The sequence below is a fragment of the Pectinophora gossypiella genome, chromosome 8, assembly GCF_024362695.1.
Source record: "Pectinophora gossypiella chromosome 8, ilPecGoss1.1, whole genome shotgun sequence".
NCBI classification, from domain to species: domain Eukaryota; kingdom Metazoa; phylum Arthropoda; class Insecta; order Lepidoptera; family Gelechiidae; genus Pectinophora; species Pectinophora gossypiella.
Genome location: NC_065411.1, coordinates 8,798,207 through 8,859,154, shown reverse-complemented (window position 1 = coordinate 8,859,154; position 60,948 = coordinate 8,798,207). Strand labels below are relative to the sequence as shown.

General features: G+C 37.0%; 1 protein-coding gene across 1 annotated transcript; it reads right to left on the bottom strand.

Moving 5' to 3' along the window:
* Positions 1-10,721: 10,721 nt before the first annotated feature.
* Positions 10,722-17,239, bottom strand: LOC126368718 (protein cortex-like). The gene is made up of 9 exons (XM_050012849.1): positions 17,099-17,239; positions 16,343-16,459; positions 15,713-15,908; positions 14,310-14,470; positions 13,542-13,693; positions 12,900-13,113; positions 11,643-11,844; positions 11,188-11,331; positions 10,722-10,947 (listed from the first exon to the last, which is right to left on the bottom strand). Exons 1-9 carry the CDS (start codon positions 17,126-17,128, stop codon positions 10,808-10,810), a joined length of 1,356 nt encoding a protein of 451 aa, XP_049868806.1. The 5' UTR covers positions 17,129-17,239; the 3' UTR covers positions 10,722-10,807.
* Positions 17,240-60,948: the final 43,709 nt, after the last annotated feature.

The following is a 60,948-nucleotide window of genomic DNA, read 5'->3' as shown; positions in this document are numbered from 1 at the left end:
AAAGAAAAGAAAAATTTTCATGAATTTTTTGACACGAAATTCCACTTGATATCAACTCAGAATCATGGTCTGAACCATCCCCCTCAGTATTCGTTACGGTGTCACTAAAACCCATACCTACTTATATGGCTACCGTATGTACTTGTACGGGGTGTAAGTGTCATCGTAACGAATACTGAGAGGGATGATTCATCTGATTATTCTGAGTTAATATCAAGTGGAATTTTCCATCGCAAAAGTATAGAATTGAAAATAATTTAAAAAAACTAAAAAAAAATCATGAATTTTGCGACGGAAAATTCCACTTGATTTTAACTCAGAATCATGGTCTGAATCAACCCCCTCAGTATTCGTTACGATGTCACTAACACCCAGTATATCTCTGGCTACCCCTTCGGAAATACAGGCGTGATGCTATTTGTTATGTCATGTTTTATTTATTTTATTAGATGTTGACTGCAACTTAATTCTCGAAGAAACTTTTCGGAGGCCTAGGAGTTGAGTCAAAAATCGTTCTATTAGTGCTTACTTTCATTTCTAATCTCAGCTCAGCTGAGGCTGAGACTGCCCTCAAGAGTATGCTCAAGCCCCTGTTTTTCTATAAGATCTGTCACATTGACATGAACTTGAGGGCAATCTCAAAGCTGAGATTAGTTCATTAACCCCTTAAACGCCGGAACGCGGATCTCGACCAGACACAATGTAAAATCTATTGTGTCTGGTATCTCGGCATATGAGAGGTTAATACCACCTTAAATCAGTCTAAATTATGGACAGACGAGTTTACACATACATACATAAACTCACGCCTATTTCCCACCGGGGTAAGCAGAGACTATGGAATTCCAATTCCTTCGATCCTGACGCACTTCTCTGGCTCCCTCCACATTCATCAATCGATTCATACACACACGCTGGGTTTGCTACGGTCTGCTCTCCTACTATAAATCTTTTCTAAGGACATCTTCACTGAAACGATTTTACTATACCAATATTAAGTGATTTAAACACGATGTGCGATCTCTGTAGCTGATGAACTTGGAGTTACTGCTGCGGAAGGTAACCGTTTTAAGGACATGGTCTTGTAGCGAAAGGATTCTATCACATATATTAGAAAGTATTCTCATACTGATGAATGAAAAAATACGGGCGTGAATAGGTTAGTTTCCAACTAGTCAAATCAGTTACTTTTACTAAGCGTCGAAACACTATGGTTATTTTTAATGAAAAAGCACACTGTGACGTCATAGAAAAATGTGATAAATTTTATTGTGGGACGTATTATTACGTTTTTCTTGATTTAAATACATAAATATGTTAAATAGAAAAAAGAAAATGTTTTTCATTACTTTTAGATCTGTCTTTATATTTAGTAATCAGAATTTCATGATTTATCTTGATCCATGATGTTCATGATTATCAATGCAATACAATACAATACAAATACACTTTATTGAACCAAAATAAAAAGAAATAATTACAAAAAGTCTCTTAACTAAGTACATGGCAAATGGCGGCCTTATCGCTTAAAGCAATTTCTTCCAGACAACCATAAGGTGAGGAAAAATGTAAAAAAATAAAGATCTTGTCTGTCTGTCTGAATTATTCACTTTTCTGGTATTTTAAGCGTTGTATTTTGTGTCTTTTTAAAAGTTTTCGGTATAAATTTAATATTGAACACTTGTCAGATAATGTCACTTGTTGATTCGAAGTACTTACCTGAAGCTATAGTTAATATGCGAAGTACGAGTAGCCTGCAACTTATTGAATATAGCTTTTATACCACACCTCGTATTAAAAAAAGAAGACAATTAAACAGTTGGACCGGGGCTATAGGCTATAGTTAGCTCTAAAAGAAACATTAACTTGATCGGGTCCAATTTGTTATAAAATAAACGCATAAATAACCAATGTTGATGGTAATTTTAGTATTTCCATATGACTACTGGTTCTGAATAATGGTCTTATTAAGATGTAGCTGATTAGTTCTGCTTAGCAGGAGAATGTTCTGGCAAAGGGTAGTTCGTTACTAGATACGGTTAGTTATTTATTGTATAGTCAGCTGACATAATAGTAAAGTAATAAATAGGTACTCGAAATTAATTTTACTTCTGTGGTGGTTACAGATAATATAATTTTATTATTAGACAATTATTAGCATTGGCCTGATCATGCAATAAATAACAAGATGTTTCCTTTACACATACACACACCCGAACAAACACACACACACACACTCAAGAGTTTTTTATTTGATATGATAGTCTTTTGATTTTATTGTTTTTTCTACCTAAAGCTGCTGTATATTTCTATTTAATGTCCTCTAGCCCTCGTTGACAATTACTTCCGCACAATATCCTAGGAAGAGGAAATGACTGAAAACCAGCGCTGGATGGCGCCATAGCATGTCTCCATCACAGCACAAGCTGAGCCATTTCCTTTTGCCCGTATTCGTAATATTCATAATTACCTAGTTCTTATAGCAAATGTAAATTGTTACTGGCAAAAAAAATATTTTATTCTTTATTCTTCTTTATTCTTTACAACCAAGGTAGGTATACCAAGGTTCGATTCTTAGTTGGTTAAATTTGGGAGACAGCTTTTTCAAAATTAAATGGAATGTGTGTTTCCCGACCAACCTATAATAAGCAGCACGGACCCACCGTTTACCTAACCTGAAGATTTGACAGGTCCGGATTGTTACAGGAGCGACTGCGCGTCTGACCTTCCTACCCGCGAAGGGAAAACCAGCCCAATATATGTCAGGTCACAAACCTCCGAAATACATTTCTCGGGAATGTGGGTTTCCTCGCGATGTTTTCCTTTACCACTGAGCACGTGATAATCATTTATGATCCAAACATGAATTCGAAAACAATTTCGAAAATAATTATTTTGAAGGTAAACAGTACTTATATAAACTATTATCATCATTATTGTCTAAGCAATTTCTTACGCTTAGATAAGTTTTAGATAAATCAAATTACATGTTTTGGAAAATGGCGCGTTATTTTATCACATTTATACGAGTAACTAATTCATTGCAATGTATTAGAACTTTCCACGTTTCTTTTTAGTTGAATAAAAGATGATTTTCGACGTAGCTTATTGCACTTCTAATAGATCCCTAATGATCGTGTCTAGAGCTTGAAGCAATGTGACAAATTACATACTTTGATTCGAATATCGACGAATGAAATGAATATTGTGACATATCACTTTCATATTTGTCCAGCCATTTGCGACAAATCTGGTCAAGTTGTTAATGCCATTTGCAGAAAATCTACAATAAGTCACAGTTAAAAAAAGGTTTCTAGAATAAATTGGTGTTACTTCATTTCACCAGTTTATGATAGTGGTTAAACCAAAAGTAGAATTAAGAGGTATTCAATATGAAAATAAATTATCATAACCCGTACAATCAGTAATTGCTCTGCCATACGTATAGCTTGGATTCTTCTCTCGAATTCACAAATGTGAGGTGCTGTTTCTCGATATCTGTGTTCCCAGCGACCCGAGGGCTCGTTTTGAGGCTATCTTTTATTACGATCAACATGAAACTCGCTATTTTATTGTCGAATAAAATACATGGCGATTTTCGTTTACACTTCTATAAGACAGATAATTAAAACCTCGCATGTTCTCAAGTATATTATGCCATTAAAGTAACAGAAAGTAGTACTTAGTTTCTTAAATAAGCGCTATTTGTAACGCTTAAGGAGTACTTAATTTCTTTCTTTTAATTAAATTTATCACGAGTGCCTAGAATGTTGCTTCTTATGAAGTAGTAAAAATGAAAATAAGTATGTGTGGTGGAGAATAGCGAAGTGAGAAGTTGTTCTAGCCATGTTCAGATGAATAGGCATACGATATTCGGTAGGTGTTATAACATTTTACATTCGAATTCACATATAACATTGCTATAAGATAACAAATAGTTATTTAATGTTTTGACGCGACTTCCAAAGTGTTAAAGATATGGGGAGGACTCGCTCTTTTAGTAAGTAAAACTCTGCAGATGATTCTGGTGTGTGTGTGTGTGATAGCATTATGAAAACAAAACAATTAGTTTTTTGTTTATTTGTAATGCGCTTTTTCTACCTCTACAGAATTACTGGCGTCTTTTACATAAAAAGAATTAAGATTCAATAGTATCGTTCTTTCGCGCCATTATAGGCATAATCATTTTTGTTTAAGTATTACATTACTTTTTTTAATAAGTACGTGGACATGTCCAGTGAGTCTCATAATGGGCACGGTTATAAAAGGAGATAAACCGTTATTTATCGATAATATCGGAATTTTGCTGCAGAATAAAAAAATAATTTCTTATCACTGGAAATTATTCGGTTACTTTAAGAATGTGGACAGAACTGCAATTTATATTGTTTGCAAAACATTATAGTTTTTCTGACGATTTGAAAAAAATGCCGGCTATGTACGATTAGGTTGGTAACCTTTCGCCATATGATTCATCTTTTAAAAAACTGCATCAAAATCCGTTGCGTAGTTTTAAAGATTTAATAAGATTTATTACATAGGGATATAGGGACAGAAAAAGCGACTTTGTTTTAAGTATAAAACAAAGTCGCTTTATACGGAATGTTAAGAGAAACACATGTAGCCTAACACATAATAGACACATATAACTAAACAGTCATACACCTTTCTGAGGAAGCTAGTCATAGCTTCTTAAAGGAGAAGCTATAATAAAAGTGTGAAGCTACAAGTCGGGTAAGTACTTAGGCAAAGTAGGTACGTGTAATATTTGCAATTTTGCCTGAAGGCACGGGCAGCCTTAGTATTGTATTGTTATAAAATGTTACTATAGTACCATAATATTATACATCAATGTATAAAATACTGTGAGAAGCTCTTGTGTCTTGTGTTTGTCGTTTGGAAATGATCTATAAAAATAAGCGCCGCGGCTTTTCAGTGGATGCATGATCGTTTATTCGTATGCCTTATTTTGAGTTTTGCTGCAATTCTTTTAAAATGCCTAAATATATTTTTGTAGTAAAGCAGCGTGTTGGACTATGCTCCATACCCCCACGGAGGCCTGTGCCTCCTAGTCGCCTTTTAAAAACTGCAACAACTTTACAAGGCAATCCTACCAACTATTATTTCGCCATAAAATTGTAAAGGAATCGCCTTTCAAACTCATTTTCCGGATTCTGATTGAGAACTTCAAATACCTATTATTATACTTTACTTCTAATTCACGTAACTGCTTACATTGGAGCTTTGTTTAGGGCTGCTACGTGACCGGAAAAAAGGGGAATAAGTTTGGAACTTTGTCTCGGAATTAAAGAATAAATAAGAATTGATGTTAAAGAAAAATAGGGCAGTGGTTTCCCTCTTGCCTTCCGCCCCGCAGTTCTCTGTCTGACGCAAGAAACAAGTAGCATGAAGTAGCATGGAAAATGCTGCACCGACAAGAGCGTGGCTCTTAAATTGATGATGATGATGTTAAAGAAAAGCTATTTATTTTTTACGTTAGGCAAGCGAATCCCCAAATAAATAGGACAAGTTTAATGAAGAATTCTTATTTGTAAAAAAGTGATCAGGGCCGTTAAAGAGCCACATCGAAGCAATTCATCTAAAAAAGCAAAATTGCAATTTGATATTTGCGCGTATAAAAGTAAGTGCGCAATGCAAACATATGTCAAATATGCGATATTGCTTTCTTAGATGAACTACAACAATATGACCTTTTAGACACTCAGAAATAAACGGATTAAATAATTTTAGATTTGAAACGAGGGGGAGTGCGGACACGGGTACCAGTACGAGTATGTATACACTTTGAAATATAAGTAACAGTATTTATTCACATTATTTTTTTTGACATATTAAACCGTAAGTATCATTAAAAGTCAAATATGGTAGTGCGACAGGGTTCTAAAATGAGAACATGATATTTTTCATGACTATACTGGATCTATGTAAGTCAAAAGCGACATTAAAAGTATTTATATTTTTCTTACTTACAATCAGCGTTTCATACTTGATGTCCATTTAAAAAATCCTAGCGTTTATATTAATGACGTCCCTAGCGTCATTGCTACCGATCGGTTTAGTAGATTGGCGGGCCAACACATAATTTGGTTGCAGTTTAATTGAGGAGTGTAATAACAACAATGTGGTTGTAAAACCAACACAACATCAATTGTGCACACCGTTACCTGGACATAATCTGACACGGACAACAGCTGCACTGATTTATGCTGTGGTCCGAGTTGGGCAGGGGGCGATTTGAAAAGTCCGATATTGATAAGTATTATTTTTGTATTTTTAAGTCTATTATAATATTTCGTTACATAACAAGTAGTAGTAGTAGTAGTTATAGTGTTTCGTTTAGTTTCGTTTCGTTCGTGTTTCGTTTCGTTTCGTTAGTATTTCGTTTCGTTAATTGGGTTAAGTCGGGGGTTTTGAGTTATTTTATTCTTTTTCGATGAGATTTTTACCGCGGGTTTTTTTCAAATTTTTAATTTTGCTTAATTTTATTTTAAGAATTACCACACCCCGGACACTTCATACAAATTACCTCGTTCTACACAGACACTACACATTGACATTATCATACACGTGCATCTGCGTGTGTGACGTCTGACACCATACGATTCATGTCTAAACTATGTTCGAGGAGGGGGGGGGGGGGTGAGGTAAACCTAGCTCAGCCGCTGGTGGGAGCGGAGAATTGTCGTTTTATACGTAGTATTATGACTTATTCTATGGAATTATGTTAAGACTAGAGATGTGGTGTTGGAGGCGAATGCTAAGAATACCTTGGACTGCGAAGCGCACTAATGCATCGATCATGACCCAGCACCAAATAAAAACTCGTCTGTCCACTATATGCCAACAACGCATCCTTTCTTATTTCGGCCACACGATGCGCAGAGGTGATGACAGTTTAGAGAAACTGATTGTGGTTGGGAACACTGAAGGCAAAAGATCGCGTGGTCGTTCACCGACTAGATGGACTGATCAAGTGATCGAGACTCGTCGTCATCCAAGTTCTAGGGAAGCGCTGGACAGGAACCGGTGGATGCAGATCATACGCTCCAGGTGCAACTCTGATGCTGACCACGATCCTCAGATATGAGGGACCGACTAAGAGAGATGTTAAGACTAACTTTCTATCCTTCCGCGTGAACGTTGGTTATTATCATACCAGTATATAAGTTCCTGAAAATCTATCCTATATTACTCCTTGAATTTCGATCTATACAAGCGGTTTAAGCCGTAATGGTATACGCACATTCAATTCCTAAGTTTTACGTCTAGACTTTTACGTCTTACCCGGTATGATAAGCTGAATGAATTATATGTTTACTTTACCAGCAGAGATGCATTTTCTATTGCTTTTAACAATTGAGGAACAAGCAAGTTGAGCTACGTAAGTAATTATATCGTCTTATAGTGAAAACCAAGCAAGCGCCTTTTTGAAAAATCACATTCTGATGTGGTTTTGTTATTGCTATTTGACATTAAATTTGTGTGAGTTGCGCACTTACTTTTATATGCGCAATGACAATTTGCAATATTGCCTTTTTAAAATCAATTGCTTCTATGTGGCCTTTTTAAAACCCCAGGTAAAACATTGTGGATTGAAATTAATTGAAAGAAATCAACGTTTAGCTGAAGAAAATCATATTAGAATGTTCGTTACAAGAAGACGATATTATAAAGCTCCAATCTCTGACATCCCAAGCCTTGCACCACCAGTTTAATCTGATATAATCGCCGTGTTATCTCTCGATTGCTTACCGCCCTCCGTACTCCACAATTTGGACCTATAAAACGGAAGGTCGTCCTCGGGCCGGCTGGATTACCCGAGTGGAACCGAGACAAAGAGGATACTGATTGATACCTTCCAATGGAATGATAATCGTGCTAAAATGGGTGGGTCAATAAATACCTTTGACATTTTATAGAACGGTGTTTAGAGTAAAAAGCGGAACGTTAAGGCTAACATAGAGTAACGTGAGCGTTGCGGGCCCGGGGCGGGGGAGGGGGAGGGGGTAGGAGGAGGGTAGGAGGAGGGGGGGTTTGTCCAGCCAAGTAGTTAATGCTATCTGCGGCAAATCTACAATAAGTCACGTCAAAAAAAAGCTGGCCGGTGAGCTGAGTTGGTAATTTTGAACAAAACGCAATAACCAATTTATATTTTAGTACAAATCTTACATTAAGTCACGTCAAAAAAGACGCAGTTACCGGTACCTGATGCGTTTGCAAGTTCCAGTAGGTTCACCACTTTAAGACTTTTACAACTAAAAAAGTCGAAAATTCCACTTGATATTAACTTAGAATCATGGTCTGAATCATCCCTCTAAAGTATTAACTACAATGAGCGGTGCGACTTAGGTCTGTCGAGAGCTGTCAATCGTGAAAAATACAGTGCTGGTTATACGAGCATTAGTGGTGTGTTTCCTGGTGGAGCGATTTCGCTCCACTGACAGCGTGAAACGGGATTTCTGTGTGTACACGTGCATACAAACACAAACGTTACAAAAAATCCGTTACACAAACGCTTCCCGTACCGCCTCTATGCATTGAGATTTACGTAAAATTGGGGCTTGTGATTAGATAATGAAAGTCTGTAATCATTGTTTGATAATTTCATCCCCTGTATCCCGGGATGTATTGTATACGTATACACCTACACCTCGCCAGCTATGTTTAAGTCCCATGTATTAGAGGCGGGCCTATTGCCATTAACCAGGCACAAATGGGTGAATCTCCAAATTTCAAGTTTGGTGGCGAAATTTCATATTATTTTTTCGTGAAAAATTGGGTTCCGACATGAAAAAGATCCAAACGGATCCTCGGTTCCGACACGAAAAATGAATTTTTCAATTCCCAGTTTTCCCAATTTCCCCAATTTTTCACGAAAAAATTATATGATAGTTCGCCACCAAACTAATAATTAATCTATGATCCAAACATGAATTCAAACTCCGAGACCCGGGATCTGGGAGCCGGGGTAGCTCAGTTGGTAGAGCGCTTGCCTCTCACTTTGAGGTCGCAGGTTCGATTCGAATCCATCGTCGAGTCGCTTCTGTAAAAACCGGACCTGTCAAATCTTCCGGTTAGGTAAGCGGACCGGATGAAAGTTGAGTTTACTCGTCTAGAACCTGAGCCGGGTTTGAACCTGTGACACTAACGGTGTAAGACACTAGTTCTCCCAAAAGGGATATCACGGATTCCCGAGCTTATGAACTTATAACTCTGTAATAGATAACTCCCAGTCACTTTATCAGAGTTATCTTAGAGGGAAAGTAGGGTTCTGAAGTTTTGTGGTTGTGCCCTCTCCAATATGTAACAAAATGCGTGAGAGCGTAGATATTGTAGATACATTATACTACTAAAAAACAAAATGGTGGTATAAGTTCGCATGGAAAAACCTCATTGAGTCGTCTCGATCAGGTTAATTTATTTGGTCATTGTGCACCATTCATGCGCATTGCATATAATAATATACTGAATACATTTTACGAGAAAACTTGTGTCAACTCTTTTATGGTGTTCTTGTGTACTAAACGTCAAGTTCAAATATATTATACCGTTGTTTTACATGGAAATGGCGCGATGAAGTTGTAAGTATTACGCGCCGGAGAATAGGTGCTAAGTTGAACACTGTGAATACAGCCATAAGAATAATCAAATGATCTTAAAAACGTATATAATTTGATAAGGAGGCTATGTTACCGCTAAGTATAGATATGTCTATTATATATAGTTAGGTTATAGCTGGTATATTAAGCAAATTTTGACAACTCGTCTTTTAGTCAGTCTTTAATAAAACGATTTTTAAGATTACATACACCATCACAATAAATAAATAAATCACCTTACGATCATTTCGACCAACATCCGTTTTGTTTTTTTGTACTTAATTGTTTTGTGAAAATTTTCAATGATGTTATTGTCTTTTTTTTTGTGTGTGGCGTCCTTTTATAATAAACTATAATTTCTATTCTATTATATATAAATTCAAGTATTATCTATTACTTACTCGCAGGGAGGAGAAGGGAAGGATGCAATCCTGCGTTATTTGGCATAGCATAATTCTAAATACAGTATAATATCTTTATGAAAATAATCAAACCACAAAATTTCCACCAGTTATTTCAAGTACAGACATCAACTTCTTCGCAGACCATTCGGCATCAGCCATTTTCTCTCGTTTCCCATCTGCACAAAGCGCATGCGCCGTTGATTTACCGTCCGATTGAACCGCGATGTATGCAGGCCTCGCGATTTACGGCGTGAGGGAAGAATCTTGGAATGTTTCAATCGCACCCGTTATTTTAAAAGTGTTCAATCGCGCCACGCTCTCGTGCTTAGCATAGAATTATATCGAGCAGGTGGATTGTGTTCTGTGCGGTTAGATATTTTAGACTTCAGACAGTTGCGGTAAACTTAAGATTGGAAATGAGGTTTTGCATAGCTTATTAAAATATGTTGATGATAGAATTATTTTTTTGAGTGATAACTAGTGGGAAAGAATATGTTTTTTTTATGAACTGATTGTTATGTCGCCTAAATCGTTACTTAGCTGTCAATTATCCTATTTGTACGTACCTGAAGCATGATTATACATATCGTAATAAATATTATAATCATAATATATATTGTAATAAATATTATAATAATAATATATATTACAATAAAATAAGTGAGTAATCAGTCACCTAAGTTAAAAAACTAAAATGCAATAAATTATTTTATTAAAAATCATTACAAAATTTGATAAAATCAATATCCATCGTAACATAAAATTATAGAACAACAACAATATTTATCGAATAACAAATCCATGAGTGATATAGTCGAGATACACAGGGCCGGCTGAGAATCTTCTAGAATTTGTATTCTTCTTTTTTTTATCTTCTGGAAGAAAGTTCCAGATGATCAGGTCTTCGTCTGCGGTCGCCGTGGCTGTGTAGAAAGTGGCTTTATAGGAACCTTGAAACTTGATGCGAATAACTCTAAAAAGTAGCTCTATCTATAGCTCTTCATCAAAAATCGTAAAAAATATTTCTAGAAAGTACAAGTACTTCATTGTCTCCAAAAAATCCAATAGTTATGACAAAGGAACCATCAAATAAGGTTTTTTTCTTTTTCAACGGTAAGTATGCGGAAGTCTATTCCAGCTGTCGTCATGTGATGAAGGCTTACCAAGTTTTGTCCCGTCCGGGCTGAACACCATGGTCCTCACGCGGTCCAGTCCACTCTTGCCCTCTCCGGATTGGTCCACCACGGTGTACGGGTCGCTCATCACCACTAGTTGCGCGCACGTCTTTGGGAATGACACTGCTCTGGCTGAAATATACGAAATGTTAATTATATCAGTTGATAGAATAAAGAATATGGAACGGTAACTCTTTGCCCCGCAAATCGTATCCGTCGCCGAGCTATATTCATCTCACCTTAGTTTTATTTTAGTTAAAAATTTAATAATACTACAGGAGTAATAAATACATAACATACATAAATAGCCTATATACGTCCTACTGCTGGGCACAGGCCTCTCCTCAATCAACCGGCTGATGATGATGATAATGTAAGCTTTGAATTTGATGTTCTATGTCTGCGGCTAATATATTTTTCTTTATCTAGATAAGGTTACAAACCTGAATTCCACATGCTAAGCACGAGCTCGCCGGTCCTGTGGCTGAACATCATGACGTCGAGGCTGTACTGGTTGTAGTGGCCGAGCTTGGCTTCCCGCAACCGAGAGGAGGGCGTGTCCCACATGGCGATAGTGGTGTGGAGAGCTGACGTCATCACACCCACTCCGAGAAGGGCGCTACGCCACGGGTGCCATGCTATAGTCTGGAAATGAAGAATCATTGATTTATTTCTTACTAGCTTTCCGCCCGCGACTCCATCGGCGTGGACTTCAGTTAAGTTTACTGAAATTTTCTTATTCTTCCTGCAATTTTCTTTGTATTTTTTTTTGACGTGACTTATTGTAGATTTGCCGCAGATGGCATCAACTACTTGGCCGGATAAATGGGGAGCGATGAAGGCTCTCACCCGGTACAACGTTTAAGACAACAGGCCTGAGGGTGCCCAGTTGGGCGCGAACCACGGCTCAGGGCGTCGTCTGAGAGGAAGAATATTTGAAAGAATTAATCTACCTTAGTGGGTCGATAGCGATAAGCGCTGAATGAGGGAAAACGCCGGCGGGGTCTTTCTTTGTATAAGAATAAGCAAGAATATTCGGCTCTCGGTTCGGTTGCGGCTCGGTGAAATGTGGGTACTAAGTTTATCTTGCGATGGATGTACCTCTGCCTACACCAATTGGGATATAGTCGTGAGCTTACGTTATGTTATGTTATCTTCTACAACGATTCAAAAATCATAAAACAAAACAAAAGGAAACTTGTTCTACGAAACACGAATCATCTTACTTTCAGGCAATCGGGTCATCAGCCTGTAATTTCCTAAGCAAACTAGGGATCACAAAGTGATTTTTGTGATATTCCCAACAAGATTCGAACCTGGAACCTCCGGATTGTGAGCCTGGCGCTCTCAACCTCTGGGCCACGGAGGCAGTTTTTGAACCTCGAGGTTACGCGAAGAGAGATGTGGTGATTAAAAGGTTTGCGTGGGATGATTAACTGGTTATCCATTCAGATTCTTTACCGTATTTTAGTATTATGAAGAGTCGACGGTGGTACAGGTAAGTCGTCTTTTGTACGTTTGTTTAGTTTTTATTCCTGTTATAATTATTTATTTATTTATATACATATATATGATATACTTATATATTTAAGGTCACCAAAAGAGCTAACAAGAAGTCTCTTACAGTAAAGATCTTCATAAAATGACAAAGTAATTATGTTCTTTTTGTGCAATAAAGAATTGTATATAAAAGTTTTTACCTTTACAATCCAATTGGAGTTTAAACTCGAATGGTACTCCAAGGAAGGCCAGACCAGGACGTGAACCAGTGATGAGTTGAAGGCGACAGCCGCGACGTATCTGGCGTCTGGAGATATCCTCACTGTAAGTATCGGGGAGCGGCTCAACCGCTTCCAGCTGTTGATCAGGAGTGTCCTCCGGTCGAAGGCTATCACATGCCCGCGAGAGCAGCCTCTGGAGATAAATACAGGGTGTAAATGATTAAAAAATCCACCTATCTCGCTCGCACTTACCCGTTCGCACTTACAACAACCTCTGTGGTCCAGTGGTTGAGCGTTGGACTCACGATCCGGAGGCCCCGGGTTCGAATCCCGGTGGGGATATATCACAAAAATCACTTTGTGATCTCTAGTTTGGTTAGGACATTACAGGCTGATCACCTGCTTGTCCGAAAGTAAAGTGATCCGTGCTTCGAAAGGCCTATAAACCGTTGGTCTCGGATACTATTTACTGATGTAAGTGAGTAATCGTTACATGAGCCATGTCAGGGGCCTTTGGCGGCTTAGTAATAACCCTGACACAAGGGTTGATGAGGCTGGTAATCCACCTCACAGCCCACACTGAAAGAGATTTTTAAATGGTTTGCCACAATCCGTACTCACGAAACAAATGAGTATCCAGTGGGACTCCAGTCCACTGCAGTAATGGCGCAGATCTTGGTGACGTCATCTCCATAGCACTTGCAGCAACCTTCAGCAACATTCTTGCTCCGTACAGTGTCGTGCAGTTCCACCGTCCTCATGTTTGACCCTATCTGTGGTGCAAAGATTGTTACATACATTATTCTAAAACCTCTGAATACGGAGTAAAGATATTATACTTAGGTACGGTGAGCGATGAGTCCGGGTACAGATTTGATCACGAAATCAAGGAAAATGGACGTCGAGAACGCTTGTATCTTTGTTGGACATTAAAATAAAAACAGTAAGTACCTAGTTTCGACTTGGGCCTTAAAATAGTTGTACCTCTGCCTACTCCTTAGGAGATAAAGGCGTGTTTTTTCGAATGTAAATTGGAAATGAGTGTATTAATGTTTTTTTTTAACTTACATTTCTGGTTATGGTATAAGAAAAAACAGTTGCAAACAACGACCTCAGTTCAAATTCTTCATACAAAAGACATCAACGAAATCTTTTCCTTATTTTTTCTTTTTAAATATATATTTTTTCACTTCTACCAGTTCCAGCTCATAAGAGAATAATTGTCGTAATATTTCACCAAGAGCCGGCAGTCGTTTCTGTGAATTCCGGCCAAGTGGTTACCAAAAAAGACAAACAAACTGCTGTCAAAAACCGGACCTCTCGAATCTCCAGGTTAGCTAAGTGGACATCGTGTATAACCGGCTAATGTTAGAGTGATGATGATCTCACCAAGAGCAAGTCTCCAGTGGGCTGGAATTTGCAGCAGTGTATGGGGTACTGCGTGACGCCCTGCCCCATGACGCTCTGCGCCGTCCAGCTGAACATGTGGTAGTTGTTACCCAGCGCCGCCACCAGCATGTTGCTCCTACTCCAGTCCAAGAGCTCTGGAACTGATGGAAATAGTGACCACTGACAATTTTCAATTTAATTTATTCATATTGTTAACAGCCTAGAGGTTGCTAGGAGGCTTGAGGTCCAGATTCGATTGAGATATTGTCGAAATCATTTTGTGAGACTGTCCTTTGTTGGGTTGGTCACGTGACATATTGCCCGGTGACGTCACATTTCAATAAGCCAAGAAACTGTCAAACAGCATAACTTGAAATGACTGATAGTTATTATTTTGTTTATGTGAAATGTGACGTTACACGAAGCTCAATCATGACCACCCGTGTTTCGTGTTTGTTGTGTGTAGTGCACAGATAAAAAACGCATCCTTATTATTTAAATATAAACTAAATAAAATAATATAATTATCTTTATATGATAAACTACCATATCCGATATACTTCATATTTTATTGCTACAACTGTCAAGTTGCCAATTATCGTATCCACCTTAGAACTTTGTGTCAAAAAGGGCTGGATGTTTATTTCTTTATATATGTATACGCAATAAAACAGACAAAAGAAACATACAAAGGAAACAGATTGTACAGGTAAGCTTATCTCTAAGAAAGAGATTTTTTCCTTCTGACCTACGTGACAAGGAGACATGCATTGTATAACTATAGATAAACAATGTTGTTTTCAAATTCAAATTCAAAAATATCTTTATTCCGTAGGTAACATACTTAGTTACGCACACTGTGAATCGTATTTTCACTCGGCAGGGCCCGCAGAATACCAGCGTCGTGGCTCACGCCGACTTATGCTGAGCGAGGTCCTTTTATTCCGGACTCCACCGCAGATGATCGGGCCGTCAGTGCGTTGCATTTAGAATACTTAGTTTTATTATTATTGTTTTTATGATTTTGGTTTGTTTTTCTTTTTGGTATTTTTTTTGTCTATGTACTTATTGATTTCCGTGTGGTTTCTGTCCTGTGTTAAATGTAATGTACCTGTCTGTCTGTGTCTGTGGTGTCCGGAAGTAATAAATGTTTCTTTCTTTCTTTCTTTATTTTGTTACTTAACGAACGTCGCATCCGCTTAAAATTTCTGCAGCTTCCCACAACCTGCATAGCTTGGGAAAAGAAGTTGCAAGAAAAACCTGGGCACAGGGCTATCAGACATTCTTTAAAAAAACTAAATATTGTTATACAATTTAGTAATGGCTATCTAATATAATTTCTCAGACAGTTACTTTTAATCCCATGCATTGACATCTTTTTTTTAGATTTTAGAAATACTTACACGTAGCGTAACTATAAGTAGGCAAGTCGAGGATGCTATCAGCGGAGGAGAGGTATCCCCTCCGCCTCGGGGCGCATGGCCAGGGCTGCACGCATGCGCCCTCCACCCCTCTCACTTCCTGGCCCTTAGTCGGCTCCAGGCCGAACACTTCGTCCAAATAGCTCTTGTATTTCCTCTGTTTTTGGTGTTTCGCTTCCTGAAAAATAAGATTACATATGTTATATTTATTAATTGTTAAAAGTGTTAAAGTAAAATTTTCCCCCAACCCGTAGAGGAGCAGTATGGTGGAGTTTGGTCCGTATCCTCTGGTATTTGAGGGGAGGCCTGTGCCCAGCAGTAGGATGTATATCGGCTGTTTATATTTACGTAGAAAAAAGGTAAAATTAAATAATTTAGTCACTTTGAAAGGCTAGTAAACGGGCTGTCTTGCGATGTTCGTCTAATCAGTTAAAATGCAATTACTTTATTAGGTCTATTTTTTTATTTTTAGGCCGGGCTTACACTATACGAATGGGTACACGTTACGGTTATTTCGCGCATTAGATCTGAGAATACTTATATAATGAACCCTGGGTTTATTCCTAGCAGCGGAGGAATTCAAAACTTACAACAAATAAATAGTAAACCTACCCATATGTCAACGGTATCGTTGTGCAGATCGCCGCGCCACGCCCTGCGCCGGCGCTCGTCCGTGAACGACTCCCGAGGCAGCACGAACCTATCCACCCTGCTCCGCTGTTGATGGGACTGCAATCGACGTAATTGGAATCATTACTATTTAAAATTAAGTAAGTATATATAGTACACAGCCACAGATGTTGCAAAAGATCGCAAGGAGTGGAAATCGAGCCCTACATCCCAACAGGGGATAAAAGGAGTAGAAGAAAAAGAAGTAATTAATAATAATAACGTTTATTATTATTATTATTATATAGGCACGCTAATAGGCCATCGCTCATATTTACTTCATCATATTAGACATGACTTGACTTGGTCGGTCTTTAGGTCCACGTTTACGATGTTAGCTTCTGCCCATTTCATGGACCTCATTTTTTAACGACCTCCGTAGTCCAGTGGTTGAGCGTTGGGCTCACGATCCGGAGGTCCCGGGTTCGATTCCCGGTGGGGACATATCACAAAAATTACTTTGTGGTCCCTAGTTTGGTCAGAACATTACAGGCTGATCACCTGATTTTCCGAAATTAAGATGATCCGTGCTTCGAAAGGCCCGTTAAGCCGTTGGTCTCGGTTACTACTTACTGATGTAAGTAAGTAGTTGTTACATGAGCCATGTCAGGGGCCTTTGGCGGCTCAATAGTAACCCTGACACCAGGACCTGACACACGATAGAAGAAAATGGACCTCATTAACGCAAATAATACTTACAGATTTTTTACCAAACACAGGTCTATTCATGTTATAAATTAATATACTACACACGTAAATAAATTGATAACTTTAATTGAATAAATATACTTTTATTAAAATAACATAGTTAAATGCACTTGAGTGGCTTGTCACTTTTGTTTTAAACTACCCACTGGTATTAAAAATATGCTGCATATGAAAGTTAGGGTTGTACCTACTGAAGTTCTTTTTGAGATTATTATTTGTATTAACATAAATAATCAGTAATGTGAAAGAAAACATTGTGAGGGAACTATTTATATCTGAAAAATTATGGCAGTAATACTTAAGGTATATATTAATGGTCCTGATTCCAGTACGGTCACGAGTGTGTATACACTTTGAAACCATGTCACATTAACTTTTTTAACAAATTAAACCGTAAGTCTCATTAAATGTCAAACATGATAGTGCGGCAGGGTTCTAAAGTGGGTACATGATATTGCTCATGACTGTACACACAATTGTAGTAAGACCACGGTAACATGATCATTAACTAACATACGGATACCTGGATATACATAAAGCTGCCTCAGGTACATGCTCTATAAATAAAACAACCATTGAAATAATAAATAATAAGTATATTGGTTACTTACTCTAAATTTCCAAAACGCACGCGTGCTCAAACACAAGTGTACACGTGTTCAAAATGGTACGTCTGCCTTCGATGCGTGCTCGAATCAAAAAAAGCCCCAATGAAAGACAAACGCGCCTTTTTATACCCTTTCTCCTAGTGTTGCCATATGAAGGCAACACAAATTCGCACAAAATTACAGAAAACCTAACATTCGACCATCCTGACGTCGTGCATGTCCTCATGCACGTAGACAAAACGTCTAATGTTCAAACCTAACATTCGGCGGGCCAAGTGATTCCACACTCATCGAGAACAGTTACAAAGCTTCACTTAAAATCTAAAAGTACAACGACATATAATCACATTTACGGGGTGAAACATCAGCTCTTCTTTCTAATCATTAAAGCTATTCAAGTTGTCAATAGTTCGCAAACCCTTCCTTCTCACGAACCATTGCAAAGCAATTGAGTGTGAACCTTCTTTCTCACACTTGTAATTATCGTATACAAACCTTCCTTCTTATATACGATAATTAAAATAATCATAATATAAAGCTACTCAAGTTGTCAATAGTTCGCAAACCCTTCCTTCTCACGAACCATTGCAAAGCAATTGAGTGTGAACCTTCTTTCTCACACTTGTAACTATCGTATACAAACCTTTCCTTCTTATATACGATAATTAAAATAATCATAATATTACAAAGCTATTCAAGTTGGCAATAGTTCGCAAACCTTTCTTTCTCACGAACTATTGCAAAGCAATTGAGTGTGAACCTTCTTTCTCACACTTGTAACTATCGTATACAAACCCTTCCTTCTTATATACGATAATTAAAATAATCATAATATTATAAAGCTATTCAAGTTGGCAATAGTTCGCAAACCCTTCTTTCTCACGAACTATTGCAAAGCAATTGAGTGTGAACCTTCTTTCTCACACTTGTAACTATCGTATACAAACCCTTCCTTCTTATATACGATAATTAAAATAATCATAACATTATAAAGCTATTCAAGTTGGCAATAGTTCGCAAACCCTCCTTTCTCACGAACTATTGCAAAGCAATTGAGTGTGAACCTTCTTTCTCACACTTGTAACTATCGTATACAAACCCTTCCTTCTTATATACGATAATTAAAATAATTGTGAACCCTCCTCACAAAATTGAAAGTCACCTTAACTAAATAGCTATGAGCCCTCCTTCTCAAGCTATTACTAAATACACATCTTACAGTTTCATCCAACAAACAGTACCTCTACTTACTTTCTTTTGATTGTATATAATAATGACACAATCAGTCATCTTCATCACTACTTTCTTTATCATCATTAACGTGAATCCAGGGTGACATTCGATTTGTTAAATGAAGTAGTCATCAATCCCAACAAATTCAAACTCAAAAATATGTTTATTCAGTAGGTAACATTGTTACACTTTGAATCGTCAATTTTTACATCTTTAAGGGATTCCCGAACTGACAATAAAGTATAATTTTGCGTTTCGCATACTATTTCGTTCAACATAGGATTAATTTCCGCATCCATCTAAAGTCCAAACATTACCTCAGTCCGTCCCGTTGTCTTCCGACGGGTGTTGTTCATGCCCCATTGGACTCTACCTATCTTGTCATCCCAGACGTTCTTGTCAAAATTAAGATTTTGCGCAGTTACGACCCTAACATCGTGCGATTACACTGCTCTACTTGTCCATTGGACCTAGGACTTGCAACTGCGTTCAACACGTGTCTAATACCTTTATCCGAGCAAAACGTTTGAACACGTACGATGTGAAGCAAGTACTGCGGTCGCTAATCATTCGATCTGGGTTTCTGAATGTATAGAAAATATCTTCTAATTCTCGCGTTGTTGTAACTGTTTTTGGTATTTCTGACTGGCCTGATAAATTTAGATTTCGTAAAGGCATCTACGACTACCAATAGGTAAGAGTTTTCCTCTCTTTGATCGCACAAAAAGGTCCAAGGTGATTGATGTACAGGGTGTGAAAAGGCACCTCGACTTTTCGTTTACGTGGAATAGGCCCTCATTTGAATTAGTTTTCTGTTATGTACTTTAACCCATCTGCATCAATATCAGTGGTAAGAAATTCCCGAATGCGACCCAGTTCACTATCACCTAATTGAAGAGTCTACAATCTGTCCCCCTCATTGATTGACATAACCGTCGGGTAAAGACCAGCGTCAATTTCCATTGAACTAAGATCCTCAATTGGGTTCCGAAATAGAAGGTCCACGTGCGACATTTTCGTGCCAGCACGATATTCAAAAAGCAAAAACAGCCACCAGCGGGCAATACGTCTAACCAAATCACGTTTGGAAAGCATGGAGCGCAACGCACTACAATCGGTCATGATTTTGAAATTCTGACCCAGAAGATAAACCCGAAACTTTTGAGCGAACTTACTATAGCAAGAGTCTCAAGTTTATAAACCTTTTCTCTTCTGGAGATGTCTGGCGACTATAGTACGCTACGGGATGGTAGGTGTCGTTTCCATTACGTCGCTGCATCAATATTCCACTGACGCCCACTTCACTGGCGTCAGTGTGCAACTGTGTTTCGGCGGTCGGGTCGTAAATGGCTAAGATTGGCCTATCTATCAGACTACTCTTGAGATCAACAAATGCGGCTTCTTGTTCCTCAGTCCAACACCATTCCACATCCTTCTTGAGCAACTTATTCAACGGATGTGATAAAGACGCGTAATTCCTTATAAATTTTCCGAAAATATCCTACTAGTCCCAGAAATTGGCGGACGGAATGTGGACTGGTGGGACGAGGAACATCAAACACTGACTGTGTCTTTTTGTCAGCCGGCCGCACCCCAGCAGCGCTAATATCATAACCCAAATAGTTAATAATTCTGCTGTAAGAAATTACATTTTGCCAAATTCAGAGTTAGGCTTGCCTTTTCTATCAACTGTAAAGCCCTTTCTTACCTATCCAAACACTCTTCTACATCCTTTTCGTAAGTTAATACGTCATCGATGTAAGCAGTAGCTTCTGAGAACCTAGCGGAAACCAATACCTTATTCATCAGCCTTTGAAATACAGCTGGTTCGTTAGCCAACCCAAACGGCATACGATTAAATTCATATTGGTCGTCTGGGGTGATAAAGGAAGTTAAGGGTTTCGATTCTTCTGCAATAGGCACCTGGTAGTATCCAGATGCCAGATCCAAAGTTATAAAGTAGGCCTGCCCCACTAATCGAGCAATCTCGTCTTCAATCACTGCCATCAGGTACCTTATCTTAACTGTCATTGAATTCAGAAACCTATAATCAACACAGAGCCTTTGTTTACCGTCCTTCTTACGAACCAACATAATTGGACTCGCATATTCCGATACAATTTCTCGTACAATCCCCGCATTCATCATCTCACCAACCATTTCTCTTACTTGTTGTCGTTCCTTGTGCGACAATATGTAAGGCCGGTAAACCACAGGACGCTCAATATTCAATTCAATTTTCATTTCAGTCATATTTGTACATCCCAACTCCTCTAATGATTGCGCGAAGCAATGCTTGTATTCGTTCAAAATGTTAAAATAGACGTCGTTTATGTGGCTCTTCAAGCGTTTTTGCTAAAGTTAACATCTTTAGGTTCTATACCTAAATGCTCGCCAACGAGGTCTGTGGGTGATGTACAAATATGATTGACAATCTGAACTCTATTTCATCTACCTATAATATCACCTTTATCAATATAACAAAAGCTGACAATGGGGTAATATGAACAAAGAGCTGACCTTCCTCTACTTTGTATAACCCGCCGGCTATCGTGAATTCTCGGTTTGGCTTCCCCACGACTCTTCCGCTAAGCCTAACATATCAATTAATCACAACATCAGTACGAGCTCTGATAATCGCCTCTCCACTCAATCTTGCGCATGAAGCGGAGACGACCTTTACACTCGCAGTATCACCACTACCACCGTTAGCAAAAGGGAATTCATCATCATAATAAAACCTCAATTCGTTGGCATTCTTGAATACCAGCACCTGCTTCTGTTCGGTGAAGGACTGTCCTACTAATATCGGACAATTGAGCAGATTACTGTCAACCACGTGACACAAAACATCCGCACTAACACCGTCGACGCATAAATTAACCTGTGTCCTGCCCATGGACAAAATAAAATCACTACCAAAACTTTTAGTGGAGTCGGGGGTTGATCACAAGTCTACCCCAAAATCAGTGTCGTTGTTTGTTTTATGAGCGAAACTTCGCTACCGAAATCTATAAACGATATCATAGAGGTGTCATTTACCCTAACTGTATTGAAATATTTTGAGCCCGACTTAGAGGTAAGTATGCGCATGATTTTAGGAATGTTACCTAGATTATCACGGTTTTAAAAAAAAAGGGACTCTGCAAGTTTCCATTTTATGACCGAACCTACGACATCCTGTACATTGGACCAGAGGTTTGGGGCATTTAAGATACGGCTAACCTTTTTCCCTACAGTTAAAACAAAATAATTTGTAACTTGAATTTTTTTTTGAAGTCTTAACTGATTTATCCCTATTGTCATTATTACTTCCCGCTGTGGATTCAGTCGACTACTTTGTTTTATTAAAATGAAAGCGATCGGGCGGCGGTTGGTTCTCCTTATTACTCATCAGAAAATGGAGTTGATCAGGCTGCGTACATCGTAACGCTTATCGCTGGATCTAATTGTCTTGTCACTTAATCCGTGGATAATGCAGTCCACGGCTCGTTTCCCTTCGATGTCACACCGGTTCACGATGGCTAATTCTTCATAATAATAAACCTCTAGCGGTTCACCAAACCTACTCTTTCGCCTAAGCGTATCCTCCAGGGATTGGCCATAATCATGTTCAAAAGGAAATGCGTCTAACCACTTTTGCTGCCATTCTGCCCAGCTGTACAAAATAGAATTGAAGCTTTCATACCAAACTCTGGCCAACTCCTGCAGTTTCTGCATTGCGAAGTGGATAACGGTTGTTCTCATCCCATCCGTAAACAGTGGCACACTCATTAACTTTCTTTAACCAAGTATCAATCTTTTGACTTTTCGATGAGGGTCCAAATTCGGGTAACATGGTTCATAATACTACTGGAAGGATGTGATGTGGCGACTGCTGTCGGATTAGGTTAAGATCTTAAGTTAACTAATGATTCAACAATATTAAGAACATCTTTAGATGAAAATGTAGGGCTATCTGACCTTTCTATTCCCTTAGCTGCCGACGAACGTCGCACCTCCTGCCCTTCGCCGCGACGTCGTTGGCTGTGTCGCTCGTTGTGCCGACGCGTGAAGCGACGTCTCTCTCCGGCTGCACTCCCGGCTCTCTCTCCGGCTGCGCTCCCGGCTTGTACCGGCTCGGCTCGGCTCGGCTCGGCTCGGCTCGGCTCGGCTCGGCTCGTCTCGGCTCGTTTCGGCTCGTTTCGGCTCGTCTCGGCTCGTCTCGGCTCGGCTCGGCTCGTCTCGGCTCGTCTCGGCTCGTCTCGGCTCGTCTCGGCTCGTCTCGGCTCGGCTCGGCTCGTCTCGGCTCGTCTCGGCTCGTCTCGGCTCGTCTCGGCTCGTCTCGGCTCGGCTCGGCTCGGCTCGGCTCGGCTCGGCTCGGCTCGGCTCGGCTCGGCTCGGCTCGGCTCGTCTCGGCTCGTCTCGGCTCGTCAGTCGTCTTCGTGGAACGATCTCGTCTTCAAGAGGCATAATCTGGAACTCGAAAACATTGGAACATGTAAATATTCTTCAGATAACCCTATATGTATATATTTATACAGATATATTTCCAAAGTAAAATATCTCAAAAACGGTGTATCCTGATTAACACATGGATACGAGCCCACTTCTGAAATGTAGTAAGACCACGGTAACATGATCATTAACTAACATACGGATACCTGGATATACATAAAGCTGCCTCAGGTACATGCTCTATAAATAAAACAACCATTGAAATAATAAATAATAAGTATATTGGTTACTTACTCTAAATTTCCAAAACGCACGCGTGCTCAAACACAAGTGTACACGTGTTCAAAATGGTACGTCTGCCTTCGATGCGTGCTCGAATCAAAAAAAGCCCCAATGAAAGACAAACGCGCCTTTTTATACCCTTTCTCCTAGTGTTGCCATATGAAGGCAACACAAATTCGCACAAAATTACAGAAAACCTAACACAATCTAATAATATTTTAAGTTAAGTATACCTATCATTTTCTTATCCGTCGAAAAGGAAAGATATGGATAATTGTAGGGTAATGACAGGCATAAAAATTATGGATCACACATAAATTTTAGGCAGAAATTTAAAACACCTTCCAAAAATATTATAAAGGCTAATAACCCAACAGAGTTAAGTTGACAGCACACGTCAAACGGGTTGCATACCAGCGAGGTGCCTATTTTATTAGCCCGGGTTATTCATTAAGTGATTCACTCGTTAATTTTAAAATTAACAATTGTCAATCATCCGTCTTATTCCTTTCCGGCGTATAAGAAAATGATGGGTATTACTTACTTAAAATAAAATTGGGAGGTGTCTGAGTAACTATTAGTTACTCCATGGTGGTTTATTTTATTTTTACCTTTGATAGGTTTGCTCTTGGTCCCAGATTTGAGAGATAACAATCACTATAACACAATTTGTGTTTCTAAATAATGAATATCTAAAATGTGGCATTCATTATTTATTAGTTATTTTCCGATTTAAGTTTTTTTTATTGTCTAGGCTTAGATATTAAAGTTACCCTAGCGGGAATTGTGGGCGTGAATTTATGTTTGACAAATTTATAGGTTATAAAAGTTGCTAGTTACATTAATGCCAGCAGGTAGTAAATTGTAAACTGGATTAAAGATCAAACATCTATAACATTTTTAATTTGATAGTGCTTTTCTTGACAAAGTATACTTATATTTAATTTCAAGAGGCGATATAAATTAATATACGCACATTGGCTGTAAGTTGACTGATTCTGAATATTAGTTCTATTTTTGATTTTTAACGCCGCGAACATAACATGTTATATTTATTTACTTAAGCGTTCTGCTATCAAATAACGATACCAATTGGTCATTGTGATATACCTACGATGGACACGTTAAGCCGTTGATCCAGGCTACCATTACTTTGGTCTTCTATCGTGTGGGTTGTGAGGTGGATTACTGCCCTCATCGACCCTGATGTCAGGGTTATTATTGAGCCGCCAAAGACTACAAAGACAGTAAGTACCAATTGGGGCCAACGGTTTAACGTGCCTCCCAAGCATGTATCATCTTGCTTTCGGACAATCGGGTGATCAGCCTGCAATGTCCAAATGTAACCAAACTAGGACTTACAGATTGATTTTTGTGATAATATGTCCCCACCGAGATTCGAATCCGTGACTTCCGTACCGTGAGCCCAACAAATACTGGTCCATGAAGGCCGTAATTACTTTAGTAAGTAAGTGTTACTTCCATGAGCTGCATCAGGGATCTTTCTGGCGGCTCAATAATAATTCTGAGACAGTTGGTGAGGTCAGTCGTTGACCTCGCAAATCCTACGACGGCAGATTATATATTTTATTTTTTGATGGATTTGCTCTTGGCCCCAGACTTGCCCGAAGGCGTTGACGAGGCCTAAGATGGAGCGAGCTTGCCCAGAAGGCGCCTGTTCACTCTGGCCTTGAAAGCACTCGGGTTATATTATGCATTCGGAAATACAGAAGACGGCAGAGAATTTAACTCCCAAGCAGTGAAGCGCTTAGTGCGAGTAGTTGGGATATCCACCAAATAGGGATGGAATCCGTACGTCTGGAAGTCCGAAGATAAAAGAGGGATGGTGGAATGAGCTCGTGTAGATCGCGGGCACACTCCCCGATATAATCTGGTAGGTTTATTTCCTTACGCCATTTGCCTCTGTTTTAATGTATGTGTACATGTGTATCTAGGTTTACTAGTGGCATTTACATCAACGCACGCCAATTGGCACCCAATTGTGGTGGTGATTTGTGTCAATTACGAACAGCAAAGCGCGATCGGTAATAAGGTAGCCAGAACACCTTTAGGCAATGCAAATCAGAGGGGTAACAAGCAGCGATCGTGTATTTAATCACGGTACCCTTGGAACTCAATGCAAAAATATTCATTTTTCTCTCTTTTTTTTGACGAGATAAATGATTTCGCTTACATCATTATAATATCATACGTTTTACATACATACATACATACACAAACTCACGCCCGTAATCCCTAATGGGGTGGGCAGAGCCACAAGTAATCAAAGACAACTTGCAGCCACTGTTGATACGAAGTCCAAAGATGGATATGATGAACCTTATGGTGATAAGGGATCAGCCTATCGCCCATAACATTAGTCCATCATGTTAGAGGACACAATCCCTCTGTCGGTTTTTACGACATGCCCGGGAAGAGAAGCAGCTGAACGTGTTCTATGTTTTTTATATGCTCCCAGAACAGCATAGAAGCACTTACTTATATCATATTTGTCCGATACGGATTACGAAATTGGCTCATGTAGTAAGTGTTGGCGTTGGCAATATTTATTTTTTCTTAACATGACTTATTATAGATTTGCCGTAACGGTCGGACATTTTTTTATAAAATAGCAACATTGTCATTGTGCTTATAATTTAAAATATCTCGTCATCTTTTCATCAAAGTGGAGAAAAGAGCTTTATGCAATATGATATTTAGGCAGTTAAGACCAGAGTACCAGAAACACACCTCATTTATTTGTGTTAGCGTCAGAATGCGCGCGATATTTTATGTTTGGAGACTATCAAAGTTCAATACCTTTTTGAATCAATTTGGTACGTACATTAAATTATCGCACTTGGTCCAAGGGTTCTGACGATAACCATATTTTTTAATATCCTTGTCTGATTTTTATTCCTGTTCTTTCACGTTGCAGTCTGTCCGGTTATTGAACTCTCTGCTTGAGACCGTCAGGAGGGCTCCTTCTCTGGACTCTTTCAGAGCAAGATTGAAGGCGCTTTGTCTCCAGGCATAACTTTGGAATTAATTTTCTTATTCTCCTTATATGTATTATAAGGAGAATAAGAAAACCTATACAGGTTATGTGTATGTATATAATATTCATGTTGAAGGATTATATTTTTATTTTTCCTATTCCGATTTGTACTTTATTTAATTTATTTTCATTTTTAATGTATTGCACCATCCTGCGCTACAATGCATAAACTTATTTCACTCTAAGGTTGCCTGACAGAAATTGCTGTTTAGCAATAAGGCAGCTTGTTATGCTTATTTTATTCGTCTATACATGTCCTGAGTTTATGCTTTTGTGCAATAAAGTATTATTGATTGATTGAAGAAAGAATTATTTTAAAAATAAAATCAGCCAATATCCTTACTAATAAAGAGTTTTCACGACGGGAACATTCCCACTTATCCTCGACAACCGACATCTTTGACCGTGGTTAACCTTAAATTCGACTTATTATGTGGATGATAACATCCATCTTTCTCATCATCACACCAGCCAGCGCACCATCTCCTTTTGAGTATACTAGTTTGTCTCAAAACAAAGAGATAAAAACAGTGAGAAATCGATCTCGCTCTCTTTTAATTTCTGGTGTATTTAGTTGCCAAGAGGTTAAATAGACCACATTGAAGCAATTCACTAAAACAACCTACCTGAAATTGCAATATTGCTTTTCAGATGAATTACTTTGATTTACTTTTTAGACCCCCAGTTCTTTATGGTCAACGGTTTTGCTTCTCCGTCGTGGTTTTTCAGCATAAATCGAGCGTGACATGACTCAATTGGCGAAGACGGAATAGATTCCGACCACCGCTTCTACATGTTATGCACATATCAAGTATTATATCCTGTGTGGTCACGATTGACCGTAATAAAATAACGCTAGGGAAACATTTGCCATTCAGCTATATACCAAGAGACTAAAACTCCACGGGGTCATTTTATGATATAATAAATAGTTTATGCGGCCACAAATAGATAGACGCGAACGATATAAAATCTAGGATATAGACCAAGTCTAGCCTTAAGTGTAAGTCTTAGTAAGATAGGTGATTTTCTGTCCAATAAAATTTTATATTCTGTGTAAAATAATGTGATATCTTTATTTATTGAGTCTTATTTCGTGTGGGTTGTCAGGGTTACTATTGCAGTTCCGGACAGCCTTCGATGGAGGGGGAGGCGTTTGACACGCTGCCATGGGTGTTGGGCCCCAAAGGGCATCCGCCGGCGGGGACGCGGTTGTGTGCAATTGTGTTCCCGTATCCGACGAGGAACACCGTTGGGTTTTAGTGGGTATACCGGGTGGCGACACCCGGGGAGTCCCACATAACCACGTCGCGCCCTCGAGTACAGCACGGCGGCTGGCGGTGGAAGGCCGGAGTCCCAACGTGCCGGCAGAGTAGTGCGACAAGAGTAGGTAGTAGTAGTAGTAAGACAGGAGAGGAACAGTAAACATTTTATTTATTAGCACTTCACAAACAAGAACTTAAAGACACATTGTTTTAAGTTTACGCGGTGATTAACATAATTAAAACACATAATATCGGGTTCTTACCGCGTTTAAAGCAGGGATATTGAGACTCCCGATATTTCGACACTGTTGCAAGTGCCATGATCAGGGGATGACTGATGAGATTGGAGTGGAGTAGGTAGATCCATAATTTTCTACGGGCAGACATAAACCCGCTTTAAACGCGGCAAGAACCCGTTATTATATTTTTTACTTAAAGACACAGTTGAACGATAATATATAGAAAACAATATAAAGTAAATAAGATGCTATGGACACGTAGACCACAGTTACAGATAGTGGACACGACCATAGTTAAGCAATATAGATGTTACTGTTCGGTTAGCTCAGTAGTGAGGATTGTCAGTGAGTGTTGATTATTAAAAGACAGTTCTGGAGATAATTAATGTTTACTAAAGTAGAATAAATGTTGAATGTTAATATGTTTCGAATGCACCCGGTCGCGCCGATACCGAAAAATGCACTAATTATAAAATATAAATTACCGCGATGCGTCGGCAATGTGCTGACGACGCATAACGTGTTTGCGTTAGACGCGTGTTTGGTGTATTACACCGAACAGTTACTCTTATCAAGGTCGAGTATGTAATGAGCCAGAGCAGAATAAAAGGAATCGTGAAATGGAATGAGAATTTCGAAATGTTTGACGGTAAAAAAAAGAGGCCAGTATATGCCGAGTTTGTACTCTGCTACACTATTGAGCAGCTTAAGCCCCCTGACATGGCTCATGTAACGAAAGGTAACCGTGACCGACTGCTTAACGTGCCTTTCGAAGCTCTGCATCGTTTATTTTAAATAACATTAAATACTTATATGATTAAAATAGATTCTACATTTGAAAAGTCAATATTCAATATTTACCGAAGTGAGTGTGAACGAAAATCGCCCTGTATTGCCCTGTATTACTCCAATAAAACGGCACGTTTCATGTTGATTGTAATAAAAGATAGTCTTAAAACACTACTAGCAACACCGATATTATTAGACATTGACTTCCGTGATGTTCTTGTTTGAAATGTCCTCGGTCAGGTAAACATTCATACCAATATTGTAAATGGAAAAGTGTACGTGTGTGTCTGTCTGTTTGTTTGCCCGTCTTTCACGGCAAAACGGAGCGACGAATTGGCGTGATTTTTTAAGTGGAGATAGTTGAAGTGGTGGAAAGTGACATAGGCTGTCACTGTCTCTTTCTAACCCCCCACTTCCCTAAAATGGAGGTGGAAGTTTTAAAAGTAGAAAGGTAAAAATAAAATGCGGACTATTTGTGACTAACATAATAAATCGTGCATGATTTTTTTTGTGGAAATCTGCGCCTTTATATGGGACATTTCGCAGTTTTCAAGGTAGGAAGCTAAAAATTGGTACATTATAATTGAGAAAGGGAACCATGTTACCCCGACTCCGAAGGGAAAAGCTAATACATACATAAACTCACGCCTATTTCCCTCCGCAGTAAGCAAAGCCAGCCAGGACAGCCAGTCGGACAGGTAAAGGTGAGATTATATTTTTAATATGATATAATATATCATCTTGTAATTTAAATATATTAATTTCCCATTCTGCTAGAAGACATTAAGCTAAACTGTTTGTTTTGTCTTGACGTATATACATAACATAGCATCGCGTCTGTATAAGGGGTAGGCAGGGGTGTGTAGAATTACACAACCACTCAACACCAGCTATGTCTAAGTCCAGGCACAAAACCCTGGAAACCACGTGAAATTATAATCCAAACATGAATTAAAAATCAAAGTCGAATTCAGTAATCTTGTCTTCAATGTAACCAGTTTGAATTTATAAAATGCAGTTTTCCAGTGAATCATAATCTCCCTAGCATTATTCCGTTTTTCAATCTAACCTGAAGATTTGACAGGTCCGGTTTATACAGAAGCGACTGCCTGTCTGACCCTCAACCCGCGAAGAGAAAACCAGCCCGATACACGTTAGGTCACATTCCTCCGTAAATGCATTTCTCGGGAATGTGAGTTTCCTCACGATGTTTTCCTTCACCGCTGAGCACGTGATAATCATTTATGATCCAAACATGAATTCGAACACAAATTCGATATTCATTGGTTTAGGCCTGTGCTGGATTCGAACCTGCGACCTTAAATTTAGAGGCAAGCGTTCTACCAACTTGGCTACCACGGTTCTCCTGCAGTTGTCCTGTGAATAAACGTATTTTAATGGTGTTTCTCCGTGAACTTGCTCTTTATTCTCGTATACTAATTTGTCGATGAATAAACATCTTTTTGCGGTATAAATACTAAAAAAACATAATGAATAACTCTTCGAATGGATACCATAGATAACCTACTTTCACGTTAGGCACGCAACATGTATATTCTAGGTGCTAATACCTAACGTAGGCACGAACCGTGTCATCCCCTCTTTCTGCCTCCCCCCATTGGCGGCACGAGATGGTACGTACCAACACCTTTACTCATGGGCGGGAGAAGGTGGGGCAAAAGAGGTACAAGCCCACCTCTTTTAAGTATTTTTTTTATACGTACATAAATACACACCTGTGATTTCTAATGGGATGGACAGAGAAAAACAGCATTATTTGATCCAAATTCCTTGGATGGCATGACAGTGATCAGCTTTAAAGGCCCAACACATTTTAATGTTAGCCCTCAGTTAACTTTTACGACATTGAATTACTGTTTTTGTTCACTTCCAGTGCAGCATTTTAAATATTTTATCATTTGGCGACGTGTAGATAATACTAAATGAACATACTTCCCTATTTAATATTTTTTACGAAGAGCGGATGAAGGATAATAGAAGGGGACATATCACAAAAAATACTCTGTGGTTCCTAGTACGGTTAGGTTTGGTTAGGACCGGCTGATCACCTGATTGTCCGAAAGTAGGCACGTTAAGCCTTTGGTCCCGGTTAATACTTACTGATGTAGGTAAGTAGTAGTTCGAACCAGAGAGAAGCGCTTTTATGATAAATATGATTCTCTAATTTATACTTTTGCATTTTACTTGATGTATGTACGGTCACGAGCATTAATATGTATACACTTTGGTACCATGTCACATTAACTTTTTTGACAAATTGAACTGTAAGTCTCACTAAATGTCAAATATGTTAGTGCGACAGAGTCCTAAAGTGGGTACATTATATTGCTCATGACTGTAGTCATTACATGAGCCATGTCAGGGGCCTTTGGCGGTTCAATAATAAACCTGATGTGCTGCAGCAATCCTGGTGTGTTGAGATTGGTGATCCACCACAAGATAGAAGAAAAAGAATAGGTGTGCCCCGTGTTTGGGTTCGTCTATGCTGATGTTACACCAATTATGATACATATTCTTCAAAATTACCAATCTCTAGTATTTTTCCATCCCATTTAATGTAATTCAAGTTACGCCCACACATCTTTCCAACCTCCTACAAAATGGTTGCTACCACCACAGATTGTTGATGTTGATGATAATTGTTTATGTTGTTGTGATGTTTTATTTTTTAATTAAAAACAACAACAACAAGAAATATTTATTGCGCTTAAATTAAATATGTAATTTGAATTTTGCATTTACATGAATCGTATATTGGAATCCTATTTATTACAATGTAAAAGCGTTCTATTCTATACTTCGGGTAAGTATACCTACCCCGTAAGAACTTGTGGGCGTGAATTTATGTATGTTTGTACAATTATGAAATTCGCCAATCTATGGAGAGAAACGCTGTGTAGGGAGTGCCAAGCGACAATCAGGCCAATTCGGTTAACTGTTAGCTTACGCTAACGTAATGGTATTCTAAACAGCTGTGTTATATAATTTTGTAACTATGTAATTTTGTATCTAATTATTCAATTTTATAATATTTAGTTACATAATATATTATAATATTATTATTATAATAAGGTACCTCTTTTATATTGCCATGCCCTTGCATGGCGTCACATGTACCTTTTTACTATGTTCCACCTTAATTTATGTTTGTGACATGCAATAAATGAATATGAATGACAGTTGAAGAAAATAGTTTTATGTGTATTACTATTATAAATATGACTATTATTTGTATTACAATAAGAACCGTAACGGACCGTATTGTATATTTGATAAGGCGTCCTATATAATCCGAAAGTAACTCCGACCGCCTCACACACTCACACACAGGCCTGTTCGTTACCTTTTAATGCTTCTTAAACTGCTGAACCGATTTACATGGGTACGGTAATAGTTTGGCACTCCGGAAAGAACATAGGATAATTTAAAAGTGATGAAAAGGGAGGTGGATAAAAGATATAATATATGAAAGGCTATGGCCTTTTCATATATTTTTTATTGGATCTATCTATTGATAGACAGATAGACAGAGTCACTGACTTAATTATAATATGTATTCCCCAACGGGAAATAGGCGTGATCTGATGTATGTGTAATGTGTATGTATGTATTAATTATGTATGGACTTTTTAGATGACATTAACCACTTGTCCGGAGAGACAAGCGTTTGTTTGGAGTTATTCTATTTCCTCAGATAACATTAAATACTCGCCCGGATAAATGAGAAGACGTACTGCACATACTGTAGTCGTACGCTAGCAGTATGCGAATCGGCCTTCACACACGCGCTATCAGTTCTCTATATCGCGATGGGATCTAACTCCTACTGATTTAGTCGCGGTCGGCACGCAACTGCCTCTGATGGGTGCATACGAACAGTTGCAATCTACTCGGCGCTTCAGGGTGCTGGCAGGTAAACTGCGTAAAAACTAATGATAAAAAAAATATACTATATTTTCCTAACCTCTTCGCCAATCCACTGCAACAACTTGATGCGTATGCTTCTTTTCCTCTAAAGTTTTCTTTGAAATTGCTAATCTGTATTTAGAAATAATAATTCATAATAGGTAAATAATTGTGATTTTTGTTGCGTGAATCTTTAGATAGATAGTGTAGATATTTTTAAAAAGATATATTAAAAAAAATAACAATTACCAGTAGGTACGTTTAGTGTAAATCATTATAATGACGGATAATTTATACATTAATGACTGTGCTTTGTAACGGCGTGTGTTAAGATGGTTTTTCACCAGGAATCCTTGTTGAATGGATTACCACATACCACTTGTGGCTTATTTGCAGCCATCTTATGGATGGCTGAACCTTATGCTGACAGGTTACTAAACTAACGGCACGCTATGATGTCCCTATTAACGTTGCATCCTGATTCAAATTAACCAATAACTACGTTAAAGGATGATCACTGCCGTAGTAAAATAAATAAAATAAAATATACTTTATTTCGGACAAATTTACATCCATATGTACTAACCTAAAATACAAGAAAAAAATACTTAAAAGCTATAAAACACCATAATGGCACACGCTTAAATGCTGATAGGTCCAGTGCTTTATAAAGCGTAGTGTAATACTGTTATTTTTTATGATTTTTCTTTTTCCAATAAATTAATTTTAGTGTTCTTTTTCGTGTGGTTACTTTCCTGTGTTAAATGTAATGTACCTGTCTGTCTGTGTCCGAAAATAATAAAGGAGCAAATAGCTATATTTTATTATGTTCATCAAGTCGTATTAAATTTATAACTACAAGGAGGGTGAGAACAGCGCTCCCCATTTGTCCGGCCTAGTACTGTCCGGATATTTTGAGGCAAATCTACAATAAGCCACGTCAAGAAAAAAACAAGATAAAAATACATTGACAGAGCGAATTGCTGTACTTTTGTCTGTAATTAAGTCAATACGGCCATCAGTGTGCTGCTAGGTGTAGGGCTAGATAGCCCATCATGCTAACTAAAACTAAGCCACAGGACACAATTAAGTAGTTGAAATCTAGTGTAAAGTCTTCTTTATTCACGAAATTTAATGTGATACATCTTTGCAGGAAGTAAATGTGACGGAAAGCTCATATTAGTCAGGTAATTAAATACACGTGTGTAATGACTTAATTTACGATATCTTCGCCTTCTGTCGGGTAATATGGAGAGGTAGAATAATAATAAAAGCCTTAGTGGAAAAATTACAAGAGAATAAGAACCACAACAAAGAAGGGATAAGGTTTTTTTCACTTTCTGAAAAACAGAACATTTTTAGACCTCTTTTGTTTATTTTTAGCTTTTTTTAGCAGATTCAGCCATTTCTATTTTTAAAATTAGAATCCTCTATCTAAATTATAAGCCAAGCGTTTCATCTTAACATAACAAAAATAAAAAATGCTTTGCACACACAGGAAATACTAAACCATCCATCTTGTAGTTGCTTTCAAGTAAAACGTTCAATAATTGTTGTAAAATTGCTCATTGTTTACTTAGATACTAATCTCCAACCCTTAAGGTCTAGTATTTACCTTAGGTATTATATTATCATGCTATTTATCACAGAACATAAAACCAACTGAAGCTTATTACGAGCCTAAGGCAGTAAAATTACAAAAGATAATATTTTGATAATATTAAAAATGCATAAACAGGTAATCAAGTTTTGTATCTAATATTATTTAAAAACCATTGAACGGGATAATTACAGATGAACTATTGGAAAGGGCAAGGTAATCTTAAAATGTTTGTTAAGGTGAGACATGAATAAAAGGGTGCGTAATATAATATTCAACTACTTAGGTTTGTCTTTTCGTCTGTAGCCCTATTACGGAATAGAAAAAAAAGGAAAAAATAAAGTAAAAAAGGTACATCCATTGCAAGGTGAACTAAATAAAAGCCACAAAAGGCATTTGGCCGGAAAAATGAGGAGTGCTGAGGGCTCTCACCCGGTACAAAATTTAAGACATAATACCAAACTTTATTTAACTTAAAATATAAATTATAATAAAGTCTCCAAGATTCTTTCTTCCGAAAAATTTGAATTATATGTATAATAATTATACATTTTTATAACAAATATACTTAAAGATATTAACAGTCGGAATTTGAGCTGATACTAGCTGGTTCTACACTAGCGACCATAGCATAACTGGCGAGGAGCGACGGTATATCCTATATACTGCCTACCCCTTTGCAGATACAGGCGTGATTCTGTGTTATGTTGTTCTAGACTTGGTTGAGAGCACACCCGTGCCCTCAAAATTATCACGCTTTGATACACTTCATGGTGTCCCTCATTTTGCACCATTAGTTACATTTTATCATAATTGCTACTAACACTACACTAATGCTAGGTATAAAATGATAATGTTAACAGAAAATGTCTTCATTAACTGAAACAGCCGTAATAAGGAGAAGTGTAGTAGTGTAGGTAGGTAGTGTAGGTTGAAGTAGGAGTGAATCCCGCCGGGAATGAACATCCAAAAATATAAAATTAAAAAACAAATAAAAAATTAAAATAACAAATAATAATATTATTGGTTTTATTTTAATTATTATTTAAATTGAAATTTATTTTTTATATTTATTTTTAATATAAATTTTATTTAAGTATTATATTTTTGAAAAATAAAGTAAAAATGCTAGAGGTTTTAGCAAAAAAAAACTATGTCGTGATGACTATAATTCTTCATTATGGAAATTTTGAGGCGAGCTACTTTAGCCTGATAATATATATGCGGGCTGCGTTATATAAAATACCCACATCATGCAATATTTACTTTAATAAATTTAGGGTGGTATTAAAAAAAAAACTAATCTCAGCTTCGAGACTGCCCTCAAGATCTTGTTCCATTGGACAGTTGTTATATAAAAACAGGGACTTGAGCATGATCTTGGGGACAGTCTCAGTTTCTTCTTATCTTCAGTCTCACCTATTAAACCCATTAAACCCACCCTTAAACTTCGTAGCTATGTGTCATTTATATTATTTAGCAATCGTTGCATGTTCCTAAGGCTGAGAGCCCTTGGCGCTCCCCTATTGTCCGGCCAAGTAGTTAATGCCATTTGCGGCAAACCTACAATAAGCCACGTGAATAAAAAGGTTGTCCCTAACAGGTTAGGCAGAGCTACAGGATTTAAGCTACAGTGATGATAGCATGTTAGATGAAAGAATGTGAGAAGACTTTTGAAAGCATGGTGCCTGCAAGCTCCATTCGGGAATAATTTTTGAACTCATTTCTTTATTATTATTTTTTCTTTGTATGTCATGTATGTTAAGTTTAAGAGAAACTTTGTAACATTTGTTGATTTTTCTGTTATGTTACAATGTTGTTGTTTTTTTTCAAAATAGGTAAATAAATAATACAGAAGTCAGAGGGGGTGACCCTAGGTCTGCGTCTTACCTGGTCCAACGCCTGTCAGTGGCTGTGCAACGGGGCAATGCCGCTAGTGTAATGGGTTCGTTTGGACCAGGTCAGAATCAGAACACTTAAACGCGTAGTTGGACGTGACGAAGTTACGTATGATAATAATATACAATATACACCCTATGCCTTATGGTGATAGTTTACTAGCCTGTATGTTATATTACTTATGTACTTTTCTGTGTAGTAATGTGACAAGAAATAAACGTTACCTTCTTTCTTTATGTAACCAATAAACTCTTTGTAGAGACACATTACTATGACTGTTTTTGTCACACTACATAACTTTTATGACTTAATAGAGAGGAAAAATATTAAAGGTTATATTAAGTTTACAATGGCAAATGGCAGCCATAATAAAAACCGGCCAAGTGTGACTTGGACTCGTTTGCCAAGGTTTCCGTACCACCATACGAATATTTGTGGTATGTACAGTCATGAGCAATATAATAGACCCACTTTAGGAGTCTGTCGCACTAACATATTTGAGATTTAGTGAGACTTACAGTTCAATTTGTCAAAAAAGTTAATGTGACATGGTACCAAAGTGTATACATATTAATGCTCGTGACCGTACTCAAAAACCGTGTTGTCTGTTACTTGAGGGAAAATTTGTGCGAGCTCCACTCACAGCCCTAGGTTCCTTTCGAAAAATGTCTTATGGTTTTTATTAAGTTTTTCAGTTTTTAATAATTTTGACTTACTTGATTTGTGTTGCTGTCGGTGTTGTGGTTGTGTTGGTGTGAGTTTTTATGATATACCAAAATTAAAAAATAAACAAAATTGTTACGTTTTTAATGATTTAAGCTTTTAACATTTTTTTTAATAAATAATATATTTTGTGAAAATTATAACTAGCTAATGCGACTTAAAAGAGTCTTTAAAAGTAAGATCGGACAAAGGGTAGCGATGGCTCAGTAATAGGTGCCCAGTACAGAACCCCAAAATGGCTACTAACATTTTATGATATCAATTCAATAAGTGACCTTTTATATAGTACATCTATAGAATATTAATTGCTCAAAATTTGTGTGAACTTAAAACGTGTCAAATTTTCATTCAAATGTGAAATTATGACTAATAATTGGTAAGTTAACAGTAATTTCAGACCATATATGTGTGGAATATTGAAATTGAGTAATGGGCACAATTAAATTAAAAGCTCAGGAGTGTAAATTAGCGGTTTTGATACCTGCACTATTTTTAAAAAACCCATTCTTCATATATCCTAATTACAGTCTTTAGTAAGTATGTTAGTATTTTTTCACGATATATATTTTTTATTCCACAAATGTTCAAGAAAGGAAAAACGCTAAAAAGGAAATAGTCGTCCGTAGACAACGTACATCATTCACTCGTTGCTCGAGTAAATGTTCAAGCGTGTCGTCAGCTGTGTGCTAACGTACTTACGTATGTTTTCATTCAGTTAGTCGTGAAACTTATAAAGTCAAATACTGTAACATCCATGCGCGAAAAAAAAATCAGATTTAGAAGTTATTGATAATTTGAATCTAGCTATTCATGGCTTTTTTTTTGACGTGACTTATAGTAAATTTGCAGTAGATGGCATTAAGTACTTGGCCGGACAAATGAAGAGCGCTGAGGGCTCTTACCCGGTACAAAATATAAGACAACAAGCTTGAAGGTGGCCAGTTGAGCGCTATTCATTTTATATTTTTTGTAATTTCTGTATACTTATCTACTAAATAATTATGTGTAAGTTTAAGTAGTATGTATATATGTACCTATATCACTACTTATAGATGCGATTTCCGTGGCCTCACTTGGCAGGGCCCGCAGAATACCAGCGTCGTGGCTCACGCCGCGATTTATGCTGAGCGAGGACATTTTGATGATCGGGCCGTCAGTGCGTTGCATTTATGAACACTTACTGTTATTATTATTATTTTTTATGATTTTGGTTTGTTTTTTTTTGTGTATTGATTTCTGTCCTGTGTTCAATGTAATGTACCTACCTGTATGTCTGTGTCGAATTTGTTTACGAATTCATCACGAGCTCAGCGCTGAAGGGAAACATCGTGAGTAAACCCACATTCCAGAGAAATTCATTTTCGGAGGCAAGTGACCTAATCTGTGTTGGGCTGGTTTTCCTATCGTGGGTTGGAGGGTCAGACAAGCAGTCGCTTCTGTAAAAGACCGGACCTGTCAAATCTTTAAGTCCTCAAAGCCCCTTAGGAACCCTTGGTACGCGAATCGGACTCACGCTTGACCAGTTTTTTTTCTTTACTACCAACCTAAAAGAGGAGCTTGTAATCGAAGATGTGTATGAAATATTTTAGAATGTAGCAGAAACTTGCTTCAGGAAAAAAATATTAGACGTATCAAATGCCCCATACAAAAGACATCAACGACATCGTTCACCAATATTTCTACTGTTATTATATTTAATTCACTATTCATAAAATAAAAAGTAATGTTAATATGCTTATATAACATATATTACAAATTCAAAGTACTAAAAGTTCTGTCAGGTTGTGCCATATCCCGTCGGAACAAATAAATCTAAACCTAATTGCCTTATATTACATTCAGGGCAATTTTTCACACTTGTAAGTGCAGTAGATTTATCAACCTGCAAGTATCGTAGCTCAATACGTGTTAAATTACTTAATTGGTCTATATTGATTTGAATAAATTGGATATAGATATGAATGATACGGATCTAGTTCCATTTTGTGAGGTTATATTTATTATTAAGACATAATACGTGTACCGTGATTTTAATATTAGGTTCCGTATGTGGATAATTATTACTTATATAAATACTTTTATGTTAGTGCTTAGGTATATGCCGTCGTATAATAAGTATATCTACTCCTTGCATTTTAAATATTTCCCATAAGAATAACGGTTTCTTAGTACCTACTGAAGAAAGCAAAATTATATTTAAAAATATCGGAAGCGACAAATCCTATGCTACCCAATACATACTCTAGCTGTCAACTTACATGAATCTAGAAAAAAAGCCTTACTCTATCAACATTTCACAGCGGTATTCCAAACCCGTCTCCATATTAAATCACGTCTACAGATTAATTAAAATTAATCTCATGTATAAAGCGATAACCCCACTTCCGCACACGCGCGCACTTGTCCGCACACCGTCTCAACTATCATAGCGAAAGATATTTGAAATAGTTCTTCGTCTTCTCATTTGCGGCGCGGACCGCGGCGGGAGCGCCCGCGCAGCCTCTGAAAAAAAAAACCAAACCTTTTTTCCCCCGGCCGGCCCATTCACGGGCCAATACCCACGAGCTTTTCGGGTGAACAACCTCTTATATCATACGGTTTTTTTAAAACGTCCTTGCGAACAGCTGACGTACGCCGTTTTTGAATTTTGATCGTCGGTATTCTAAAAAGTTTCGTGTTTTCTTCTTCGTTTCAATTTAGTATTTTTTTTTGTTTAAGTATGTATTTATACTATTGTTAAGTTTATTTTTAAAAGTAGTGACTTTAGCTGCGTTCTTTATGAGCCTACTTTAATTTGACTTAGATAAGTTGTTGAACTATAGTTTATTTTAACTATCATTGGCTCAATTAAATGTTCAATTGTATATTCACAATAATTTTCATCAAAGAAGTGTACTTAGTCAAAATAGTGAATGAGAATCTGTGCTTTGATTTTCGAAATTTAAAATCAGTGAAGTGCGCGAGAGTTGATTTTTGTGCAGTGTTGAGTGTAGTGCTAACATTTGCTGATTTATGATCCAGGTATGTGTTTTATTTTATTTTAGATTTGTAAAGTATTATAATGGCCACTATTATAATATGAATATTTCATACTACGTAGTTGTTTTGGGACGTCTAAAAATTTTAAAATTTGCCGTATGGCAGAAAATGTTTCTGTGAAAATTTACTACATTGAAAAGAAATGTTATAGTCTTCTTGCTTGCGATAAACAATTATTCTGACATAACCCTGGCTATTGTAAGCAAGAGGTGGGAAAGATTCTGTTCAGTCTGTTTTTTTTTATGAAAGAATTTTGATTTACCTTTGTAGGTATACTCTTTCTTTAATTTATACATGACATCTTAAATAATACAAAAATATGTGCGAGTTCAAATATTTTTTATTGTTTTTAAAACTAATATACAAAAACATTTATATAAATTATTACTATTAAAAAATATTAATATTAAATAGCCGTGAATTTTTTAATGCGTATGTGTATAATATAAAATTAATTTATCTTTAACGGTGTTCTTAAATGACACCATTGTTAGTGTTGTTGATATTTCAATTTACAGATAACTAGTTGTTGCACGCGATTTTGCGTGGAAATTCCTCCTTAAGGGTTGAATTTCAATAAAGCCTTTCTTCTTTGTCTTTCGTGTCGATGACAAGTCGAATAACGTAATTTATAATTTATCATCCGAAAATGCTGCCACGGCAATAGCGCGGGCGGAAGCGCTCATCAAGCCTTTCTTTATGCTTGCTTTTTAACGGCCTACGTGGTCCTGTGAGCGTTGAGCTTACGATCCGGAGATCCCGAATTCAAATCCCAGTGGGGATATCACAGTTTGGTAAGGACATTACAGGCTGATGGCCCAATTGTGCGATCAAGCATGCTAAACCGTTGGTCTCAGTTACCACTTAATAATCTTATCGGTCAAATTCTATATCTAGTCTGTGTTGTCCCATTCCTGGACAAAGATTCTGTCATTGGTGCTGTCAATTCTACGTAAATTCACCGTCAAAATTGTTATTTTTTTTTTAGAAAAAATACAGGTTTTATTCGAAATTGTTGTTGTAATAATGCAATGTATGTCTTTACAAATATCAACACTTTTCTTAGTCTACTTTATTATCTGTCTACATTTTAACATTTTAACAAATGTAAATGATAAAATAAAAAAGCCTATAGGTCGTCAGAAATATCAACTATTTGTAACGAGCACAGCCACAGGCTATAGCTTGTAAGTAACTACTGCATTCGTTGAAATCACTTTGATTAATTACCTAAGCATGCAAGTCGGTAATCAAATTATTCGATATAACTTTATTAGAAGATTGTCGAGGACATATTAATTGGTATTAATATGAAAACGATATGTTAGGGGAATCTGTCAAGAGTTGTGCGTTGGACTTAGTGTAGGAAAAACGCTGCGTTTTTGAGCGCGCGCGGATAACTTGTAGATACACGACTGGCAGCTAATAAGAGTTACTTACAAGCTATTTTGCCAGTTTCTTCACTGGATAATGTGAAGAAACTTCTCGGCTGCCCTCAACTAACTTATAACTAATTTAGTTTAAAATGATGAATAGATTGTATGCTAAAAAAATTCTCAATATAAAACAGTTTCCAAGTAGAAGACGGGGGTATATAGTATATACACTAGCTACGTAGAAAACATAAAAGAGATGAATCCATAAATACAAATACTAATATCATTCATTTGTAGAAAGAAGTTTCGAGAAAATCTAATTTATGGTAAAAAACATCTATCTCGTGACATATAAACAATAATGTAATAAAAGGTAGGTCGATAGGTGAGGATGAGAGGTTTGTTTTCTAATAATTAAATATGTATTATAGAAAATATTATCATCGAAATGTAAACAAAAACGCAGCGTTTTCATTAACGTTTGTACCTACAGCAAATGTGCTTCAAATGACATCTTACTCTTCCTCGCGGCTATGGCTGGGCGACTGCTAATCCTCCTCACGTACCAAGTGACTGACTGTTATTACCCCCAGGGTTTCCTCCAGTCGCCACATCAAAGCTTGATTAATAATTAGCCATTTGACCAATGATCGGGTGTTCGCGTGGCGACAAGACAAACCGTGTAGGCCTCAAGCTATGGGTATTCCTGGATGTTATTAAGCAGGTTGTTCATTGCTGTGCAAAAGTATGTTGTGCACGTGTACTAAGCTTCGTTTTGTATAGAGTAGGAGAGACGCTTGACTTATCGACCCCCTAGGGTCGATTAATTCTTTCAAATATTTTCCTCCCAGACGACGCCCCGAGCCGAGGTTCGCGCCCAACTGGGAACCCTCAGGCCTGTTGTCTTAAATTTTGTACCGGGTGAGAGCCTTCAGCGCTCCCCATTTGTCCAGACAAGTAGTTAATGCCATTGCCAAAACATGCTTGAGTAAGTAGCTCAAAAATAGTCAAATTAAAAAGACGCGTTTAAAATTCGTACGTCCACCAACATTCGCTATTTATTTTAAACTATTGTAAAATCTATCCCCTTTTAAATCCGGAGGTCGTGGGTTCGAATCCAGAGGAGACAAATCACAAAAATCACTTTGTGATCCCTAGTTCGGTTAGGACATTGCAGGCTGATCACTTGATTGTAAGATGATCCGTGTTTCGGAAGGCACGTTAAGCCGTTGTTCCCGGTTACTACTTACTGATGTACGTACTCGTTAGTTGAGTCACGTCAGGGGTCTTTGGTGGCTCAGTAATAACCCTGACCCCAGGGTAGATGAGGTTGATCACCCACTTCACAATCCACACGATAGAAGAAGAATCAAAACGATATTTCTAAAAACATAGGAGTTTGTTGCTAACTACCCTTACTTTTTATTTATTTTATTTATTTATTTATTCATATATTGCATAGCTACATGTCGTATAAAATTAAACTAAGTCAATTTTAGACACACAGCACCCTGGATGGGCACAACAACTTATGAAGTTATTACAATTAAAAGATAAAGAAATATTAAAACAATAACAATATAAAAATCGAAATAATTAGGTACAAATGATAATACATGCTTACTAAAATTTGTATACATCAATTAGGCCCGAAATTTATTTAAAGTTAATAATGTCAGTAAGAATTCTTTGCTGTGAAATAATATATTAGAAATTAATTATTGCAATTCATCAGTCATAAATTCATTTATCGAATAATAAGTATTTTTTTAACATTACTACGATTTTACTACGATCTACAAACTATTAGTGCATAGCGTGGCTGTATACCATAGTAGACAGTCAGCTTAAACATAGGTGAGGACAAGGTTGTGATACATGACTTTATCGTGTCCCTTACCACGCTTTAACCCTAATAGCTGACTTGTTTTTTAATTTCCATCATAATTTTCAAACGTGCGTATCCTTAGGGAATGTAATTTTTCATTTATGTTTTCGTAGGTGTGTATCGCAAAATGTTAATTATAAATAGTTTATCGTATATCGCTACTGGGCATAGACGTCTGGTGATAAACAGATGGGCGTGTAGCTACCTTCACGCCATTCCGATGTGGTTTGGTACTGCTGTTGGTTGAAACACCTTTTTTCTTTCAATTATATTCTTATTTATATTAAGAAGGCGATATGTATATCACTTACTAATACTAACATCTGTTTGACAGCTTTGTAGTCTAGATTTTCTACGTTTGAAACTAGTGTGGCTGCAATTGTCCTCGGATTGTCCTCATATTGTTTCGTTGCTCCACCCAAGTCGGTTTGCTTTCGTAAATAGGGTAATATTTATTTATAAATATTTATTTTACCATATTTAATAGGCTAGCTTCCGACTAGTCAAATCAGTTACTTTTTACTAAACGTCAAAACACGAAATTACCATGGAATTTGTATGAAAAAGCACACTGTGACATCATAGAAAACATGATAAAATGTCGGGCTTATCATCATCAGCCCATTAACGTCCCCACTGCTGGGGCACGGGCCTTCCCTATGGATAGATAGGGAGATCGGGCCTTAAACCACCACGAGGGCCCAGTACGGATTGGTGGTTATTAACGACTGCTAATACAGCCGGGACCAACGGCTTAACGTGCCTTCCGAAGCACGGAGGAGCTCGAGATGAAATCTTTTTTTTTTGTGGTCACCCATCCTATGACCGGCCTCTGCGAAAGTTGCTTTACTTCAACAATCGCAGACCGAGCGCGTTGACCGCTGCGCCACCGAGCCGGGCTTATTATTACATAGTTAAATTGAAAAAAGGAGACGTTTTTCGTTAGTTTTAGATCTGTCTTTATTGAGTAATCAGAATTTCATAATTTATTTTTAACCTAGTACACGAACTAATGATGTGAATGTTAAGGCTAACCAATATTTCAAATGACAATTTTAATATGACTACGTTTAAGTTTTAAAAGCTAATAGATTTTTTACCATCAAAGCAAGGACAAGGCATAGAGTATAACAGTGACAAATACGCTCGCATAAAATACTTGTCACGTCACTATATTATTCAAGATTAAGATCTGCCATCGGTTTCATAATATAATAATTACTACAAGTTTACTTTAGTGTATAGCAAAATGGTTTGTTGAAAAGGCAAGGAATAAATTATATTATATAAAACATTATAATGACATAATTATTACCGTTTTTGTGATGTGAATAATATTAAAAAAAAAGTAATTTTAAGAATAATAAATTGTTATAATGTTTTTTTTTAGTCTTTTTGACCTGACTTATTGCAGATTTGCCGCAGGTGGCATTAAATACTTGGCCGGCATTATAATGATTACTACTCTCTTAACCCAATGTTTTTTCTAACACTTAACCGATATATTTGATTAGAAATTATCCTTATTTATTTGAATATTTATATTATTAATACATTTTTTCTACCTGTAACATCGTTACAAATTGTCATAGAATAAATTGTAAGTATGTAAAAACGCGAGGTAGAATAAGTACGGAAATATATATAATTCATCATATTCGTAACAGTAAATACACTAGGAATATCCATATTGAAATTATGAGCTCGCAGCAGGTTTTTGAATTCCCTACCAGTAGAATTGAATTCAACGGTGCGTCGGACCCCATTGTTAATTCGACCAATGAAATTATAGCACCATAATCTAATGAATGAAGTCGTTGCTCATTGGTTCGTCACCTTTAATTGAAATTGTTTACGTTCCACCATTCGGTGTAAAGGTTAGACTACAAATAGGGTATTTGATAACCAAGTCACCTACTCTTTTATTAAACAGCATTGTGGCATAAAAACTAGACTTTATAAATAAACGAGGTAAATATCGATCTTATTGTTACGTAATTCGGTCGTGAACTGGGTTCAAGATAAATCATGAAATTCTGATTACTAAGTAAGACAGATCTAAAACTAACGAAAAATATTTTATTTTTCTTATTTAACTTATTTATGAATTTTATTCAAGAAAAATATAAAAATAAGTTTTTCTGTGACGTCACAGTGTGCTTTTTCATACAAATTCCATAGTAATTTCGTGTTTTGACTTTTAGTAAAAAGTAACTGATTTGACCAGTTGGAAACTAGCCTATTCTTAATAAAATTTTAGTGTAGCGCAGAAGTGCATGGAAACGCCATTTATAAAAATAGTCAATTATTTATACATATCATCGCCTTAATCTGAAGTATAAGTGTCTTTTTGAAAAATATCATTCAGATGTGTTTTTGTTAACAAAACCTCGCAATAGACAAGCTACATAGTTTCATTCTAGGTAAAAAAATGTGGTGTCATTTTTTACATCTATCTACTCAGCCTGTATCCACCCACTGCTGGGTAGGCCTCCTCTCTTTCACGTCATCTTTTCCGGTTCTATGCAAGTCTTTGCTTTTCGGCGTACCTCACAATGTCATCCGACCATCGGGCTGATGGTCTGCCTCGATATCGCATACCTTGGCCACCACTCAGTAACAGCTTTAGTCCATCTGTTGACTTTCCGTCTTGCCAAGCGTCTTGCCCATCGCCACTTAAGCCTAGCGATTCGTATACCTACCTATCTTCGACTTTAGTGCGTTGCCGAATTTCGACGTTTGGTATACGATTTATCAGATGGATACGTAACATAGCGCGCTCCACAGTCCATTATGCCAATTTGTACCACTCTAATTAAAAAATGTGCTCTTTCGTGAGCGGCTATGTTTCGGCCATTTTTCTATGTAATTTTTTACCCTTATATGAAATGATTTGTGGTTTTCGACATGCAGTCTTTATCTTTGTATTGACTTTATGTATTCTCTGCCGTATTGATTAAAATTCACGGCCAATGTACAATACAGTGAAAATACGATATTTACAAAATAATTTGCTTTAACATCGACTATTGCCATAAAGAAGATTAGTTCCGCCAAAGTATCAAATTTCTGCAACATTCAAAGTAACAGCTATTTGTAACTATTACGATACTAGGTTCTTTGGACAGGTGAGGCAGAAGACGCCTACACACCGTTGATGGTAACTTATATCTTTGGAAAGTATCTTTAATGTGCTGTTGTACAGGATGATTTTTACACATAACGTGATTAGGTTTGTCTGTGACCACAATTTCACTTGATATGACTATTGCTTAAGCTGGCAGAAGACAGTAGAGCGAGATTCTAATACAATTGTTATCACAGTCTCCCTAACGTTAACCCGTTCTTCTTCTACTTCTCTCATAAAGTTTGGAGGTGTGAGTTCAATCACTGATCTTATCAACCCTCGTAGTAATAATATCTACTTACTTAATAATCTTCTTCTTCTATCGTGTGGGTTGTGAGGCGGATAACCAACCTCAGCAACCCTGGTGTCTGAGCTGCTATCATTGTCTTTAATTACGCCACGCTCTTGTCGGATAGCATTCTCCAAGCGATTTCAAATGATGTCAGAGTTATTACATTACTGAGCGACCAAAGACCTATGATATGACGTGTCTACCTATGATGACGTAATCAATATTTGTATAAAGATAAGCACCCTATAGAATAGTACTAGGTAGTTATGATGAAATAACGCATCACACTGTGTAGTCGAGGCGATCCATCCTGTCGGATCACGATTACTGCAATTTACATGCTTGTGGCGTGCTTTAGCTATTTTAATCGTTCTGGTCTAGCTAGATCGAGAGGAATATGTTTTAATATAACCCAGTTGAACGGCATGGGTTGTTCGTGTTAAGGGTTTGACGCAGTGATTGGCTGAAACCAAATGAATGCAACGCGAAGTAGTGGAATTAGCGCGTCCACAGTAGCATTATTTGGGACGTAGCTTATTGCAAATCTATTTTATATTATTCCTGATTAGAAATTGGCATATGAAGGGTACCTGTTACAAGTTAAGCTCAATACGTGTATTCGAAAGCGGCGTTAGAGCCTTGTCGAGCGACTTTACAGATTTTGGTCCTGCAAATTCGTATTCGCTATAAGTTGCGCATTGCAACGGTCACTGTGTAAATGAAAATGATATTTTTCGATAAACTAAGTATGTCAAGAAAAAATGTGCCCCACATATGGGACATGCACGTATGTGTTTCAAATTTATTGTCTCATGTGTGGTTCATATACAGTGAACGTGTTAATTTTTATGTCATTATGCATCTTGAACCCATACTGGTCATCTGGGAGATGACCAGTATGGGTTCAGGGAAAAGAAAGGTACAAGAGAAGCAATATTAGCTTTAAGACTGATAATTGACAGGAGATTGGATTTAAGCATGGATACCAGCGTGGCTTTTATAGACCTTGAAAAGGCTTTTGACAAGGTAAACTGGAGGAAAATGATGAGGGGGTTGAAGGAAGTAGGAATGGATTATAGAGACCGAAGGATAATATACGAACTATATAAACACCAGGAAACTGTCGTAGAAATAGGAGAAGTGAAGAGAAAAGCTAGAGTACGGCAAGGTGTAAGACAGGGCTGTTCCTTATCTCCACTAATATTTAACATTTTCATAGAGGGTGCCATGAAGGAAATAGCTAAAATCAGTAACGGAATAACAATAAATGGACAGAATATAATTAGTATCAGATTTGCAGACGATATTGCGGCACTGGCCAGTAATAAAGAAGACCTAGAAACCCTACTTAACACAATGAACACAGTTTTTGAAAAATACGACCTTAAAATTAATATAAGTAAAACCAAAATTCTAACAATTTCCAAAACTCCAAAAATAGACAGCCAAATAATTAAGTTAAATAATATCCCGATTGAAAATGTAAAGAACTTTAAGTATCTAGGCAGCATAATAACGAATGACTCAAGATGTACTTTAGACGTTAAAACCAGAATAGCAATGGCAAAACAAGCTTTCCATAACAAAGGGTGCATATTCAAGGCTAGGATTGCCAAGTCTATCAGAAAAAGATGTGTCAAAACCTTCGTATGGAGTATAGCCCTCTATGGATGTGAAACTTGGACACTGACACAGAAGGACAGAGAGAGGCTCGAGGCCTTTGAAATGTGGTGTTGGAGGAGGATGGAAAGAATAAGTTGGACAGAAAGGGTTACAAATGAGGAAGTGCTAGTAAGAGTAAGGGAAAAGAGACAAATACTGAGAATTATTGAGGACAGAAGAGGCAAGATGATTGGACACCTAATAAGACACGACGAATTCATTAAAAACATCATAGAAGGAAAGCTAGAAGGAAAGAGAGGAAGGGGAAGACCAAGAAGAGCTTACATGGAACAGATTAAAGAAAAGGTTAACGTCGTGTCTTATAGGGAAGTCAAGGAATTGGCCTTTGATAGACTGGAATGGAAAATGCTACACCGACAAGAGCGTGGCTCTTAAATTGATGATGATGATATGCATCTTACCGCTTCCCCGACGAGCGACTCTCACACTTTTAGTCCCAGGTTGACCCTGTTTCTGTATTAAATTTCTACCTCTTTCTTCTCCAAAATTAGCAAATTACTTACTAATTTCTGTGTATACTTTAGAGTACAAACATACACAAATGCACGTCCGTAATCCTTAATAGGGTGGGTAGAGCCACAAGTAATCAAAAACAACTTGCAGCCACTGTTGATACGAAGACCTAACATGGATATGATTAACCTTACAGTGAGAAGGGATCAGCCTATAGTTCATTGTCCATCATATTAGAAAGGTTAAAATCCTATATATTTTATCACTCACTCACTAATTTAAGCGCCACGCTCTTGTCGGTGTAGCATTCTCCATGCTACTTTTTAGGGTAAAATAGGGCTGTGGTTTCTCTCTTGCCTTCCGCCTCACAGTACTCTGTCTGACGCGAATGGGATGGCGCCCAGAGTAGTCTATTTCAAAGCCGTACTAGGACTCCTGTCCTCCGCAGTTACTGCTGCCTTCTATCAGGTTCCAGGTTACAGTACCTGTGGCTTGCCCCTTCCGTCCTGCATTGCCATACCGATGGCTTCCATCTCCGACTCTGCAACTGTTGAGGTCTTCACCCGTATCCCTGGGCAAGGGTTCTACGGTTAGGGTTTTAAGATTATATTTTATAATCTCACGATAATAATATTACATATTATTTTATCGCAAAACAAAACGCCTTTAGTTGTACCTACTATATATAGGTTCTCCGGAACAAGTCAACTTTTTATAATTAAAAAGATAACATATGCGGTCCTGGTAAGATTACATCAGGAAATAACATCAAGATAAAGCCATTTACGCTGATCTTAATTAAACTACGCTAATGTGATCGGAATCTATAATTTTTCTTACATTTTCTTGTGGAATTGATTGGACTTTAACTGAACTTTAAAACTTTGGTACTTTTGGAACCAGACGAAGTGTGTAGCATAATCCATTAATAACGTTGTTTGTTGCGGGTTGGTCAAGGTGATTGTGTCAATAGATATTAGCTAAGCTTAAACTGGACACTCCATATAAAAATGTCATTCTTACCGTCTACTGCCTTACCACGTAAGTGCGAGCGAGACAACAGTCTGTCCGCGCATGCTCCCTTTACTTCTTAGCGGCTTACGGCCATTTTGACTAAAGTAAGCTCCGAGGGAGGGGGTGAGGTAAATCTAGCTCTTTGCCCGATACGAGTTGCTGCGGGGTGGAGAGTTTCTGATCATTTATTATTATTTAGGTATTGGCCCCGATTCCTGCAGACACCTCCTAATTTAACTTTAAGTTATACCTGTCATTTTCTTTTCCACTGAAAAGGAAAGGGATGGATGATTGACCGCTCTTAATTTTAGGAAGAATGAGTAAATTAATCGATAACCCGGGCGAGTCAAAAAGGTATCTCGCTGGTATGCAAACCGTTTGACGTGTGCTGTCAACATAATTTTGTCGGGTTATTGGCCAGTGTAAAAGTTTAAGACGGTTGTTTTACATTTGTGCTTAAAATTGACGTGTGTTCCATAAATTTTATGCTTGTCGATTATACGTCCCTTCCTTTTCGACGGATAAGAAAGTGACAGATATAACTTAAAATTAAATTAGATGGTGTTTACAGGAATTAGCACCATTGTATGCCTTAAATCCTAAAGCTAAATCTTCAAGCCGTTTAAAGGCGTCCGCATTAACTTAACTATTCGCTCAAGTATAATGTTGAATTAGAATATTGCACTAACACAAAATTTTGACCATAATCCCTCATAGGATAGACAGAGTTATAAAGCGTATGAAGACAACTTGTATGACTGAGAGGAAATAAAAAAGAAATATTGCCTTCAGTTTTTCTCCAGACATGTCGTAAAGGGATTATGTCTTTCACAATTATAATGAACTAACTACATGAGCGATCGGCTAATAGCATTGATACCATACGGTTCATTCATAATTGGCCATTATGTTGGAAGAGTCATATTTCTTTATATAAGTACATAAACTCACGCCCGTAATCCATAATGGATTGGACAGAGCCACAAGTAAAGAATGACAACTTGCAGCCACTGTTGATACAAAGTCCAATGGATATGATTATGATGAACCCTACAGTGACGTGTAGTCCATCATATAAATTATAAAATCATCATCATCAGCCGTAAGACGACTGCTGGGCATAGGCCTCCCCCAAGGATCTCCACGACGATCGGAATGGTAGTAGTATTTATAAAATACTATTTATACATTGTGAATCTTTAACCTAGGCAAATACTATATTATCACATCACTAATTTAAGAGTCATGCTCTTGTCGGTGTAGCATTCTCCATTCTTGTCTATCTTGTCTATCAAAGGCCAATTCTTTCATTTCCTTGTAAAACACGACGTTCACCTTCTTTTTAATCTGTTCCATGTAAGCTCTTCTTGGTGTTCCCCTTCCTCTCTTTCCTTGTAGTTTTCCTTCTATGATGTTTTTAATAAATTCGTCGTGTTTTATTAAGTGTTGAATCATCTTGCGTCTTCTGTCCTCAATAACTCTCAATATTTGCCTCTTTTCCCTTACTTTTACTAGCACTTAACATAACATAACATAAATAGCCTATATACGTCCCACTGCTGGGCACAGGCCTCCTCTCAATCAACCGGAGAGGGTATGGAGCATACTCCACCACGCTGCTCCACTGCGGGTTGGTGGAGGTGTTTTTTTTACGGCTAATAGCCGGGACCAACGGCTTAACGTGCCCTCCGAAGCACGGAATCAACTTACTTTTTTCGGACAATCAGGTGATTCAAGCCTGAAAAGTCCTTACCAAACAAAGGACAGTCTCACAAAGTGATTTCGACAATGTCCCCATCGGGAATCGAACCCGGACCTCCAGATCGTGAGCCTATCGTTCTTACCACTAGACCACGGAGGCTGTTCCTAGCACTTACTCATTGGTAACCCATTCAGTCCATCTTATTCTTTCCATCCTCCTCCAACACCAAGTTTCTAAGGCCTCTAGTCTCTCTCTGTCTTCCTGTGTCACTATATTATATAAGCCTCGAGATTGAACTAGTAGTAAGTATACTACAAGTATTTAAAAAATAATTATTCATTATGTAAAGCTTTCCGTATCCCATACCAGTTCCGTGCATAAATAACCATAACCATCGCAACTTGTCACATCTTGTCTAAGTTGTCCGGGCATGTCCAGACATGCGGACTCGACAATTAATGGTATTACCATAAAATATGCTTTTCTTATTCGACTTACATTAATTTAACATGGATTTTATTTTTGTAATTGAAAACGTAAACAGACTATACATTCCAATGTAAGCAGACATGTGGTCTGCCTCTGTATGGATAGTAGATGGTATATATATATTTTTTTGAAGTGACTTATTGTAGATTTGCCGCAGATGGCATTAACTACTTGGCCGGACAAATGTGGAGCGCTGAAGGCTCTCACCTGGTGGTAGACACCACAAAACTCCACAAAACTGTTGTATATTGATGGGGAACATAGACCCGGGTTCATTAAGAAAAGTTCGTGTTTTTTTTACAATTTACTACCCGGAAATCATGTTGGCAGGTCTGTGTGTAGCCGTTATATCACGTACTTACATTAACAATTATAACTAAATTATGTAAAAACTAATATGTGTAATGTGATTTAGGTTTTTCTTAACAATACGATACCAAAACGCTTTATTGCACATATAAACACAACAATAAAAATAATTACAAAAGTTATTCCTAAGTAGCATTTTTTTCCAGGCAACTTTAACATAAACACGGTTCTTTTTAAAATCAATAAGTACATAAAATAAATAGAAGTGTGTTCTATGCACATTAGGGGCAACTCTCGAGAACCACTGAATGGCTTTGTATTACTAGACGATAAGTATATTATATACATTACCCAAAGCCAGATCGAGTCGAAAATATAATAATATTAAACTATTTTGTAGTGTTCTGTCACATCACGCTTCCAAAATGGTGCCGGATACAACATCGGCGAGCACAATTACTAAATAATAGACTTCCATGAAATTTATTCGACAAAAATCGAATTTCTTCTGTCTCTATTCAGAGAACCGAGTTGTATTGAATGGCAAAAAATGGATGGAAGTGGCAAAAACGGGCTTCACGCACGACCGCGGGCGGCTGTCGTGTCTTTGACATCCATGAACAGACTCATCGGCATTGGCGCATCTAGATATTTTAAATCATGACAAGATGAACGGAAGCGGAAGGACTAACTGAAAATATCGTGATAGGGCTAGATGATAGGGTTTTAAAAATCAGTGGTTTCTACATACCCGAACGGGTTGAACATACCTGATCGGGTACGTTATAGGCGTGATTTTATGGATGTAAGTTGATTAGAACAGGGATTATGTAAGGAGAGTTACGGAGCTGGGAATGATTAAATATCTACCCCCTTATTAATAAAAATAAATAAAACGTGAATATGGTGTTGAAGTATTGATAGAAAAGCAAATTTCAACCGAATTATTTGATCATTCTTCTTCTATCGTGTGGGTTGTGAGGTGGAGTACCAACCTCATCAACCCTGGTGTCAGGGTTACTATTGAGCTATTGGCTCATGTAACGACTACTTACTTTCATCAGTAAGTAGTAACCGGGACCAACGGTTTAACGTGCCTTCCGAAGCACGGATCATCTTACTTTCGGACAATCAGGTGATCAGCCTGTAATGTCATTTGATCATTGAATTAAAAGCTTGGCTGTCAAATTCTTAAACCGCTAGTTTATTTTTTATTCGTAAAGCGGTTAATGTCCAGAATTTTTCACAAAACATTTTTTACTTGACTTATTGCATTTACTAGGTATACTTGGCTAGAACTTTTTAAAGAAAACTCACTAAAGTTGTTTGCAAATTAACTTACTTATGTCTACACTGTACGGTAATGGCGTCTTCACGTTTACTGCATTACGACGTTGTAATTCCCTTTCCGGTTCCCTTACATGACCATAATAGCCTTTAAATCAGAATTCAAATAAAATGTGCTTTAATATCTATTCGACGCCACTAACCATTTATTGGACTATATGATAACGGAAACAAGTAGGTAGGTACTTAATTGAATTACCTGATTGCTTTCGTTTCCTTGGTGAAACAAGGATTTTGTATTTAAAATAATTAGTTAAGCACACGTCTGTTTCAAAACTGTTATATCTAAATACATAAATACAATAATAAATTTAAACACGGTACATTTTTTTATTTGATTGCTTTATTATTATTTTAGAATATTTTAAATAAAAATATAATAATAAAAATCATCATCATCAATTTAAGAGCCCTCAATCTTGCCTTCCGCCCCGCAGTACTCTGTCTGACGCAAGTGGGATAGCGCCCAGAGAAAAAAATAAAATAATAATATAATATTTTATATTTGACTTGACAATATTTACTACTCTATATTCACAATTCAGTGAAGGCAGAGAGATTCTAGTTATCAGAAAACAACTTGTTTTAAGATTCATACTTCCACACTTGGTGCGAGGTCTTTAAGTAGACGTGCTAGACCATTTGGCTGTAGTTTACTAGATTATTGCACTTATAGAGAGCAACATAATAATAGAGAGGATAATTACAATTCCGTAGTCAACTTTTACGCCGTGCTGAGGGCTTTTTATGTAAGTACTGTGAAGTATATCATACTTTAAATAACTGTCTAGCCTTTGGACTAATGATTAACTAAAAATAGAGTACTTATAACTAACAATGGTGCCGATTCCTGTACACACCATCTAATTCTATTTTAAGTTATAGGTACCTAGCATTTTCTTAACCGCCAAAAAGGAAACGGACGGGTAATGGACAAGCATAAAATTTATGGAACACTCGTCAATTTTAGGCAGAAATTTATATTGGTCAATAACCCGACACAATTAAGTTGAGATCACACGTCAGTCGAGTTGCATATGAGCGAGATGTTTATTTTATAATTCATTTATTTTAAAATTAACTGTCTTTATTAAGACATTTTGTTCTGGAAATTTGCTTATCGCTGTGAGCAACTTTGTTCCATATGCTCAAAGGGATAAGCAAATTTATAACTTCCAGCCCAATAGATATGTAAAAGTCCTCCAAAACACTGAAATGATTTGACATCTCGTTTACAGGATCATTGCTCCAGATGTCCTAAAAATCAAGATATTTTAAAGTGACTAACCTGAGAAGAATTAAAAAAAGAATCTAGTTCGCAATCAGAAGCTGCATAAACAGCAGTAAAAAATATTGTAGCCTCTATTTTGTTTTGTCACAGCGTTCCATAAAATCTTCTTAGCAACAGATTGTCGAAAGAAATTGTGCTGCTTACGTAGAGAACTTCAGACAGTCTACATTATTTTACGGGATGTCACGTTTGACATAGATTTTTTTTACCTTACTTTCATTGATTTGGCTTGGGTGGCCCTCATTCAAGTACTCAACCTGTAATTGGGCTAGTTTTTGGTTTCGAATTGGAAGGTCAAACAGGCAGTAAATTCTGTAAAAAAAAGCGGACTTGTCGAAACCTCAGGTTAACTAAGCGGACCCCGTGAAAAACAAGATATCTAAAGCTAGGGAGATGATTATTTTTAAATAGTATAAGTAAACAGAATTTATGAATTAATATGTTTTGCACCGTGTTATAATAATCATAATCAGAAATTTGAAACATTAAAATAAACATCTTTTACATTAATACAAATTATAATTACACTCGGGTACTGGGTACATCAATGTGCGATGTTTTACGTCAGAGTATCCCAATTGGGAATATAATTGTGAGCTTATATTTATTATAAAAATACAAACAGACGCACTGAAGTTAGGCATGTTGTCAATTTGAATGCAATGTGAATGAAAAAGAGACATTGACCTCAAACTAGTTACAGATTAAAAATAAAACGCAAAGTGCCCGTGTTACTGAACGGAATAGTTGCGTTTCTCTATCGATCACTCAAACGATTGTAGAAATCAAAAATAGAACATACAAAATGCGTAAGGGATTTAAAAATAGAAGGAAAATTGTAATTTGAAATAGAAGGAAAATCTCTGTCTCTGTGCCTTTTTTGAAACATTTTTTTTTAATAAGTACATAATATGTCTGTGTTTTGGACCTTTAAACAATTTATATATTTTACAACTGCTAGTGCTATAAAATATGGACTTTAATAAAATTCTGATGTGTTAAGTCGTTTATGATAAAAATATGGTAAGTAAGTATTTTCTTATCTGTGTAGAGGAAATTAAAAATATTCCCAGTTCATTTTCATCCAGCTGCGGGGATAACAAGCAAGATAATCTCCTTTTACCTCAAAAAGGTTTTGAAGAGAATATTTTAAAGTCTTCTCAAAAACACGATGGTTGGTTAACACTTCACTTCGTTTTAGGTGGTATTAAAACTGCGTAAAACTGGAGGTGGCATTTAAAACAGCGTAAAACTGGAGTTTGCATGATGATATCTGTAAGTTGTATATTTCCAGCTAAGTGGTGAATGCCAAACGAGATACTCAGTATTTGTGATGTTGATCAGTCTTACGGTGCCAAATTATAAAATGCTAAATTAGAAATAGAAGCTAGTGTAAGATGATCAAAAATCAACCTCATTTTTAGTTATGACTTATTCACGAACTTTAATTTAGAACTGGGTCGGATGAATTATGTGATTAAGTACAAGATATAGACAGATCTAGAACTAACAAACAACGTTTTCTTTTTTCTATTTAACTTATTTATGAATTTTATCACGTTTTTCTATGACGTCACAGTAATTTTGTGTTTTGACGTTTAGTAAAAAGTAACTGATTTGACTAGTCGGAAACTATTACGTGACAATGAATACGACGTTTGACCACGATTATTGGAGACGTCACCGTTTTGTATTCTCATACAAGCGCCATAATAAAAGAACCATTTTGACGTTTCGAAAAAAGTTCTTATTCATTTGGACTTTTTGGCGGGAACGGAAACGGGACGGTTGCTTTCTTCATTGAATAATCTACTTAAATAATTAACACGAAGTGGTGTTGTGGTTAATGGTCGCATTAAGTTAGTCGGAAAACATTCGCGATAGTGCTATTATATCGGAATATTCAATAAACAAAGTGTACCTACCTATCTATTTTCGCTTCGTGCCAACAAGCCACTTCATAACTCGAAAGTTTATGCAGATTTTTGAGCTAATTCGTTTGGGGTTCGGAGTAGAAGTCTGCTCCAAGGGTAGGGGCTTAGGTTTCCTCATTCATCGTCATCACTTTTCATCATTTCATTAATTATCATCAAGAAAAAAATACACAAGACACGGCTGTATGGGCATAGTTCCCTTTGCCTTGCCCTTCGGGGAAAACCAAAACGAGAAAAAAACTTATTCATTTGTCTAGGTGCCGGTTATTTGTTGGTCTAGCCTATTAAGTAATTCACCCTCAATTACCTAACAGGACGCGATTTTACAATATCATTGACAATAATTGGCACGTAATCTGGATGTGGGTGCTATGAGGTAGAATAAAATATAATAAAATCTAAAAACAGTAATAAAATATGAAATATAAACTGGTTGCCAATACAGGATATATTGCTATAATCCGGATCTGTCATATTAAGCGTAATTCATACTTTAACGGAATTTAAGTCTTGAATAATTATATTTTAAAGTTGCGCTGACAAATTGGATTTTTCGTCATTAACAAGATTGAACATCACATAGGCATCATGCTTGTATTTTAGAAGGGGTAGGCAGTGTTGTGTCTAGTATGTACATAATTATGAGCATCATGTTACCTATTGAATAAAGATATTTTTGAATTTGAATTTGAATTTACTTTCGGACATTCAGGTGATCAGCCTGTAACGTCCTAACTAAACTTGGGGTCACAAAGTGATTTTAGGGATTTGTTCCCACCGGGATTCGAACTCGGGACCTCCGGATCGTGAGCACAACGCTCAACCACTGGACCACAGAGGCCGTTATTAAGTACTTACTATCAATTTATTTTAAAAAAAAATATGATTCCCTATATTTGCTGGTTTTAAAACTTCTTAAATTATAGTAGCTGTTCACTATTACTTCATTATAATATTGAGATAAATAAAAGCGACGATATTTCTGTTAAGACTATTTAAGTATATTTACAATACATTGCCGATCACCATTCTGACCAAGTGTCGTTTAAAAAAAAAACTACGCCTAAAAAAATGAATATAATTCGCTTAACAGTCGCCTAATAATAGTCAAAAAATCTCGAAATCGGAAGTTACTCCAGAGATTCAAACGTAAGTAGGCAACGAACATAAGAAAATGTTTATAAAAAACCAGATTGAATGTTTGACAGTAGCAAATTGCTACTTGTAATTCTGTTCCACTTGATTACAAACGTCAAAGGTACTATTAAAAAACTTACTAATAAATATTACGTACCCATAAATATACTTTATACAGATTAATAATGAATTACAATTTATAAATAGTTCGATGACCTCCCTGTGTGCATATTAGGAGATGCTAAAAATATAATTTCTTAAAATATGTATTTTTTATATACATTCATTATCATCTCCATTATCCTCCGTTTTTTACAGGGTCCGTTTACCTAGCCTGAAAATTTGACAGGTTCGGTTTTTTACAGAAGCGACTGCCTGTCTGACCTTCCAGCCCGCGAAAGGAAAACCAGCCCAATACAGGTTAGGTCACAAACCTCCGAAAATGCATTTTTCGGAATTATTGTTCCTCACGATGTTTTCCTTCTTGGCTGAGCACGTGAAAATAATTTATGATCCAAACATGAATTCGAAAATAAATTCAACAATCGATTCGATTCTATTGGTTTAGGCCTGTGCTAGATTCGAACCTGCGACCTCAAAGTAAGAGGCAAGCGTTCTACCGGCTGGGCTCTAAATTAAAGACATAGTAGTAGCTACTTTTGAAATTTGACCCAAGATTATGGTAAACTTCATTTTTTAAATTTATATCTATAGCCTGTTTTAAAATTTAATCAAGGTCAACTAATACAAACTTTAAAAAAAAAAAACATTTTAGAAGACATTATAAGTAGCTGGGCTTGTTACAACTGCAAGTCATCCTGGAATTCGTTCAATAAGAGTTCATGATCGTTTTTTATTCTAAATCGATCGGCGCTGATGTAGCGGCTAGCAACCAGTCTTATTACAAAGTTTCGATTAGAAACCAATTAAATATGCATCTATTGTATACAATATATAAAAAAAACAAGTTATGTAATACATGTACAGAGGCGGGCAAAGCATTGTACCTAAAAAAACTGCAACCAATTGTGTTTTTTGTCTTGATTCTGTATAGTGACAAGTTACAAAAATTAAGTTACATGCCCATACGTTCGGCTCTTCTTTTATATGACAGGTTTTACCTAGTTTGGGCACCAGCCTCTTCTCAAAAATTGTATGCACAAACCAAATGTCTTTTGTTATGGATTCTTTTTGTAGAGGAAATAAACTTTTTACTTACTTTACTTACTTACTTAAACATGTCCTCATTTCTTAAGGCTTTATTACACTACACGATTTGTACGGAGGATTTTAAGGGCCCTTTTTTATAGCTAGTGCGGTGCTATTATAGTTCGGCGAAATCGGGACCCTTAATCCCTATGTGTTATTTATTACACTATCGCTTCGAGCAACATGGACTTTCAGGCGGTCAGTGGCTCGAGTTACGCTATGCACCCCCTTTCCTTAATATAGGGTTGAAATTGTGTAGTGTAGAATTAGGCCATTAGACAGTTTATTCCTCACCGCATACACTACAATCATGAAACTTCTCTATTGAGGTAGACACAGCCATAAGTACAGCGGGGGTTAAAAGGTAACAGTGAAGCAATTCATCTGAAGTGCAATATTTCATTTTGACACTTGCGCAAATAAAAGTAAGTGCCCAATGTCAACAAAGATATCCTGTTAATGTTTTGTTAATTTGTGTGCGATAAAGTGTTTTATTATTATTATTATAATTATTATTAAAGGTCAAATAGCAATATTTATTTTGTTTCAGTCGAATGTGGCGTTTTTAATGCCCCAAAAGACCACACTTGGTATTGATTCCCTAAGAGTGAAATGATGAACTATATTTTTTTATTTTTTTTTTATTTTATTTATTTCACATATACATAGTCATTACAGATAAACCAAATCGACAATGTATGCAAACTCTTTACTAAAAAACTTTAGACTGATATTAGTGAATTCCGCCAACGAACATGTATATAAATCTGTGTACGGGTTTTCTTGAGCTATTTCGTTAATCGCAATATATGTTGATATATATAGTCATAAATCTGAAACAGACGCATGAAGCCTATGAGTTGATCTTTCCATCCTCAATACAAGATACTCCATCATATTGGTGAGCATACAATCCCTTCGTCCAAAAAACTGGAGGGTTGGGGGGGAGGCGATGATGAATGAACGTATTCATAATTTTTCCTTTACAAATATGACAATAAATTGTACAACTGTGCTATTAGGGTAGCATCAGAGTTGTTTGTCTTGACTAAGGAGTAACTGAGACCAAATACGAACTATTGCCAATCAAAAGAAATAGATTTGGTATTGCAAGAATAACCATATTATTATATAGACACAAACAGATATAAAAATAAAAGCGAAAACAGATAAAACACTTAATCTTTTACTTGCCAGCGCAAAAATTAACACTTCAATAAAATATTCCAGAAACAGGCACTATAAATTGTTTGCAAATAATTTGTTCTGGGACCAGTTTTTTCCCACAGTGGCTTCAATAACATAAACAAATTGAATCAATAAATAAACTCGATTTATAGCTCTGCATGTGTGAATTTATTCACTGGCTCTATTCTGATGTTACTACGTTTGAGGTTGGTGAATGAAATTATTCTAGTTGACTCTTCTAGTTTTTGTTTATGTCCCTGGTCTTGTAAACTATTATTTTATGTTATAATTGGGTAGTTTCCA

What these genes read in the sequence shown, in the direction of transcription:
- LOC126368718 (XM_050012849.1), bottom strand. Translation starts at nt 17,128, where the DNA reads ATGAATAGACCTGTGTTTGGTAAAAAATCT. An exon ending in GCTTAGCATGTGGAATTCAG is followed by an intron (nt 11,332 to 11,642) that starts GTTTGTAACCTT and finishes CGTATATTTCAG; the next exon opens with CCAGAGCAGTGTCATTCCCA. An exon ending in CCCGGACGGGACAAAACTTG is followed by an intron (nt 10,948 to 11,187) that starts GTAAGCCTTCAT and finishes CTTTCTACACAG; the next exon opens with CCACGGCGACCGCAGACGAA.